General features: G+C 36.3%; 4 protein-coding genes across 5 annotated transcripts; 3 read left to right on the forward strand and 1 right to left on the reverse strand.

Annotated features, from left to right (window-relative positions):
- Window positions 1–19,633: 19,633 nt before the first annotated feature.
- kpna6 (karyopherin alpha 6 (importin alpha 7)) lies at window positions 19,634–36,408 on the forward strand. Its single transcript, XM_016559659.1, has 14 exons — window positions 19,634–19,792; window positions 25,596–25,729; window positions 25,989–26,084; window positions 26,290–26,389; window positions 26,468–26,562; window positions 26,647–26,778; window positions 26,879–26,967; window positions 27,124–27,223; window positions 28,445–28,608; window positions 29,733–29,811; window positions 29,920–30,045; window positions 30,250–30,377; window positions 33,128–33,306; window positions 35,042–36,408. Exons 1-14 carry the CDS (start codon window positions 19,789–19,791, stop codon window positions 35,227–35,229), a joined length of 1,614 nt encoding a protein of 537 aa, XP_016415145.1. The 5' UTR covers window positions 19,634–19,788; the 3' UTR covers window positions 35,230–36,408.
- Window positions 36,409–40,557: 4,149 nt separating this feature from the next.
- Window positions 40,558–47,053, forward strand: LOC107745725 (alpha-taxilin-like). Its single transcript, XM_016559671.1, has 8 exons — window positions 40,558–40,662; window positions 41,168–41,344; window positions 41,421–41,690; window positions 42,702–42,793; window positions 44,370–44,540; window positions 44,812–45,006; window positions 46,162–46,227; window positions 46,317–47,053. The coding sequence occupies exons 2-8, from the start codon at window positions 41,188–41,190 to the stop codon at window positions 46,620–46,622; spliced, it is 1,257 nt and encodes a 418-aa protein (XP_016415157.1). The 5' UTR covers window positions 40,558–40,662; window positions 41,168–41,187; the 3' UTR covers window positions 46,623–47,053.
- Window positions 47,054–49,506: 2,453 nt separating this feature from the next.
- On the forward strand, window positions 49,507–53,625 carry LOC107745717 (eukaryotic translation initiation factor 3 subunit I-like). Its single transcript, XM_016559660.1, has 11 exons — window positions 49,507–49,654; window positions 49,934–50,026; window positions 50,119–50,206; window positions 50,373–50,438; window positions 51,750–51,899; window positions 51,984–52,111; window positions 52,583–52,693; window positions 52,777–52,866; window positions 52,973–53,046; window positions 53,154–53,246; window positions 53,356–53,625. Exons 1-11 carry the CDS (start codon window positions 49,652–49,654, stop codon window positions 53,435–53,437), a joined length of 978 nt encoding a protein of 325 aa, XP_016415146.1. The 5' UTR covers window positions 49,507–49,651; the 3' UTR covers window positions 53,438–53,625.
- A 1,266-nt stretch (window positions 53,626–54,891) lies between these two features.
- LOC107745719 (probable histone deacetylase 1-B) lies at window positions 54,892–60,604 on the reverse strand. Of its 2 annotated transcripts, none has more exons than XM_016559662.1 (14): window positions 60,456–60,604; window positions 59,560–59,672; window positions 59,356–59,473; window positions 59,118–59,192; window positions 58,885–59,023; window positions 58,395–58,536; window positions 58,218–58,310; window positions 57,991–58,099; window positions 57,769–57,909; window positions 57,574–57,682; window positions 57,190–57,317; window positions 56,863–57,009; window positions 56,632–56,680; window positions 54,892–55,595 (listed from the first exon to the last, which is right to left on the reverse strand). In XM_016559662.1, exons 1-14 carry the CDS (start codon window positions 60,505–60,507, stop codon window positions 55,568–55,570), a joined length of 1,443 nt encoding a protein of 480 aa, XP_016415148.1. In that variant the 5' UTR covers window positions 60,508–60,604; the 3' UTR covers window positions 54,892–55,567. The 2 variants fall into 2 exon arrangements, with proteins under 2 accessions (XP_016415148.1, XP_016415147.1); XM_016559661.1 differs by having other exon boundaries at window positions 56,851–57,009.
- Between the last annotated feature and the right edge of the window lie 1,618 nt (window positions 60,605–62,222).

A 62,222-nucleotide genomic window follows, 5' to 3' on the forward strand; every position in this document is an offset into this window, starting at 1 on the left:
AGTCGAGAACTATTTAAGTCAATCTCAGTACCTGTTTGGCCATTACCTTAAAGGGTTAGTTCATCCAAAAATGAAAATTCTGTCATTTATTCACCCTCGTGTCGTTCCAAACCTGTATGAATTTCTTTCTTCAGTGGTACACTAAATAAGATATTTTAAAGCCGAATAGTTCTGGTTATCATTCATTTCCATTGTAGGTTTGGACGACATGAGAGTGAGTGAATTATATTTTCATTTTTGGATGAACTGTCCCTTTAAGACTGAAGGCCTTTAAGACATGTTACATTATATGTTCAAAAGTATTTTATTTTATTGTTTACATCTCAGTAGTTTAATTTTCAAGGATGAATGATGGTCATAAATTAATTAACTTTTTTGACCATTATTCTTTTTTTCTTAAATTATAATTTCTCTTTTATTTTTCTCATCTTTCAAGTTGAAATATGAAATAATCTTATTTGAACAAAACAATTGACATCTCACATTTTAAACAAACTTCAAAAGACATCAAAACACTACAAAGGGTTGAAATCAATTAAATATAACCCACATCAATAGGCTTAAATTTCTTGAGATAAGCAGATGCTTTTCTTTTTCTTTTGTTTTTTCTTCTTTTTATTATGCATTGTGTGCTCAGCTTCCCATATCCTTTGATATTTGATCTTTATTTATTAGTTTATGCAAAAACCTAAGTAATTCTGTAAGATGCTGTTTAAATGATAAATTCATATAGTGAATTTATAAACTCATTTTAGTAAGCCCATATTTCACTTTTAAAAAGCTTCTTCAATTGTCTTTTTTAGTATTGTGTGCTCTTATCAAGACACATTTTCACTGTATATGGTTCTTGATTTGCTTCATGATTTTTTGGAGATTAAAAAGTTTTTATTGTTGGTTCTTCAGGTCATTTTTGGTTTCTGGTTTCTTTGAAGAACTAGTACGTAGAATGGTTTTCTATAGCAAACTAAATAATAAGAAGCTCTATGTGGAAGGTTCTATGATATGAGGCTGTTTTTCTCATCTATGAACCTTTATTTATATGAGTGTATACTGGCAGTAAAAAATTAATCTAAACCATGTACTAAAGATTATTATCTTTGCAGGCCCATGAATCTTGAGAGCACAGCTGAATATATATATTAAAAAAACAGGCCTTTTACTCTGACAGCTAAAATCAGTAAAACATTCTGTACTCAGGGGAGAGGAGCTGCTGAGTCACTTTAATGTTTTGGTCGCTTGCATTTTTGAACACCATGTAAGAGCAAGGGTGTGGTCTGAAAAGAATCATCAGAAGAACTCATGGGTTTTCCCAGGTATCCCAGAGCACCGTCTGCTAGTGCTGTTTAGTCATAGTCAAAAATAAACATGCAGTCATTCAGTTAAATTAATTTAGCATTAGCATTAACTTTTCAAAGGCTTCTTCTAGGAAGATGCATCATCACACACTCCGTGGTGCATTAGAGGCTGCAGAGCTATTATATATAAAATATAATTTTTCATTTGACAACAACCTCTAACTCTCCTTTTCTCCCTTTTCCCCACCCCAGTCTTCAACATTTCCGGGAGAGATCCGTTATTACGGTTACAGAAAAGAACTGAGGCAGCACAATGCTTCAGCACAACGTACACAATGATACTTTGCCACTGAAATTAATAGAAAAATAAATGTAGGCTATTCCAAGAATACCATGTTGTTACCATGATACACTGTGTAATGGTAGGAAAAAGCTATGGTAATTTTCTGCCAGATTTTGTCCATTAATTTAACATACATTTTGATTAATCTTAGAACACAATGCAATGAAGTGCAAAATTCAAAATACAGGTAAAACACCTGTAAAAAAAAAAATCAATACAGAAAATTCCTTCATATTAATACAGTACATTTTGCCCTACTTTTACGTATTTTCTTTACGGTGTACATGTTCAAACAACCATGCTATAACAACCTACATGCCATTCCATTAGGGTCATTCCGTGTCAACTCAACCAGAGGTCCCTGGCTCAAATTTTTGATTTTGCTCATATTTTTTCTGAAGAAAAATAAACATGTATAGTGATGAAAGCCAAAATATTAAATGTAATGGATTAATATTTACTTTTGAGTACATTTTAAGGGCCTCAGGCAAAAGGGAAGTTTGTTAAGACCCAATATCTAAAAGGGCATTAAGATATCTTTGATACTTTTTGAGTTACAGGCCAACAAACTTTGGAGAAAAACAACTTGAAAAGTGCTCTTTCCCCATTTTGAATGGTCACCATTGGCACATAATGCAACAAAGATTGCTAAAGTCAACAGATTTTACTAACAGACCTACTAATCTCTGTGTAAAAATATATTAAAAATAATTATGATGCTGCCATCTTTTAAAGTCATTTTTAACCCCCTGTAATTTGGCTCTGAATCTCAGGTGAAAATTGCCATTTTGACCCCCCTCTATAGTGGATTACACAGTAAATATTAATCCACGACATTTAATATTTTGCCTTTCATCACTATACATGTTTATCTTTCTTCAGAATAAATATTAGCAAAATTAAAATGATTTGAGCTGGGGACCTCTGGTTGAGTTGACACAGAATGACCCTATATTCATGTACCATGGTATATTCATGGTAGCATGGTTTCATGTCTAAAATATCCTGGTAGTTTTTATTAGTTTAAGATGCTACACTCATAAAAGTAAAGGTACCAAAAGCAAGTTTTCACAGCAATTCCATAGGAAAACCATTTTTTGGATCCCAAAAGAACCTTGCGGTCAACAGAAAAAACAAAAACAAAAAAAAAACAACAACAAAAAAAAACATTATTTTCATAACCATTATTTTAATAATCTAAAGAATAACTTTTCCACTATAAAGACTCTTTTGGAAGGCTTTCATGAATGTTGTTCATGGAGCCATAGTCAATAACATTTATTTTTAGGAGCGTAGACTGATGCTTTACTTAGCAAGCAGGCTAAAGGTTAGGTTTTTATAAGCAACTTTGGCAGTGTTGACATTGCTCTGCATGTGTAGTGTAGACCTACAACTTTGTAAGTTTCTCATAACTTTTAAAAAGCATGTCTAAATTTAACTAGGAGCAATAAACTAAATTCACTGGGCTACATCAGATTCTTTGGGGACACAGGCTGCTGTGCATCGGTTCTGAAAGGTGTTGTCATTGTGAGGAATCATCAGGCGGCCCAGGCTATGCTCAGAAATGAAGCCCTCTTGTCTCCCTGACAGTTTTTCAGCACATTCACAGATAATCCAGCTGCACCTGCCATTTATCAGCTCTGTCAGTGATGCATGAGGGAGGGAAGTACTGGAGAACAACTGCAGAATCAAGCCACAGAAGGACACACATCTTGACATGTGAAGCCAAGGAGACACACTCTCATAAGGACACATCACACTACAAAACTGTCACTGGGGTGGTATGCTTTCAAAGGGTACTAATATGTTATTTTAAAGTACTAATATTTACCTTTAAGGTACTAATATGTACCCTTTAGGGGTAAATAAGGTACCTTTTTTTCTAAGAGTGTACCAACTTTTAACTTGCATCACTAAAATGTCACTCTGGTAGTGCATTCAATATTCAGCTTTCATATTTTGGATGATTACATTACTTAAAGCATTTTTGGAGTACAATGAAAAATCAATCATTACTAACCCTCATGTTGTTCCAAAACCAACATCCAAAACATCCACATCCAGTACGAGAGCAGAACTCTTGAAATACCATAAATTCCAAGGTACATACATTTCAGTACCATGATATATATATATCAAAGTACAGTCACACTTTGTTTTAAAGTCCAATTCTCGCCATTAACAAACCATTAACTACGACTTGTGCCTCGATAAACTCCTAATTTGTTGCTTATTAATAAGGTAGTTGTTAAGTTTAGGTATTGATTAGGGATGTAGAATATGGTCAAGCAGAATATGTGCTTTATACGTACTAATAAACAGTCAATATGTTAATAATAGGCATGCTAATGCCACTAGTTAATAGTGAGAATTGGTCCTTACTAAAGTGTAACCCAAAGTACCATGACAGTTCTATCAGATTCCATAAATGTACCATGGTAGCATTACTTTTTTTTTTTTTTTTTAGTAAGCAAGGTTATAAGGAGGTTTAAAAAATCTCTATTTCAAATTTTTGAGTTTTTTTAATAAATTATTTTATTCATCAAGGATGCATTAAATTGGTCAAAAGTGACAGTAAATGGATGTATAATGTTACAAAATATTTAAATAAATGCTGTTCTTATGAACTTTTTTTATTTTGATTCATGGTTTCCACAACATTTAAGCAGCACAACTGTTTTCAACGTTAATAATAATAATAATAATAAAATATGTTTCTTGAGCATCAAATTAGCATATTAAAATGATTTCTGAAGTATAATGTGACACTGACAATTGGAGTAATGCTGCTGAAAATTCAGCTTTAACATCACAGGAATAAACTGCAATTTAAAATATATTCAAACAGAAAATAGTTATTTTAAACTGCAATAATATTTCACAATATTAGTATTTTTCTGTATTTTTCATCAAATAAATGCAACCCTAAGCATGAGTCTTAAAAAAAAAATCATACCAACCACAACATTTTAACAGTGTGTATAATGCCATGCATATATTTTATAATTCATAACATACAATGCAAACATTTATTATATATAATAAATATTCTGAATACTCCGAAATGAGGTGACAATGTCACAAGAGTAACATTATTATGGTGCATTATAAAAGTTTCTCTTATGTGTCCTTTATGACTGCCCTAACACTTGCCTCAGATTTCTATTGGACACTGAGCTTGTATACTTGAGATGGCAAGATATTGCTGTAGCAAAATGCATCCACTGTATCTCACATTTTTTCCCCCAAAGACCCAATTAGCATCCCTCCAAGAAGTATGATATTTTAAGCAGAAGATATTTTAAGAGTTTTTTGCCCTCTACATTTCTTTCCCAGTAAATTTATCCATCAGTCGATGGCAATAGTGTGCTATATAAATATATTACTTATCTCCACATTTGATTCCATACCTGCTATGATTTCAACTTTAGAGGGTTAAAGTCTCTTCTAGAATCAGGTTCCAGATTATTTATGTCAAACGAGAACTCAAAAAAATGCCTTTGAGCCACTGCACTTTAGGGTATAAATAGGTCAAATTATTTTCGACAGATTGCGAATGGCTTCAGGCTAGTTTACAACCACGAATTACACATGTGTGAGAGTGTGTCTATAAAAAACATCTCTGGTCACTAGCTCCGTAGCCGAGAGGATTCTAAAATGTCAGCTTTTTCTTATTGTGAAGGGTCACCCGTTGACTGCCATCCCAGCGTTGTGTCTGAAACCCTTTGATTAAGATTAACTTCTCACATCTCCACTGAGTACTTTTGCCGAAACAGATAGACAAGCGCCATAGTCATGTTTATTCATAACCACGCAAACACGAACATTCCTGATGTTTCAGAATTCTAAATATGCAAATTAATTTTCCCACAAGCACTTTAGACGCACAATCTCAAGGCCAATTCAAGCAAATGTTGCCGGCAGTCTCAAAAAGCCAAGCCTTTAAGTGAGACGCCATTATCGCAAGCACACTATTTCAGTCCGGATGTCAAACCAAGCTCTTTCAGCAGACGACACTTCAGGGCCAATGAACTTCAGTGAATCCCAAATCGCTGGCAATAACGGAACCATTTAATATACTCTCTGAATGCCCTGGCAAGGTTGTACTGGCCTATTCAGTATAGAAGAATTCATATATAGTGAATTAACACCTGCAGTGTGAGGCAGCAAGACAGGGATGACTGTTTTACATATTTCTCACTTTTTTTTTTTACTGGGTCAGCAAATCCAGTCTTAGGCTTTGGTTCTCCCAGCAGGAGCCTTTTTTGAGGACTTCCAGTAGGAGATGAGAAGTGATGACCTGGATGCCCACTGCTTCTAGACAGTGCCACACTTAATTAGTTGCAATGTCGTCCCACTCTGGGCACAGGAAGTGAAGGGAATGTATATGTGTGGATGTGTGTGTCTCGATACACTTTCACTGCAGTAGTGGTTTTCCTTTCCTGAGGGGAAATTGATATAGTAATTCCTGAACACTCAGTATGAACATGTGCAGTTCAGACAGAGTATCACCGAGACACAAATTATTCGACCATAAACCATTGCTGAACCAATATTTACCTTGTTTTTCAGTCTGCGTTTGGTATAGAACTTGATATAGATGTAGACTTCTGGCACTGTTGAGGATGAACTTAAAGTGAAGTATGATACTCTGTCTTCTAACATTCTAACATAACTAAATTTATTGAACAGCAATATTGATGACTCAAGTTGCGCTAATAATAATAATAATTTGTTACATTTATATAGCGCTTTTCTGAGTATTCAAAGCGCTTTACATGAAAGGGGGGAATCTCCTCAACCACCACCAGTAGATTAGTAGATTATTGTTCAGTTGAATGCCCTCTAGAAGGACAATGTCCTTCCTCCTAATACCACCTGAATATGACTAGCAAATCATGGTTTTTGACTGTAATGATGTTATTAAATGATGTTATTGGTTCCTCACCAACATCCTGGAAATGTAGAGAAAAATATAGGAATAAGAACTGCAGTATTCATGAAGTTTTAAATGTTAATATCAACATAGCATTATTCGGAAAAAATGCTAAATATATATATTAAAAAGCTTAAAAACGCTCAAATTGTAATGAATATATTGTGATATCTAAACCTTTTATAATGGCTCTTTATTATTATTATTAGTAGTAGTAGTAGTAGTATTATTAGTATTATTATTATTATTATTCCCTAGTTTAGAAATGCTACATTTAACAGAATTTCTCTGTTTTGACGTTGTGGCTTACTCACTCATTTACTCAAACTTTATCAACACTTACAATAACGACAAATGTTATTTGAGCAACAAATCAACATATTAGTATGTGTTCTGAAGGATCATGTGACACTGAAGACTGGAAAATTCAGCTGTGCATCACAGAAATAAATTAAAATTTAAGATATATTAAAATAGGAGTTATTTTTAAATGATAATAATATTTCACAATATTAATGATTTTGTAATGTTCAATTACAACAGATTTTTTTTTTTTTTTTGATTAAATAAATCTACCCTGGGTGAGCATAAGAGACTTCTTTTTTAACATTAAAAATCTTACTGACCCCAAACTTTAAATGGTAGTGTTTATAACATCTTTCTTTCTTTCTTTCTTTCTTTCTCTTTTTCTTTCTTTCTTTCTTTCTTTCTATCTATCTATCTATCTATCTATCTATCTATCTATCCTGACAGTGAGCGTATTGTGCTAAAACGTCAAAGTCTTATCCAGCCATTTTTCATCATTTCCATAACACTCAGTTTCTGTTTGAATATTCCAGGACATGTGATACAGTAAATGCAAGCAAGCAGTTATTTATTTATTTATTGCAAGATTTATTGTCTATTCTATTCTAATTAACTGTTGAAATCTAAAATTATCTCTTTTGGCAACAAGTGCATTAACTAAATGCAGATATTTCTCCCTCAAAAATTAGAATTGATTCGTTAATGGAATCGTAAAAGACCAGGAAACATTGCATTGAATTGTAATCAGAGACAAAATCATTATGTTCCTCATGATGCCCATCCCTACATGAGTATCCTCTGTGTTTTCTCTGATCTCAGGCTGGATATCTGCTATAAAAAGCTCTCCTCCTGGGGCTGCCTTTTTACTGCAGCAGCAGCAACAGCCGCTGGGTTTCTCTGGTGGCCACTGGTGCAGAGTGGAGTGCACCTGTCCTCACACAGCTCCGCATCTGCTCCCACCCCTCCAGACCCGGGGCTCCGACTGCCAGAGACACACGCACTAGAGGGGAACAGTGTGCCGAAAGCCCTCTAACCTCCCATCTTTCCACCCTTCAGCAGAAGATTGAGACTCAAGGAGAACAGACACATGTCACGAGGTCTGGGTGTGCATGTCCTGACTGTTTCTTTTTGCCAGAAGCTTTGTTCGAGAAAAAGCACAGTGTTCCTCTTAAGGAAAAGAATGGAAATGCCCTGCAGGATGATGTTCTCTGTCTCCCTCCATCTCTCAGTGTCACTCAGTCTTTCTCTTTCGTCTTCGGTTCTCCTTTTTGACCTCCTTTTTTGTACACTTCCGCTGTCTCTCAGAGCGACGGTCCAAATGAATGAATGGTCCAACTGAATGGACTACATTGTGAAAGTCAGACAGGAAACAATTTATCTTTGCATGCTCAAAAAAGAATCATTTGTGCTAGGAGGTCATTACTTCATGACACATCTTTTCTTTTGCTTTAAATATTTTCTCCTATCCTAGTTTAATATATTGGGGAAAAATGCAGATTCCAACTGAAATGGCAGTAAAATATCAACAACTTCGATTCCTTTTCACACAAATATTAGCGAAAGGGCAAATTATTGATTAATTAAGTTTTTTTTTCTTGTTTCTTGTACAATACAATGTTTTGACCTCAAAACGCTTTTACCATAGTTCATAATTTGTAAACTAATACATTTTTACATTTGTATCCCATAACTAGCTCCATATGCATGGCTTTTCTGAGGTAGTAAACTTGCTCGGTAGCTCACCTGGTAGAGCACTGACTTGCTATGCAGTGCTCAGGTACGAATCCTGTGAAACACAAGTCATGATAAAACAGATCAAACACTTGTAGAAGGAAGCTAAAATTACATGGGTGTTTCATCAAATGTGTTTTTATCTCATGTTTGCTTTTGTTAGCACTCTCACTTAGGTTCAGCGTATGGTTTAGTGTAGGTGGTACATTCTTTTCAAACACAATAGAGAATTATCCTTTTAGCGTTACTTACCAGGCCTTTGATTTCTGAACTGCCATGATGTGTACAACAACCAACGTAATAAAATATTGCCAAAAAACTGAACGCACTTTTATTGCCATTCACTTTACATTTAACTACGAAAATGTCACCACAGTGGTCACCTTTTTTATTTCAAGTGAGCCTGGGTTGCTTAAAATGCAAAGATGACTTGTGTTGTTTACATAAGTGAGATATTCAAAACTCTTCTTAGAAATATTATCAAATTTAGTAGTATAAGCAGTTTCTTTTTGAGTAAAGTAGCTTGAAGTGCATGTCCACACCCCTGCCCCATGCTTCAATGCCTTTTCTGTGGTGCTTCAGAGCGAAGCCTGCTAAAGCAAAAAGAAAAACTACTGACAGATGCTGCAGATAATCCGCACTCAGACGCACATAAACAGTTCAAAAATGTAAGCCATCAAAGAGTGAAACATTCTTTCACTTAGGCGGATCTTGCTGCGGGAGGCATTCTATAGAACTCACTCATGTGGCTTCTGAAGAGCATACTATTTAATTTGCTATTGCCTTCAGAGAGCGTGTATGGGCGGGGGGAGAGGGGGATGCTCAGCATGTGCAGTCACATACACATGACCATAATAGAATCTCTGATGTGGCATATCAGACCTCTCAGAAAAGCCTTTAGGGTTTTAACTGGATGGCCTGCATGCACAGTCCATCATTGTAGACACAGACCAAGTTAGCTATTTTTGAAAATGTAATTTGAAGAGATAAAATCTGAGATTATTAGCCCCATTGTTTTTTTTTTGCCTTTTATTTTATTAGTGGTGATCAGTACTTACAGTCATCCACCACCAAATAAAATATATATAGAGAGAGACCAGAATATAATAAACTCTTATATAGGAGGTCTCTTTTAACTTGGGACAGAAAGCAAAGAACTAACCAACTATTTCATCAACTTTATCTTTTATTATTTTTAGTGCTGGCCAACGATTAATCGTGATTAATCGCATCAAAAATAAAAGTTGTTGTGTACATAATATATGTGTGCGTACTGTGAATATTTATTATGTATATATAAATACACACACATGCATGTATATACAGTATATTAAAGAAAAATATGTTATGTTTTTATAATATAAATAAAATTATATGAATATAAATTTATACATGTAAATATTTTTATATTTTGGATGTGAGTAATTATGATTAATACCCAGTTTTTTTTTGTTTTTTTTTGTTTTTTTTTTATGAAATGTTTCCAAAATTAATTATGTCTGTGTCATCTCAGACCTTTGAACCCTACTGCATCTTGGTTCTAAAAAGCATCTTCTTCACAATCTTCATATATAAAGATTGTGAAGAAATGCTTTGTGTGTGTGTGTGTGTACCTGTTTTTCTATTCTGGTGGGGACTTAAACCTGAATACACACAGACTCATGGGGACTCGTGTCATGGTGGGGACCTAAATTGAGGTCCCCACGGGTAAACAAGCTAATAAATCACACAGAATGAAGTTTTTTGAAAATCTAAAAATGCACAAAGTTTCCTGTGAGGGGTAGGTTTAGGGGTAGGGTTGGTGTAGGACAATAGAAAATACGGTCTGTAGAGTAGAAAAACAATTACGCCTATGGAAAGTCCCCACAAGGATAGCAAACCAGACATGTGTGTGTGTGTGTGTGTGTGTGTGTGTGAGTGTGTGTGTTTGTATGTATATATATTTACACACACATATACAGTATGTATATATATATATAGAGAGAGAGAGAGAGAGAGAGAGTTCATTATAAATATATACATTATATATATTTATATAATGTTTATGTGATATCTGTACAATTTGGACAGTTCTTGTATTTCAGATTAATTCATAAAATAACATGATCTCAGTGTTGATTCACAGCACATATGTGTGATTGATTTCTAAATGTACATTCATATGTATCTTTTTGCTTTTGTTTATGTGTGAAGTATACAGTCACAGATAGGAAATATTGAAGGGTGTTATTTTTCAGCTCAGTGTGATATTCTTGCTTTCTCCGTGTGTCCTGCTGAGCCTAACCTGAGGTGTGACTGTTTTTGGAGGTGTCTGGCAGACATTGGGCTGAGACAGTGTCTGGGACTCATGCAGGGCCGGGTGCTGGTAGAGAAACTGCATTCACCCCACAGCGGAGAGAGACAAACAGCCCAGTGCAAGAGGCTCATCATTCACACATCCCATAATCCATCACTGCGCTGTGTTTAAGAGGACGAGAGGACTGTGCTTTAGTCCTCTAATACCTGGGTATGCACACACACACACACACACACGCCCAAAGAAACGCACACATAAACACACACCCACTCACTCACAATGCGGAGTCAGCAGCAATAGAAAGCAGTAAGCTGAAAAGATATTCAAACTCCACAGTAATTACAGTGAATATACCTGACTGTGGGCTTTTCAAGTAATCAGGGGTTTATTTCTTCTTTTTAGCTTTTATAATATTTCCAAAAAGTGATTATCTTTAGCAGTTTTCTTTTCTCGTATGTGCAGACTTGTGCGCAAACTGAATATAAACTTGGGTGGAAAGTATGAAATATTTTTGAGAAATATTTCCCGGCTGTGATGGCGTCCATCGGTTTTGCATATAATAAACATTCCGATACATTGGGACACTTAAAATGCTAATCAAACACTAATCTATTTTGTATTATGTTCTACAATAATTAATGCAAATGAGTTGATGTTCAATGACTTCAGAACTCGAGTTATTTGAACTCATGTAAATATCAACAGTCTGTTTTCTTTGTCAAAACAAACCTGTTGTCTTTGTCACAGCAAAACAGTGTCTCTCAAGAACATTATGACAGGAACATGTAAAAAAAGAGACCTTTTAATGATTAAAAACCTTGGCACAGATTGCACATGGTGAGAGAATCTGCGGGGAGTCGAGAAGATGAAAAACAATTAAAAGTCAGATGAAGATAAATACTGAACAGAACAGTCTGGAAAACCTCACAGGTATTGAAATATTTGTTTAGTGAGATTCATTGTAAGAGGAATTTACACTAGTTTGCAATTTGGTCTAGTTTGTCAATTAAACATAATAAATTGGTTGAGTGAAGCACAACGAAGGTCGCTTGAAGGAAACTGGAGGGAAATGAAGAAAAGTCATCTGACATTGCATTATAACATAAAGGGACCTGAGAGATGATGATACTACAAACTACACCAGCTAGAATTACATTTAAAGAGACAGTACACACAAAAACAAACAGATTATAATAATTTTGTTACTTCTGTCAAACATATATAAACTCTGGTGCCTATTCACTGTAATTAAATGTAACATAGCAGCAGTACATTCTTTAAAATGTCTTCTTGTCCATAGAAGAAGGAAAGTCATACATTTTAGAATGACAGAATGTCTGAATGATCCTTTAACTTCTTTTTTCCCCTGGAACAAAGCAACATTTTAAAGAACGTCCTCATTGCTCTTTTCCATCCAAGTATGGAGACTGAACATGTCAGGCGTCTGAAGGGACACAAAAGCATCATAAAACTGTTCTAAAATGGGTCCATACTGTATGTAACTTGTTCACTATAATATAAATCTTCCACAGCCGTACTTCGTTTAATGTTTATAACTGAATAACGTTTGAGTGAGAAACAGACTGAAATTTAATTAGTTATTCAATGAAATGCTGCAGCCAGATCATCGGATCAGACAGCCAAACTCACTGGATCAGTTATGATATGAATCATTCTTATCACTGTAAACGATTTCTGTTGTTTACACAGTATTATACTGTTTATCTCAACAGTTTCTTGCTGTATAAGCTGTGTACAGTGTGTTACTGTAGATTTTGTTGTTTTCACAGTATTATATTGTATTCTCAACAGTTGAGTACTGTGTACACGGTTGACAGTATGTTACTGTAGATTTTCAATGCATTCTGGGAAATTATCAGTTACTGTAAATCTAAATACAGCAGTGCAAATTGACCCGAAAAAGTGTTTTCCTGCAGTTGGTGTACATAAAAAAAAAAAACTCTGAATATCCATTTATGCCACACAACATGTAAGCAGTATATACCATTGGCTCTTACCCACCAAAATGTACATTGTATGCATGTTTACTTTTGAGTTGAAAATATTAATGAAAAAAAAAAAAGTACAATTTCAGTCGCTGCAGGGCCCTATGCACAAGCTTTTGCCCATCATTTAAAGGTGTTGATAATGTGAGTTTTTTGATGATTAGTTGTATGTTTGGCCTCAATGATTGATTTGTGCTTATCATTTCTTGCAGGATTATCAGAAGTGCGACTTTTTCCACATGACACCAGCCCTCCTCACCTGGCTTCATCCTCACCTTCTTTCTTTGTTCAACTTCTTTCTTTGTTCTACTGTGTTATGTAAGTTTGTATTTTACCTATTAATTTTGCATGAATTGTTCACTGATTTTAATTTTTAATTATAAATTGTTAATTAGTCGTGTTTAAAACAGATTTTTATTGTTGCATTATGTCACTGTTATTTTAATTCTTAATTATAAATTGTTCTTTAGTCTTGTTTTTTAAAACATATTTTATTGTTGTATTATATGCTATTATTATTACTAATGTATTGTTCTGTGATTTTAATGATTAATTATAAAATGTTAGTTAGTCTTGTTTTAAAACTGATTTTTATTGTTATATATCATTAGTTTACTAATGTATTGTTTAAAAATTAAAAATAAACTGTTTTTGTGCAGTTAAAGCTTCAATTGTTATTTTTCCTATTTCCCATCAACAGTTGAAATAGCAATTTTACAGGTTTTCTACAAATTATAAAGGTTATACAGTAGCACTATAAAATAAATTAAAATAACATTTCATAACTGTATAATACTATACAGTATTATTAAAAATCAACAGTGTAATACTGTACTTTGACATGGTAAAAAAATACAGTAAAATGTTGTATTACATTTTACAGTAAGCTAAACAGTACTGTAGTTAGTGTTACAGTAATTTTACTGTTGAATGAAATACAGCAACTACTGGATAATTGTTGCCAGTAAGTTACTGTTAATTTGACAATACATTTTTTACAGTGTGCTTTTATGGACTGAATCAACTATGACTTATGCCATGATAAGTCTGATCACCAGACAAACCAATTCTATGATTTCAGAAGACTTGAACGTGCACGCTGAACTATACTTTTATGTTGCTTTTGGGTCATTTTTGAAGCTTGAAATAGCACCCATTCACCGTAAGTGTGTATAATAAAGCAACCAGCACATTCTTCAAAATGTGTCCTTTTCTTTTCCATGAAAGAAAGAAGCCATACAGTTTAGAATGACATGAGGGAGAGTAAATAATGACGCAATCTTCATTTCTGTCCGAATTATTCCTTTCACTATAAATAACATCCACACTAGGGCTCTCAGGGGATTTGTTTATGGTATCAGAAGACCTTTTACTTTGACAGTATTAGTATTTATAGTCCCATTGATCCTCAGGCTCACAGAGTCTCAGATTTGAAGATTCATAATGTTGAAAAAGCCCTGCAACTTGTGACAAAGGATTCTCGGTATGGATTTATGAGGACTGGCCTGTCTCTAAGGGTCTAGTGATCAGGCAGGACCAGGTTTTGGTCCAGGGCGAGACTGATTTAGTGAGGGAGAAGGAGATGCTGGCCCCAGGCCTCCTGCTCTCTCATGTCCACTGATCCAGGATAACTATGAGGATTTATGTGCACAGCCGCCTGACTAGTGCAGCTCAGTGTAATAATGAGATCACCTTCAGGGGCCGCAGCTAGCACTCTTCTCTTTCCACACATCTCTCTTTATGTGTTTGGCTTGAGAGGTCCTCCAAATAGATTCTCTCTAACCAACTCTTGACAAATTAGCATGTTTATTGCCTAAAGCCAATCCTCTGATACGCACTCGCTTTATTCTTTCAGTCAATTCTCTCCAAGTTTATGCATCTCGGTGTTTATTTCTCTTTTTATCAATAAAGTATGTCATATTGGCTGAGTTTCTTTCAATTGAGTAAATATGCTCAGTATTTATGAGAGGAAATATAAACTGTAATTTGATAAATTGTGATTTATTGAATTTGCCTGGTCCTTGTATAATAATGTTGTAGATGCCTGCAAAGCGGTGACACTTCCTTAAGTATCTTTATCAATTTTCATTTGTGTACAATAATTGGGCTGCATTGATCCGAGACAGTTAACATAGCTAAGTGTTTTCCAATGTAAACCCCTCACTTTGTCGCATCCTGCTGCATAAAGTGCTATTTACAGCTGTGAGCTTTGACAATGTAGCCTGAGGAGAAAGTTTTCTTTCACTGTGCATTTTAATCACGGCAATAAAATCTGTTAAAGTGAAAATCAATTAATGCTTCTATTCTTGGTAAAAGAAACAAAATGCATTTTATATATATATATACATATATAACTGATAATTTGTTTGTAATCCTTCAATTTTTCAATACTGTACCGACATCTTTGCACTTTTCAAGTCCCTGGGCTCTCTGAAAAGAGTCCATTATAAAAATTCATTGTAAAAGGGGCAGAAAAGCTCTTTAAATAAAACTATATTTTTTACTATATTTCAATTCTTATCAATCAATATTTGATTTAAATATATAATTTATAATTTAAGTATATAATTTAAGCTGTTTATCACTGAAAATCTGAAATGATGCTTTGATGCATCATTTTTAGATCAAAACAGGGAAGATTATCATTTAATGATGACTTAAGTTTCAGTCTGTTCCTCTCATAAAGTTCTCATACAACTATTAAAGATGAGATATAACACACAAGTTGTAATATTTGTGTTTTAAATGGTAAAGTCTTTGTAAAAAATAAACACACTTAATTGTATTGAAAGTCTCACTGACAAGCTTTTTTTCATTTCTACACTAAAATCAGTAATATTTATTTCATTTACAACTTTTTTTTTTACAACGTATTGAAACTTGTATGCCATGTATTTAAATGTATTTGTAATTACACATTTTAATCAAGTACTTTACATTGCATTAATATGTTAATCAAATAAGTTCACTTCTTTAGAACACAACAGAAGATTATTTTTAAGTAAATTTTTTAATTTGACATTAATGCAAAGTACATTTTTTAAATGTGTGTTAAAGGGTTAGTTCACCCCAAAATTAATATTCTGTCATTAATTACTCAACCTCATGTCGTTCTAAACCCGTAAGACCTCCGTTCATCTTCGGAACACAAATTAAGATATTTTTGATGGAATCTGAGAGCTCTCTGACCCTCTCATAGACAGCAACGCAACTGAAATGTTCCCAGACAGAAACGTAGTAAGGACATCGATAAAACAGTCCATGTGACATAAGTGGCTCAACTTCAGTTTTGCGAAGCTACGAGAATACTTTTTATGTGCAAAGAAAACAAAAATTACATAATTTATTTAACAATTCTTCTCCCCCGAGTTACGTCTTCTGCCATTTTGGAGAGTACCCAAGAACGTAATCAGCGTTGTTTACGTTAGGAGGGGAAAGCACGCGCATAAACGTAATCGGCGTAATCAGCGTTGTTTACACTTAGGGTAAAGCGTGCGTATTCGTTGTGATACTCTCCAAAATGGCGGAAGACGATCTAGTGTAGAAATGAAAAAAAGCTTGTCAGTATATAGATATTCAGAATATAAATATGAAATTACATATAAAGTCCTACATTAGTCAGTCAAAAAAAGCACTCTAAAGTTCGAATAATTGCATTTAATATAAATTTAACATATAATACATTTTCATTTATTTGCAATTAACATGAAATTAAGTGCGAAAACATTCCATTTAGTTTGCACTGGTATATTGTTTTAAAGTAGCCTATATAATTTCTGTAGTAGGCTAAGTACTCTTTTTAAAAGTATGCTGAAGTGTACTTCTTTTTCACAAGAAAACATCTTCAACAATTCACCTTTTGTGTTCTACAGAAACAAAACAACAGCACACAGGTTTAGAACAGCATGACAAAACCTTCATTTTTTGGGGGTGAACTATCCCTTTAAATCTAAGCCCTGGAAGTTCCTCTAAAAACACCCAGTTATAGTATCAAAGTCTGTCACTCAAAATGACGGCTCACGTTGTCATATCTGGGTGCCTGGTGGTTGCGAGTGACTCTCATAACTAGCAAAACTATAGCACCATGCTTTTGTGATATCAGGCACAGCTGGACCGTCTCTCTCGCTGTCATATTTCTCAACTATACGCTTACAGTGTGCTATCTCTTGTGCCACCTTGCTGGCTCCACATGAAGAGAGACAGATAAAGAGGAAGGTGGGGAGCGAGGAACGTTGTGAATTTAATTTTATGGTTTATTAATAAAGACGTATCACTTTCTCTGTGCCCACACACCTCTGTTGAGTAGCTGCACCTCCCTCTTCTGCTATCTGGATCTCTCTTTATTAGGAAGACACAAAGCCCTGCTAGCATGGGATCCAAAGATAGACGTCTGTGTGACAAGCAGTCAGCTCTCATTCTGGAGTACGTTAGAAGCTGGTCATTAGCATATGCCGTATAATTGAATCAGCAAATTAGAAACCGCATTCACTGACATGCCTTCCAAAGTGCTTTCGATGGTTATCTTGTTATTTTGCAAATGATACATTGAAGGCTTGATTAGCCAAAATTAACAAGCAAACTACGTGGTCTACGAGGTTGCTTTTCATCAACAAACATGCATATACAATAGAAAATGAGAACAGCCGACATGGTATAATTAAATGAAGTCTAAAGGGAACTTAATATGTATTTAATCTTAATTATTAGTTGGCTCTCGAATGCTAGACGCCACAGTGGTACTGTCAAGTGTAAATGTGTGCGTATAACCACAATTATGTAGGACTGGTTATTGATTAGATGTACGAGAGAGCTGGCAGGCTTAAATAAATATGCAGGAGAACAATTCATATTTCTATAAATATTCCTAAAGCCTTCCTTCCTTCCTTTGTCTGACTTCATGGCTGTAAAAATTCACTATTAGGGCAGAAATGCAAATTTGATCAGAATACAAGATTCAAATCTTTCAAAATGTAAATGATTTTCTATTCCTAGAAACGGCAACTACAGGGTCCGATAAATACTGAAAAACTAATTTTTGTGTAAACAATAAGAGCTGTGTGGCCACATTGTTACTGAAACATATTGCTTATGCCAGATATAGGAATTTCTCTGGGTCACGGCTTACCTTTTGAAACTTGGCACTGATAAATGACCCTGTATTATTTTCCCATTCTTTTAAACTGCCTAGCTACACAAGATCAGGTTTGATGGTCCTTAAATTAGGAATTTGGTGGAAAACTGTAAACCACTGGAGGAAAACTGACATCGGTAGCGCTGGAAGGGTTGCAGATGTAAAGACCTTATACATTTCATTATTTCACATCACACTAAACCAAGCTTAAAGTTGCTATTTTTCTATGCATGTAAATGTAAACCCACAGTGTCTCAGGAACACGATGAAAATCTCTCGGTGTGGCGAGTCTCCTTTGGGGCCCTCACTGAGTTAATCCAACGTTGCCCCCAAGTGTTTATTGAAAGCAATGCCACCACGGGCCCAAACACTGGAGCTGTACGATAATTTATCACTACCTGCTCGCAGAGAATTGAGTGCAGGTGCCGCACACTCTGTTATTGCGTCACATTCAATTTGTGCCGAGCCGAGCGCATTAATGGAGTCACAAGGCTACAAAGACAATCCACTGTGAGCTCCATATTGCCACATTCAGAGCAGAGTAAATTTATAGGGTCTGATGCAGAAAATAAAAAAAAAATACAGAAATAAAGACTAAGTTCTAATATAGACTATATAGACTTGTCAAAAAATATTGCATTATCCACTAATTTTCTGATTGGACCTAATTATAAAGCAATTCAATTAGGCCTGTTGAATCAGGCCTATTTTGTATGCAATATCTTGTCAATAGCATGGAGAACAGCTTATGATGAATTTTTCATCATTAATACGTTTTAATACAAGTTAGAGTGTTTCAATAGCCTAATTGTCATTATTACATAGATTTTTTTTTTTTGCATTTGGCTCCCAAACTCTGGAATAGCCTTCCTGATAACGTTCGGGGTTCAGACACACTCTCTCTCTATTAAATTTTGCTACAAGTTTGATTGCAACATATAATCATTGCTGTTAATTGTGTTCAATTGGGAAGAAGTGATAGACCTATAATTATGTTTCAATGGCCATAATAAATATATAAAGTATTTTTTTAATATTAGCCTACTGGGGAAATTCCATATAGCCAACATAAAATGAGATGTTTAATATGACTTTAAACAAATATATTAGGCTATTAAATATCATACTGATAAATAGTAATTTACACTTTTTTCCGTTTTAATATTATTACTATTGGCTACTTCCTAATGCACCTTTTTATGTTTACGTTTTCTTAGTAGCCTACTAAGTAATTGAACATTTCTCTTGTTATTGTTTGTGGTAATATGCACAATATGCTTCAGCCAATATTTGTTGACAGTATTTGTATATTGTGTGTAGCCTACTGACAAGCGTAGGCCTATTTAGCAAAATAGTCAATGGAATATTTCAGGGATAAATATTATTATAGCCTAGTACATTTATCATATATTATTTATTATTTTCCTAATTTGTAATTATGTAGCAAATCACTCAGACGTTAGACAATAAAAATATTATAACGATACAAGAGCGATATAATATTATGTCCGTTTAACTTCTGACACACAGCCTACTGATGACGATAGGCTCGCATTTTGCTCGATTGCTCAGCGTTTCGTAGAACACAAATTGGAAACGCTGTCATTACGTTTGTCTCCTCCGGCTCTCTGTAGATCACCGACATATTGTTTGTGAGGAGCAAATTCTGGAAGACAAGGAGAGTGCTACGATTACAGCGTTGATATAACCAGTCATCAAATCGTATATCAGTAAAGAAAGCACGATGGGTAAGTATCCAACCTATACTGTTTTTTGACGCGTTAGTTCTGTTATTTGCGGTCTTTAGGGACCAAATCTGTAGATGAAAAGCCGAGAGAAGCTACATCATGTCAGTTGAAGCATGAGTGTAAAGGGCCAGTTAGCCTAGCACATTGCTCTACTCGACATATGTGTTTACCAGTGAGCCTCAGAACAGATATTTGAAGCTAAAACGCCTTTATAACAGACGCTTGTGAGATTTATTGGGTGTTGACTGAGGTGGAAGGAGGTTTTGAGTCTTTGCCGATGTAAACGCTTGGTCATGTTCAGCATGTTCAGTCAGAGATTGTGAAATCGTCTCATGTTAGAGTCTACACAGTGGATGAAGAGGAAATGCTCTGACATTACACGAACCTAGTGAACTGCCATTGTCTTCATAAACGATGTTTAGGTAGACACCTGACTGGATTTAGACAGACTAAACTTGGCTCCAATGTCAGTGAGTTCACCAGTCAGCTGTAACATGTGACCAACCCAGAGAGCTGGTAGTTTCTGTTTTAAATCCGTTTGCTCAAAGTTTACTAACGTTACGTTACATCGATTGTAACGTTAGTAGTTGGGCTGTTTCCTTTTGTAACCCATTGGTTATGTTTTCAGGAGCAATAAAACCTCACTCATGGTAAATGTTTGTTAAACATTACTTGGACCCTCAGCTTTGGAGAGTATGGCCTGTTTGAAGGGAGGAAGAGGTTGGGACAGGAACTATACAGACAGGACGGTCAGATAGGGTGTCAGAATCCGACTGCTGCTGACTTGGTTTTTCCTGTCTTATGGGCTACTATTTCAATGAATCATCACAGTGGAAATTAATGTGATATCTGACAGCTTTTCCATGACAGTTTAGAGGTTTTCACACACTGTGGCATTTCAGTTTGCAATTTGAGTATGGGTCAGTTTAGGCAGCAAATTTGGCTTTTCATCGCTTTCCATGGTGCAAATTTACTGAGAAGATCCGTTTCTTTTACACTCTGCTCAACGCTATGGATTTTTAAATTTTATTTAGGATTTTATTTTTGTAATTTTTGTTCCCAGACCAGCCAATGTTGTAGATTTTTATTTGCGGTTCCAAAATAATCACAGGCCCTGCCACACAAAAAAAGTTATTTTTGTTTGTTTTAAGGATGTTACAACACCAAAATTGTAGATAATAGTGAATTTCCTGAATCGAAATTTAAGTACCACAGCAAAAACGACTAGCTTTTCTAATATAAAGTTCAAACATTATATAAGACAAGTAAACAGTCAGCAATAAAATAAGAACAAATAATCAAATTACAAGTACAGATACATACAATGGTACATAATATAGCAATAGTATTCAGGTAAGAAATACTACAGAAATCGAATGTAAAAACACTGCATGGTACTGTGTAAATTATATTGATAGATCCTTATTAAAGCTGCAAAAGTTGTCTAGTTAAAGAGCAGTGAGTGATTTTGCAGGTTGAACTTTGGATAGTCTACACCCTGATCCCGTCTGCTGTTTGTCCCTAGTGCTCCGTCTTTAAGCCATAGCAAACACTCTTCTTTAAAATAGTTCTGCGACAGGAGCCCAGCCCACACTGCTATTTGTGAGGCCCATGTGATGGACAACTATGTAATGGAGCGCTTGAGTCGGGTAGAGCCACAGCTTGCTTGTCATCCCATCTAAATTTGTAGAACAGAGTCATTATGATGTTCTTTCTCTTCTTAAAGGAATAGTTCATCCAAAAATAAACATCCTACTCATCCTTAATTTGTTCCAGATCCTTATGACTGTCTTTCTTCCATGGAGAACTTAACCTAATGTAATGAAAGTGAACTGGGGCTGTCAAACTCTAGAATAACAATAAATAAGTTGTTCACTGAAAATCTTGACATCTGTCATTGCTTTACTTCGCATGTCCGATTTATGAATATATTTTTTTCCAGTTGATTTGGTCTGAATTTAATTTATGAATCTGATTGATCGAGTTCTCAAGTTTAGCTCATGGTCTTGATTTTGTGTCCTCTTGAAAGCTCCAATTCCCACTCCCCATTTATTTTAGTTACATGGAAAACGACAGCCAGCTACTCTACAATTCAGAAGTTGAGGGTTTGCTTTTTAGAATTTTTTTTTTTTGATTAAATTAATGAAATAGTTTTATTCGGTAAGGATTAAATTAAAGTAATCAAAAGTTACAGTAAATACTTTATAATGTGGCAAGATCATTTATTTCAGATAAATGATGTTTCTTAGAGAATCCTGAAAAAGAAAATGTATCACAGTTACCACAAAATGATGTCTTACACAAAAACTGTTTTTAACATTGATAATAATACAGTAAATGTTTCATAAAACAGCATGGTACAATGATTTCTGAAGGATCATATGACACTGAAAACTGGAGTAATTAAGGTAAAAATTCAGCTTTGCATCACATAAATAAAGTTTAAAATATATAAAAATAGAAAGCAGTTATTTTAAATTGTAGTAATTTCACAATAAGACTGGAGTAATTGTGGTGAAAATTCAGTTTTGCATCACAGGAATACATTTTAAAATGTATAAAAATATAAAGCAGTTATTTTAAATTGTAATAATTTAACAATATTAATAATTGTACTTATTTTTGATCAGATGAATGCAGCTTTGGTGAGCATAAGACTTATTTTCAAAAACATTAATAAATCTTAACAACCTCAATCTTTTGAGTGTATATTATTTAAAAGTCCTTCCCATATGGGTTTGAAACAACAGTAAATGGTGACAAATGTCATTTTTGGGTGAACTATTCCTTTAAGCCATGGCCTATATTGCTCATGAGCAGATAAATTGTTGCCTTCCATAAGTTAGGAAGAAGGCCTCACCCAAAACCTCACCCATCAGGAAGCCTGATTTCTAACAGTCAAGCTGAAACTTGTGGTAGTTCTCTGCCCCAGAACTGCAGATCTTTACTGATTGAAGGTTATGGAGGCCTTCACATGGTGCCAATGCTGATTTTGGGTTATTTTCCTCCTTTGAGACACTGTACAATAAGATCATACAGAAAGGATGGGAGCGGATCCAAGATCAGAAACTGTACCCTCAGGCACTTTGTCTGTTAGTGCCCTGATGTGCATTCGGTAGCATTAGCCAGTCATCATTCGTAGCCTCCTCCTCTGCTCTCAGTGCTGAGACAGGCTGCTTTAGCTGCTTGCTCATGCAAACAGCGTTTAGACACCCTCACTAAAAGTGGTTTTGCTCACTGACTCCGGGTGGCTCTGTTCAAGTGTGTTGTGCTCAGCACAAACAGACCAAAGTGAGTAATGAAGGTGGAGAAAGCTGCTGAGATTGCTGAACAATTTCTCCAACGTTCATTGTTATGTTTTGAAGGGAAGGGTTTAATAAGCTATGCACTTCCACATTCACTTTCGTCTCGTTACTGACGACATGTGCGCTCTTGCAGATGGCGTACCAATTGAAATTGTCACAGCTGTTTTGTTTTTCCTGTCAAGATGCCCAAATACATGAGCATATTTGTCCACCGTGGACAGTTTGTGCAGGTCTTGCACTCGTCCTTTGCTCACTAGCAGCAACTCATTGACAGAAATATGAACTATACAATTTTCATTGACGTTTGAAAGCAGGCTCTGCATCCCAATTCACAGACTTCAAATCAAGATATTTATTCTTATTAAGACAAAGATTGTTTATAGAGATGCACTGATCGATCGGCCAGGGATCGGAATCGGACGATTTTCCTCATGATCGGCCCGGATCGGTGATCGGCTGGTCAGTCTCACTTCTTTCCGATTTCGAGCCGATCCGTTTTGTTACCAGCAGCACAGGCAATAACTAGGGGTGCTCCGATCAGGATTTTTGAGACCGATCATAGAAAGCAGTATCTGCCGATACCGATACCGATCTTTTTAAAGCCTTCTTTTTATCATTTATAACTATTTATAGTAATACTCCAATCAGGATTTTTAGACATTTATTCTGGGCCTGAATTTCATTTTTGAAAATGGGGTGAATTCCCCTCTAAGGTGACTCTTGTGAGAGGGTAAGCAGCTTTCACACAGGAGTCCGCTACTGATCCGTGGCTGTTTACCACAAACACAACATTTATCCATTATTTTGATTTCAAATCCAAACATTGTCACTGAAAATGCTTTTTACTTTTGCATTTACTTCTAGATTTATATATTAAGTTGCTCAAGCAAGTGGCAACAAACAATGCGCTGGTACTTTACCCTGTGCAGAAACTATCTCTGCACTGCTGCAGATGCACCGCTCCTGACCGCAACCGTGTGCAGTGAACGCTTTAATCCGTTAACATGAGTATCAACTTTAGTGACGATGTGACACTACCTCGACTGTGCAAGTGACAATTCCTGTGTCATCTGTGCAGCGTGCAGCTCGCTTATAGACAGACGCGATGTGCGGTGATTTGAATCCATTTGCGTATTTTGAGAGAGAAAGAGAGAGCATGCGCTGTGATTCACTCACGCTGTTTGTGAAATTACGTCTCACACAAGGTTTTCATATTCCTGCTGTTGTCTGTCATGTTAATCAAAGAAGAAAAGACAAAGAAAATAATTTTCTGCTCTTGACTGAATACGTTTTATAACTTTAATGGTAAGCATTAATCTGTATTTAATTTTTACAATGAAGACTACAGAAATTAAAGTAATCAAATGTAAAATAACGCTGGATGTGTTATTTTCCATTTGATTACTTTAATTTCTGTAGTATTTCTTACCTGAATAAAAACTTACTTAACCTGAAAAACTTAGTTTCATAGCTCTCTTTATTCTATTGCATTTATTTGTGCTGTTGTTTGCAATTTTTTTTTATTTGTTCTTATTTTATTACTGTCTTTTTACTTGTGTTTTTTATGAAAATAAAACTTTGCATTGAAGAAAAGTAGATTTTTGTTTGTATATGCTGTCAATTATAGTTCTTAGAAATAAAATCGGAATCGTCAAAAATCGGTATCGGCAGATCACACTAACAAAAATTCGGAAATCGGAATCGGCCAAGAAAATTGCAATCGGTGCATTTCTAATTGTTTATATACACTACCATTCAAAAGTAAAACGTAAAATGTTTAAGTCTCTTATGTTCACCAAAGCTGCATTTATTTGATCAAAAATTATTTTTTCTGTTTTAATTAATAAAAAAAAAAAATATGAAGATGTAATATTTCTGTGATGGTAAAGCTGAATTTTCAGCATCATTACTTCAGTCTTCATTGTGACATGATCCTTCAGAAATCATTCTAATAGGCTGATTTGCTGCTCAAGAAACATTTCTTACTATTATCAATGTTGAAAAGAGTTCCACTGCTTCATATTTTTCTGGAAACCTTGATATATTTTTATTTAGGATTCTTTAATGAATAAATAGTAAAGAAAAAATAGGCTTTTGTTCTGTCATGTACTTATTATGCAATAAAAAAGAATACTGCATGGCCAAGACTATGTGGACACCTGCTCCTAATTAAAAGGTTTGGCGATTTCAGCTGCACACTGTCTTTAAGTGCTCTTGGGAAACTCTTATATCTGAGCTGTGATGTCACACAATCTAAAGTAGACAAAACAAATAAACCTTTTTCTGTTTCTGTTTCATTGGATTGTACTGCTCGTGTTTTATCAGTGAGACCGGAGATTTGAAATATACTAATGCTAATCTTGCATATTATTTAGGATCGATAGTATGCAGCAAGAGGGTGGTTGGGAGGTTGATTATCATGGTTTATCTAGGATCAAAGCAGACTATTAATTATCTGTTGTGTCTATAAACTGTTACTGATTCGGTCTGTTCTGCAGAGCCTTCAGGAAGTCCTGCGAAGGATAATTTCAGGATGAACCGCTACAAGAACAAAGCACTCAACCTGGAGGAGATGCGTCGGAGAAGGGAGGAGGAAGGCATTCAGCTGAGGAAACAGAAACGAGAGCAACAGGTGACTGTCCACTTTTCTTTCTTTTCATGTTCCCTACTACATGTACTGTCTTTTAAAGGTAACCTGAAATTATTTGGAATAGAAATATTTTGTAGTATTATCCCATACTACACCTTTTCTTATTGACTATCCTGTTGCAGTTTATATTGCATTCTGTTAAAGAAGTGAAATGGTCTGTGAATGCTGTTTCATGTGAACTTTAACTGTCACATCAATTGATGCACTTTGCACCATTGATTCTCTCTATTTCTCTTGGCAGCTGTTTAAGAGGAGAAATGTGGAGCTGCTTGGTGAAGAAGGGGGGATGTTTGACAGTCCACTTATGGATTCCTACGTCTCGTCCACCACAGCCCCAGTGAGTTCAAATCCAAATGCATAGTTTGCCTTCTCCCATTATGTCACTTACAGGCAGAGGTAACACTGGGACTGTTGTTAGTAGTGCATTATGACCCCTTAATTCAATAAGCACTATTGATTTGGACTTCTCAGAGGTGCAAACCTGGGCCGAAAACAAATTACGGTCATTGATCTAGACCAAATTTGCCCTATGTGTTTTTTAGGATGGAGTAATTACAAGAGACATGGTTGAAATGCTCTTCTCAGAAGATCCTGAACTACAACTGGTCATGACACAGAGGTTCAGAAAACTACTTTCCAAAGGTATCTGACACAAACACATGTCTGGAGTTGCCTAGACGCGTGGATGAGTTTTAATAAATCAATCTTTGTGTTGTTCAGAACCAAACCCTCCTATTGACGAGGTGATAAGCACACCGGGAGTTGTGAGTAGATTTGTTGAGTTCCTTCAGAAAAGTACAAATTGCACATTACAGGTGAGATGTGATGAAAGCTAAACTACTTTCTCCATTTAAAGTTCTAAAGTCAGATCCTTGAAAGTGTGTGCTTTTTTCCCTTAGTTTGAGGCCGCTTGGGCACTGACCAACATCGCGTCTGGAACATCTCAGCAGACAAAGTTTGTGATCGAGGCCGGTGCCGTACCTGTCTTTATCGAGCTTCTTAACTCAGAGTTTGAAGACGTGCAGGAGCAGGTACAAGTTATAAAGCTGCAAGGGAGAAGTCACCTTGTTTTGTTTGTGCTAAACGAGTATAAATCCCATGTGGGTATGTTAATGAATCTTCATGTCACAGGCTGTTTGGGCTTTGGGGAACATTGCGGGAGACAGCGCTGTGTGCAGAGATTTTGTGCTAAATTGTAATATCCTTCCTCCTCTGCTAATGTGAGTGCTTGGTTTTTCTGTTCACCTTACATGAGGCCACAGTACTGGTATTTATCTGACATAGCAGTGAATTGAACATCTTTTGCAGAAGAAACAAACATGTTTGCTGAAGATAAGTATTGATTGTTTCCTTAATGATACTTTTTTCATCCCCAGGCTGCTGACCAAATCCACTCGTCTCACAATGACCAGGAATGCTGTGTGGGCCTTGTCCAACCTCTGCAGAGGCAAAAGTCCACCCCCAGACTTTGAGAAGGTCTGTACTGCTTATCTGTCCCCTTGACAACACTCTCATTTTCCTTATGTTTAAGAAGGCATTTTACAGGATGATAGAGATGTCACAGGTACAAGCAAATTGAGTACCAAGGGGATACTAAAATAAAATAATAATAATAAATGTACAGCAATGCCAATGTATCCACTGTATATCCTAGAGGCTTAGGGTGAGCTTGTTTAACTTGAGCTATGAAGTAACCCAGAAGAGTGCCCTAGCAACCAGCCATTACACCCTGGCAACTACCCAAAACACCCTACTATGAAATGCTTAACTGACTTGAATGCAACATGGCATTGTTTTATTTATATATTTTTTATTTATTGGATATGTTATACATTGGTATCATATTTTTAAAAAACATTTAAATATAGTAATTTATATATTTTATTTATACACTGCTGTTCAAACGTTTAGGTTCAATCATGTTTTATAAAGAAACTGTTTTACTTAGCGAGGGTGCATTTAGTTGATCAAAAGATACAGTAAATACATTTATTATATATTTTTAAAAATATTATTGATAAAAAGACATTGAAGATAGCATGACAATATCCAGAGAAAATAAATTTTTATATATATTTTAACTTCCCTTAATTCGTTTATAATGTTACGGAAGATTTTTATTTCTTTTTTTTTTTTTAATAACTTATAATAACTTTCTATTCACTAAATGCTCCTGGAAAAAAATGCATTAATAAGCAGTACAACATGTATAACAACATAGTATATTAGAATGATTTCTGAAGATCGTTGTGTGTCATAAGTCTCATATGACAGTGAAGACTGGAATAATGGCTGCTGAAAATTTTGCTTTGCCATTGCAGGAATAAGTTGCATATTAAAAAGACTATGATCAAATAGATTATGTTCAAATAGAAAACAGTGGTTTTAAATTGTAATAATATTTCCCAATATTAATGTTTTTACTATATTTTTATTTGTGACCTGCTTTTTATTACAAATAAACCTTTGAAAATCATTAAAATATCTTAACAAACCCAAGCTTTGAAACAGTAGTGTACATTTAAGTAATATCTCAAATATTATGTATCAAATGAAAGAAGTGTTTACACATGACTCAGTCATGTCATTATGCAGTATTTTTTTTATTTTGTATTTTTTTTATACTTCATTCTAGACATAAATTACATTTACATATTCCACAGACTTCTTATTGATAGCTGTCTTTTGCTCTTGTAGGTGTCTCCATGCCTGCCTGTGCTGTCCCGTCTTTTATTCAGCAGTGATTCAGACCTGCTGGCTGATGCCTGTTGGGCTTTGTCCTATCTCTCCGATGGGCCCAATGAGAAGATCCAGGCAGTTATTGATTCAGGGGTCTGCAGGAGGCTGGTGGAGCTGCTCATGTGAGTCAGCTACATTGTCATTTCTAGGTCATATTGAAACTGGTTTTATGGAACATTTAAGTTCCATAGTGACATATTTCAAAGTGAAACTGAATATTCAGCAGGACATAACTAAAAATGTGGACTTGACTAAATCCACCACATTTGACTGTATACTGAAAAGGAAGGTATGACGACTACTTCTGGGAAACTCAAACATAGATGTTTTTAAAATGATTCATGCTATTCATTTTCCATACAGCAAAATCATTTTTGTGGCCAGTAGCAGTCAAGCTCGAAAAAGACCAAAACAATAAATGACTTATGTGCCATATTTCAAATCCAAATAATTACAAACTTTAAATAGGATCGGTTTTGATTTAACTTTGTTTTTAAAACTCAGATTGCAGAATATGTATCGACAGTTTTTTTTTTAATTCTTTATTTGAGCTTTACCTTATCAGTCTTTCTCAGAAAACATCCAAGGGGTCCCCAGGCTATGTTATTATTATTAATATATTAAAATAATCAAACATTACTCTGATTTAAAGTGCTAAACAAAACAACAGATAAAATCAAGATTATACTGAATTTCATTTAGCTTAAAATTAATTATTGTTTTTATTGAAAAAGTATTCTTCAAACTGCTGGAAACACAAAATGAATCATGGTTCGTTAATTTTATGTCAGTCCTCTCAGTTTTTGTTAATAAATCTGAAAATGGCAGCAATACAGAACATATCTATAACCTTTAGTCAGGTTAAATGCCATATTTAATTTAAAATGGATGAAAACGAGCCTGTGAGGGATAGACTTGCAGTCTTTACAATGGCATGCACTGTATAAAATTGTGCATTTTCACAACTTTCAAAACTGAGTTTTTGTCTGCTTAAAGGTTTTTCAGAAATGTGTCAGCTGAACAGTCGCTATGTTGTTAAACAGTGCAATCTATTAAATGCTCTGTACTTCTGTCACTCACAGTCTCATATTCATTCCTGTCAAAAGTTAAATATGGCTCTACCCTGACTGAGGATCTATATCAGGGGGCCTTTCAAATATTGTGTTGGACAACAGGGGGCCTTTTGAATCATAAAGGTTGAGAACTACTGGTCTTAATAGATGACCAGCTTCCTCTTTTCTTGCAGGCACACCGACTACAAGGTGGCCTCTCCTGCTCTGAGGGCTGTTGGAAACATTGTTACAGGAGATGACATTCAGACACAGGTGTGTTTGTGTGTGAGCAGATGTGTTTATTCGTCTTCATGCATGATTATCTCTGGTTTCGAACAGGAGATGGATGGTCTCCTTATACTTCTGTTCTCTCTGCCCTAGGTGGTGTTGAACTGCTCAGCTCTCCCCTGCCTCCTGCACCTGCTCAGTAGCGCCAAGGAATCCATCAGGAAGGAGGCCTGCTGGACCATCTCCAACATCACAGCGGGAAACAGAGCGCAGATTCAGGTACACCATGACCCACACTCCACATCTGCTACCCAGAGGCACACTCGCAGGGCTCAGCTTGTTTATCATGTGCAGCAGGGTTACACGGCTGCGGCCTCAAAGGAGTGAACTTGTTTGTAGTGTCTACTTAGGATTTATTTTTGGATTTAAGGATGTCTTTAATCCTCTGTTCTTTTTCTCACCTGTCATCAACATCTTCTGCAGGCCGTAATAGATGCAAACATCTTCCCAGTCTTGATAGATATCCTACAGAAAGCCGAATTCCGCACCAGGAAGGAGGCGGCGTGGGCGATCACTAATGCCACGTCAGGTGGTACACCTGAGCAGATCAGGTGAGCTCCGAGCGTGCGCTTTCAAGCGGCTTGTTTTAAACATCTTAAGCATTCAGACTTCTGACTAAAGTGTCACAAAGACTGCCGTATCATTTGCCATCACTTTGTGAATCAGGTCATTGACACGGAGCTCATTTTTGGCGAGCAGATCCAATAGCAATATATGAACTGATATCATAGAGAAAGACCCCTGCAGACCCGTATCACTGTGTGTCAAGGTTAATTAAGCACCTAAAATTAGGTAATTTGACCTTATGACGAGGCCAGGTTAGCTCAGTCGGTAAAATGTCATGTGGTGCGACTTCCTAGAGAATTATAAAAAGTACCTTTTTCCTTGGAAAAATATATTTTAAAAAAGTGTGTAAGGAAAATATGTTACTTTTTACTTGATGGTTATACCACATGACATTTTAGAGTAATTCAGTTTAAATATTTGATAAATGGTATAAACATTTTTCAAAACTGAATGAAAAATCTAAGAATGAGAATACTTTTAAAGTAGATGTTTCCTTTTTATTTATTTACCCTCTTATTTGTCATAGACCTAATTGTAAGCCTACATTTGGCTTTGCATTCATATTTACTAAGGATGCACTGGTCATATTTTTTTTTATGGCTAATCCTGATTTCCTATTAATTTTATTTATTTATTTTTAATTAGTGAATGGGCTGATACCAATTGCTAAGCAAGAGACAACAAAGAACAAAAGAGTACATGAACAATATTTATTGCTCTATTACATGCCAAATTGGCCTTAAATAAAAATATCTGAAGCCATTTGAAATTAGAAGCAAACATTGCATTTTAACCATGATCCAAACAAAGATGCTACATGCATGTAGCATAAGCAGTTGTTTTTACGAATGTGTCTGAATAGTCAGATTTTAGTGTTGTGAAATTATGCTACATAAAAGAACTGCACAAAAAAAAAAAACAGCAGATGGGCTAAATGAATCACTCTCTAACAGTAGGTGGCACTTATGGAACAAAAGCAATAGCTTTTCCTTGGTTAAAGCTGAACACAAAGCAGCTGTGCTTATAAATACAACTTTAATAGGCATTACATGCAGGTAAATGCCATCTAAAATTTTCTGGACAGTCATTTACTTTCAAAGATGCATTCATATAAACTTCCACCCCCAATTCAATATTTAGAATTTTCTTGTTCTGCCTGCTACAGTATTTTCTGTGCTGGCGTGTCTGTGCTCTTGTATTTGTGACCATCTTCAGCGTGTCCCGTCTCTCTGTTAACATCCTGTTTACAGACTTTTAGTATTTCTATTACAAACTCTGGGGAATGATTCTAATGCAGTTTATGTGCAAGTCTGGAACAGAGAATGGACAAAATAAAACCAATCAGTTGTGTGTTTGGAGCAAAAAAATGTCTGGTTCTGACTGATGGCCAGTCGACTGGTGCATCTCTAATATTTACCCTCTTTACAGCCTCTTTTTGTCTGTGTTGCTTGTTTTGACCAAGAATCATCCACAATGCGCACATAACATGCTGATTGTCAATATGTCTGTCTTTTCAAGATACATGACACCATTGGTTGCTGGAGAATAATGCTCCACGCTCATCCAGACATAATCGGGTTAGAGCTAACCTCAGAAACAAATTCTCAAGATAGTTTAAGTTTAGCATGACAGCCCATTTAAAGTGCTCCCCCAATCCTTGTCTGGCCAACTTGGGTCTTCTCAGAAGGCTATTAGAATGGCACAACTCAAGCGCTAATATTGGAGTAGTTGTCTTGATCACTAGGGAGCACTTGCGATGTGTTTATCCAGATTGAATTGCAGTGTGGATTTCATGCCGTCTAGTGAGATCACACTGTCTGGAAGTTGCAGTGTGCTTAAAGTGTTTATTACTATGCACACTTACAGCAAATGGCTTCAGTTTTTATCAGACATACACTTATGGCATTTTGCAGCAGCCCAAACAGTGCTTCATTAAATATATAAGCCTATAATGTGTATTTACAGAGTGCTTCCTTTGGCATAAGTGTAGCAACAACTTACCATCTAAGATCTCATCTAATCGTATTTATAATGTGCGAGACATGTTTTTAACTGGAGTGTTACATAAGTGTGGTGTTGTGACTTGATGTTATTATTGATGTTATGAGTATGCTTTACTTTTGGATTGTGCTCAAGGAATTTTACTTGATCCTTTATTTATGATGTTTCTTAGTCTACTTTTAGTCCTATCCTTTCACGTTTCACATTGCTTAAACGTTTTCTAGAATCAGTGAACAAGAAAGGAAACTAGGACCAGTTGCTAGCCTAATGTTGATGCTCACTTGCTGACCTTGGGATGTTTGGCTCGTGCTCATGGTATCATTGTGTGTCTAAATCTGAAATGCAGATTATATTACAAACAGTGATTTGATGGGGTATGGCTTGCCAAATATAAATTCCCTCATCTTCAGTTATTTGTATTGTGGGAAATTAAATTATGATGTTTATTTTCGGAGAAATTAAGTACTGAAGGACAACTATTGTCCCAGTCGTACTGGTGCGTGCCTAGTTTTCCAAATTGATTCATTCCACGAATTACACAAAGCAGCAGAAGGGGAAATACATGATTTTCTGTGCCAAAAATAAAGCAGCCATTGGACTTAATTTTTGAGGGCAGTATTCCAAGCACAATGTTATTTGGATTGTGTTTTTTCCTATTGAATTGAGACAGAACATGGTGGCACACATGTTGCTGCTTATTGATTTCCATCATGTTTTTGTTTTTTTTCTGTAGGTATCTGGTCAATTTGGGCTGCATTAAACCTCTCTGTGATCTGTTGACTGTGATGGACTCCAAGATCGTTCTGGTGGCTCTGAGTGGTCTGGAGAACATTCTCAGACTGGGCGAGCAGGAGGCCAAACAGAACGGCAGTGGCCACAACCCTTACTGCAGTCTGATAGAGGAAGCCTATGGTAACATTATATTCATCAAACCATCAATTTTATGCTACAATTGCATATGTATTTTCAGAGACGTCATATCAAAATATGATGAGAAATGGCAAAAAAAAAATCAGCCTGTTGTAGGGCTGCACGATTAATCGAATGCGATTGTCATGCGCATTTTGTTAGTAAAGCCGGTTCTGTAATCAGCAGTAAATCATCATCACGTGTTTTCAGGTGGAGCAGCATTTACTACACAGAGCCGTAGTTCACTGACAAGTTATGCAAAAAAATCGCATTCGATTATGAAATCGCAGTGATAGTAAGGCATTGCATTATAAATATACTTTATTTTAATGAAAATTATAATAATAATAGCTCAGATAAACCATATATTGTCATAATCGTGTGTTTATTAGTCACGTTGAATCAATAAAAGCAAAATTCTGTTTATCCAGCTACCGCTATGGGCATTTCCTGGGTTTCTTCTGCAGGCGTATTTGGAGTTTCCTCGCAAGAGCGCCCTCTGGCCTTTAGATGGAGATTTACTGCTGATCACAGAACCGTGCTTCACTGAAAGATACGCATGACAATCGCAGCTTCTGTCGAATCGCGATTTCGATTCCATTTCGATTTATCGTGCAGCCCTAGCCTGTTGTAGGGTTAATTTTGCTATATGGGTCAGTTAAGTTTAGGGTTGGATTTTGGGGGGGGGGTGGGGGTTGAAAATTTCTTATGCTCATTTTGACTGCATTTATTTAATCAGTAATAGAGAAAAAAATGTAATATTGTGAAATAATATTAGTTTAAAATAAACATTTTCTATACTAATATATTTTTAAATTGCTGAATTTTCTTCAGACGTCAGTGTCACATGATCCTTCAGAAAAGATTCGAATATGTTGATTTGCTGCTGAATAATCATTTATTACACAGCCCCTGCATCTTGAAAAAAGAAAGGTGCTGATGTGCTTAATATTGCAGAATTTCAAGATGCTGAGTTCAAAATTAATAAAACTTTGCATCACAGTTTTTCTTCACAAAATAAATGAATTCACTGAAATTGTATGTATGTTTAGGTAGTCAAATGTCAGAACTTTATAAACAAAAGTTTGTAAATGTACAAGCTTTTTATTTTATTTTTTTCACAAAATCTGTAATTTTCTGTCACTATTCGTCTTTGTGGCAGCTTTTCAGATGGTTTTATGCCCAAACTCTGTCCTGGAGGGCCGATGTCCTGCAGAGTTTAGCTCCAACTTGCCTCAACACACCTGCCTGGAAGTTTCTAGCATGCCTAGCAAGAGCATGATTAGCTGGTTCAGGTGTGTCTAATTGGGGTTGGAGCTAAACTCTGCAGGACACCGGCCCTCCAGGACCGAGTTTGAGCACCCCTGGTTTAAGGGATAAGGCAAGACTTCTTCACCTTACAAATTATTATTCAAAGCCAAAATGCTAAGAAATGCACGTATTTTGTAGAAATTGTAACATGCTTAAGCCAAACGGGCACTATTTTTTAAATTAGCACCCCAAAATTAAGAAACATTGTATTTTATTCAGCAAATATGATGCTGGGGGGTGTGATAAAAAAACAAAAACAACATTAATGTTTTTTTCCGGATACTTTGATAAATAGTACGTTCGAAAGAACAGCATTTATTTGAAATAGATTTTCACTAGCACTTTTGATCAATTTAGTGTAAATAATTTTTCTTTTTTTGTGTGTGTGTGTGTGTGTAAACTCTCACTCTCTTTCTCTCTCTGTCAGGGTTGGACAAAATCGAGTTCCTACAGAGTCATGAAAATCAGGAGATCTACCAGAAAGCCTTTGACCTCATCGAGCACTACTTTGGAGTAGAGGAAGAGGATGCCAGTCTGGCGCCACAGGTGGATGAGAACCAGCAGCAGTTTCTTTTCCCGCAGCAGGAGGCCCCCATGGAGGGCTTCCAGCTATAACCAGCCGCCCCTTACCTTTACACCCATCCCTGCACCCAATGCGGCTACTAAACCATATGCCGGAAACACTCAACCACTGAAATCTGAGTGAACCAAATTTCGACCCATGACCCAGACTGATTCATTTAGACACTGAGGTGTGTCTCACACAAGAGAGCTGGATTTTAGTTTCTTTCATTTCCCCCCCTCGGTGATGCAGCTATATAATCATCCCCTCAGGTAGAAATCGTGGCGCTGTGTCCTTGCTACAATTCTCCCCTTTCACTGAAAGATGAGAGAATTGTTTTCTCATTTATTTAAAATCAGAAAATCCAAACCCTTCATCTTTTGATCCTGGTTTTTTTCATCGTTTTGCATTTCTAGAATTCCTTTTTTTGTTCATTATTCATATCCTGGTAATTAAACAAGCCTGGTTGTGTTTGATATGGCTGTGCTTTATAAACGAAACTCTACCGTAATATCTGCAGATGCGTTTCATGAGGATTTAAGCACTCTTCAAAGCCTTTGTGAAGCCGTTTCATTTCTCTTAGTATTAGTATTCATCATTTCAGACCATGCTGGGTGTGGAGTTTATGTAGAGTCTATTTGACGTGGTGGTGTTGAAATAATCCAGGTATTTTAGTAAAAGAGTATCCTAACATAAGTCATTACTGTTAAAAGACAATGACTGGAAAAGTGGGGCCCAAAGAGCCCATTTAGTAAAGATAATGCCCAGTTTTCTTTTCTTTTTTTTCTTTTGTTTTAAACCAGTCAGAGGTGAAATATCTAGTTGTAGGATGTTCGTGGTGTGCAGTGTTATGAATTACTCTTCTTTTGATCAAAAGGCTTTAACTTTGAAATGTGATCTGGGGGAAATACACACACATCTGAGGGCCGGATTGATGCATAATAATTAATAATTAAATATTCACAATAAACAATAATTCTGCTCTGTTTTTAGTCATTAATTGGTGCATAGTAATTCTGGGTGGTTCGAGGTGTTTGTTCAGCGCAGCCCTCAGTATGTGCATGTTGGGGTTTTGCATGGTGTTCAACGATCATTTTGTATCCCTTGCCAGATCTTCATTCAACAATTAGCTTGCACTCATTAGATGGAGTAGTTCCGGTTTCTGTAGTTTTGCAGGTGCTTTAGGTATGGCAAGGAATACTTATTTAAATGAAATATATGGGAAAAAATATATATATATATATATATATATATAGATATTATGTTCTATTTGCACACACCTTGCACACATGCATACAAGACCAGCATACACTTCATAAACATGTACACAAACAGATTAGCATAAAACCGAGGGGAAATGACTTCCATAATCTCCAAAAATCTTTTCTTTCTTTTTTCTCCGTATGCAAGTACGTTCACGTTGATTTGTTCCACCGTTTGGCACTTTTTGAGTTGACGCACTAAAAGTTAAACACACCCGGGTTTGATGTTGGGCTGTCTTGGATTGAATGAAAAGTTTGAATATTAACCTCTCGCCCCGTACGAAACTTACTGTGGTTTACTTTAAAAACTGTGAGTAAACTTTTCATTTCATTATGGAAGCATTTTTCCTCTACCTCCATAGTACACTGACCGAAGGGTGCTTCTCTGAGTGAATGCTAGGGGTCATTTGATTTAGGACGGGCCTGTATCTATGAAAACATAGAGAGAGACGTTGACTGACGGATGATTTGTGAAAAGAAGTGACGCTTGTATCAGCATCCTGTGTTCAGTTGCCTAGTATCTAGAAGCCTTGTCCTTCTATAAATGTCAATCTGATGCGATTTCCTGATCAGAAGTGATAACCGAAAGGAGGTTTCCATAGTAATTCTGGTTCAAGAACCTTTTTGAAAGCGAGACTCGAATTGAACTTTTTGAAAATACCTCTCCACGATCTGATGTTCTTTGACAACAGTATCAACTTTAAATCAGTTCAAATCCTAGTTCTGCGTGATATTAGATGACATTTGCTGCATTTACAGGAAGTCCATCTCGGAATGAGGATGCTGCAGTCATCCAGATTTCCATACACATCAGAGAAATGGGAAAATAGACTGAAATGATTGGGGGAAGGGAAGCAAACTATGCTCATTAAAATACATCTAATGGTCTACAAGACCACGGGTGTGTTGATCAAAAAACGCAAAGAAATGATCTCTTAATGGAAATGCACTCCTATTCACAAAAGTGCCAATCAGACCAACAAAGACAAGAGGCTGATGCGTATCAATCTGTCTTTGATTTTTTTTTTTCCTTTTTTATTTACTTGAATGTGCACGTATGTTGTGCAAATATTGCTGCTCTATTTTCTTATCTTACAAATTAGAGGTTACATTGTCTGCCACAGTTTCAGTAGAGATGTGATGGTCTGCTATTTGTACACCAAATTGGTAAACTCAAAGGTATAAAGAAAAAAAAAAGCCTAATTTATTGTGCTGGATTAATACTTTTATCCAAGGCCAATGCAATGTTGGAATACTGCCTCAGTGTGTACTGTTTGCTTAGCTTGTGTTCCTTTTGAACTTTGTTCTGTTGGCATAGAGGAAGTGAGGAAAATTGCTAACAATTGAAGGAGAAACTCTGTAAATTATTTTCTTGCCCTCGTCGAGTATTTTTTTGTGTGTTGTTTATGAGCGCACTAGCTGACCATGTAGACCCAACTTTGTTGTTTCAAGTCTAACTTCCCTGTGTAACTAACCGTAGCACAATTACAGCAAATCCAAATCCGTTCAGGCCTCTTTCACAAATGGTTTGTTCTCATTTAAGGACATTCGCTTTAAGAAGCCAAAAGATTATTTTTTAAATAACAAAACAAAACTGGGTGTCATATGATCCGTGTATCTCTGTGAACTACAATTAAACCAGACATTTAACGGTTATATTGTTATATTGGCACAGTTTAAAGTTGCAGTCCTTGCACTGCTCTTTACTCCTTAAAATAACTTCTGAGAAGTGCAGAAAACAATAAAATATTTACAAAAGGCCACAAATAAGTGAAATTGGGTCTTTATGGTCTTCCGTCCTAGATCTTGTAGATGTTGACATTTGGAGACTTTTTGTCTCTTTCAAACCTGGAGCCGATGCATATGGCTGTGTCTAGTAATTCGGACTCGCCTGTGTTTACAATGCTACATGTTTAAGTACTTTTCATACTCAATATTAAAACTTGCCCAGGTGGATATTGTATCCTGGTTTGGTAATTTCTTTCCTTTTAAATGCATTTATATTTGAATCTTTTTTTCTTTTTTTTCCTCCTCTGCCTACAATTGCCCAAACTGTGACTGAATTGACTTTACCGACGATATGAATGAGTGACGGACACACAAACTGAACATGTCACACAAACATATACATGAACAATTCTGAACAAATGTTTCTGTTCTCTTTTTTTTTTTTTTTTGTCCAGATACAAATAAAAGGATAAAACACCTCCTGGTTTGTAAACGTACTTCTGTCAATATATAGGAGTGATTAATACAGATGTTTAAGTAGAAAAGGAACATGTTTTATGACATTCAAGAGTTTTCTCAAGTTGCTGTATGTAGACCAATATTGCTTTAAATTGTCTTTGCTTTTCACGAATACTTTGGAATTTCTTTGGTAAAGCATATGAAGGTGTAATGGCCTGTATGGAGTGCAGATACAAAATGGTCAAAAGTGATTAAAAAAAAGGAAATATGAAGCAGTGCTTTTACATATATTTGAAAGCCTTTGTCAGTTTAATCATTTTCAAGTTTAAGTTGCAGTTGTTTCAGAGTTTGTGTGCAAGTCCGTATTAATATAGTAAACAAAAGCATTTATGCTGTTCTCAAATAGTGGATGTAACGGGCTATATTAGTTCAGATGCTGAAGATGGAACCAACACCCAATTTTCTGATCTGTACCGAATGAACTTTAAGGTGACAAGATGTCATTGTTTGAATGCTATTTCGAAAAAGTTTATTACCATGTTTTAAGCTACTTTTAACTGACCCCACTGGTTTAATGATATACCATGAATATGCAAAATAAATAAACCATATTGCTAGTTTCTGATAAAACACTATTCAATGGTATGCAATGAAAAAAATATATATAGAAGAGGTTCCATAGTTGTAAATGTTATGAAAAGTTTTTCATGGTTTTATGGCATATAAAGTACTGCAGTTTTTCCAGATTGCAAAAACATATTTCCTGAAACGTATTTCTCAAAATGATAACCCCCATATCTAAACTCAAAAAGCCATCAAATACACTGAAAACCCATGTCACTATTGTGTTTTTTTTTTTCAAAATCTAAGATACCACAACAGTTCCTGAATTTAAGTTTAATGCTAACTGTATTACAATAACGCAGTCAGAAAAACTGATTTTTTGAAAATAAAAAAGTTAAATTTACTGCACACTTTAAATATTTCTCATTAGACAATATTATTGTAATATTTATTACAATATACATTTTTTTTCATATCCATTCCTGTATACACAATATTTAAAAATACACAAAAAAGAATGACTAGGCTATGGCTGACAAATTGTCACAAAAAAAATAACATCCCACAAGACTGGAGACTAAAGTCTTTTCCCACCAAACCACTGCACCGGAACTATAGACAAATCAAAAATACATATCAACATATATAACATCATCATTTTAACACCAGGCTTGGCATCCATGGAACTCATCCGCCATACAGTTCAACTTTTTATTTTCATTTTCCCCGAGTAGAAATTGAGCTTGTGTTTCAACTCGTCATTTATGAAGTTCTTTCCATTCAGGTCTTCTAGAAGAGCTAGCACCATGTTCTTTGCCCTCTGTTCTCGTTTCTTCACGTTCCTCATGTCTCGCTCCAGACTCTCCACTCTAGCCAAGGCTTCTCCGAGTCTAGCCTTTAGATCAGTGGGATCTGCAGGCAATGCATAAGAGTGGTCCTAGAAGAAAGGAAGATGACATTTTTATGTTATAATGTTTATAACACATCACTCAAAATCATAGCTTTTTGGTGCATAATTCATTCAAATACTCACTACATTAGGCAGAGGTTTAGTCTCTTGTAACTGCTGAGAACAGTCCACTGGTTTTTTTTTTTTTACCGCTTTTGACTAGGAGGTTCAACTAGTTTGCGGTGTTTCGAGCACGGATCAATTGGTTCGATTGATTCAAAGCTTCTTTTTGCCACCACTATCGCCCAAATCGGCGTTATCGAGAAATATTTTTGTTAGGAATATTAATTCAAAGCTAATATAAAAACAAAACAACGACAAATAAATAATAAAGCACTGCAATACAATAACAGTAATAAAAAATGTTACACCGGAAGTTTGCAAATGTTCGACCAATCATCTTCGATTGTTTCCCTGGCATTTCCTGTGTCAGTTGGAAGCAGCAGTGGGAAGGGTAAAGAGTGGTGACAAACATCAGAAGTGGTTTCTTGGACCAAACTAAAACACTGGTATTCATTTAAACGGTATTAGCTGACAGCACAGATGCATTTAAGGTGTTTGTTTTGTGAAACTGTAAAACGGTAGAGCGCGTCAAGTCAGTCAGCAGATGTTTAACTGAGCGTTTGGTTAGCCATGACTGCTAAACTAGTCGAGCGAGATGTTGCACAGCAACGGCTCTCAGTTATACTCCTATGTTTATCTACAGTTTTAAACCGTCAGCTAAAAGTAACACGTGTTCTTTGTTTTGGACGTCTGTCAGTTATTGACTGAAACTTACACGAAGCATTTTATGATTGACAATCGATTGAATGTCCTAAGTGTGATCTGAAGTAGGCGTTTAGTGATTAGCGTGTTATGATATTGTGTGTATATATAGTGAGTTAACCAGTCATCTTCGTTTGTTTGCCAGTCTCTCACACAACAGATTCGTTGTAAATTTGCAATTGAACTGAAACCGAAACTGTTCAAGCTAATAGATGCAATATGATGTCTTGTAGTTGTTTATCTGTGTGTTGTTGTGTCTTTTAGTATTTGTTCATAGATCAGCAATGCAGAGGAGTGAGATGGAGGATCCAGTAGCTGATAGCAGTGCAGATGATACAGAGATACAGAGCACCGCTGCATCTGAGATGACCAACAGCCCCAAAGAAGCCGTAACACAGCCGGATGGCACACCAACCAGCAATTCTCAGGCAGAGGAAGGCTGTAAGTGTGTCCTAGTGTGTCCAATTATTCACTGCCGTATTTCTTCTCACTCACCTTCCATGTTTCTTGTGTTCAGTGGCAGAGGCTGGAGCGAGTTCTGCCTCCTGTGACATGGCTGAGGAACTGAGCAGACAGCTGGAGGACATCCTCAGCACCTATTGTCTTGAGGATGGTGGTGTTGGCGGTGAGGATGCGGCGGTGACCAACGGCCAGCCTGATGGTGTGGAAGTGAACGGGCTGTCTGAGAAGGAGGGCGGCAAGCAGGAGGAGGCCAAACTGAACGGCAATGGATGCACTGAGAAGGACCAGAAAAAGCTGCAGGACAAGAAGAAAGTGAAGGGCCTGGGTGAGTCAATGTGTTTGCCTGAACGTGCAGCAACACCTACCTTTGGCTCACTCTTAATGCTCTTTACATTTTCTGGCACAGTTAAACAGTGACAAGACAATGATAATGTTATGAAAGATTTCTATTTCAAATGATTGCTGTTCTTTGAACTTTCTTTTCATCAAAGAATCCTGAAAAATATATATCATTTTTTCCACAAAAACAGTTTTCAACATTGACAATAAGAAATGTTTCATGAGCAACAAATCGTCATATTAGTATGATTTCTGAGGGATCATGAGACACTGATGACTGGAGTAATGATGCTGAAAATTCCGCTTTACATTACAGGAAGAAGTTACATTTTACAATATATTAAAATAGACAACAGTTATTTTCAATCAACAGTTAAATTCTACTGATATTTTAGAATTTTGCCGTTTTTACTGTTACTTTTAGATCAAATAAATTTAGTCACAAAATTGTTTCAAAATTGTGTGTATGAAACCCAGTCATTCCTATAGGAATTCAGGCGATCGGGAGTTTCATGTAAGGGTGAAACACGTCCCCAAGCAAGGTTGCTCATTTTTAAGTTGGCCGCATAAATTCTCTTCATTGAGCAAAAAAAAAAACCTGCTTGGTTTTAACGTGACTTCTGTGTGAGCGGTGCTTCTTGCATCTCTACGCTATTGAGAAGAGATGATTTTTGCTCGAATTTTGTTTAAATTAGCAAATTAAATGTAAACTGTCAGTTTTTTTATTTGAGCGTTGATTATAATATCTAAAAATAATAGCAATTGAATTTGGGCTTTCTTGTCAGTTAAACATTCATATTATAGTCGTGTACTATATAATTTGCGTAATTTAGATTTTTTTTTTTTTTCTGACAATTGCCTGAAATATTCCTGGTCATGATCTAAATCAAATTTAATCGAGGGCTTATGATTTCAGAATCAAATCAAAAAGGTGAAATCTGTGTCAATAACCAACCCTATTCTTAAACTAAAATCTGTTTTTTGTTGTGTGTTTTAGGCAAGGAGATCACCCTTCTTATGCAGACTCTCAACACATTGAGCACTCCAGAGGAGAAGCTGGGTGGCCTCTGTAAGAAGTATGCTGAGCTGGTAAGACATGATGATATCAAAAGATGTCAACATCTCAGGTAGGGATGTCAACGATTAATCGATGATCGATTAATTGTCGATAAGTTGACCAACCGGCAAACCAGAACAAAACCGTGTGAATGTAGGCTATATGGGCTCGAACGGCATCCAAAAGCATTGTGTGTACACCAACTAAAACAAGCATAATTTGTAACATAATTTGTTTGCAGATGAAACTTGCTTTTATATTTTATAGAATGCAGTGACATATTTAAGTATGATTTGTGTTGTTTTGGAGCCACTGTACCTAAGAGAGTTGTTTTCTCTCTCAGCATATTGACAAGGTGTTCAAGCAGAAAGATCTGCAGCAACAGCTGGTAGATGCGAAGCTTCATCAGGCACAGGCACTGCTCAAGAACTCAGGGGATAGGCATCAGAAGGAGAAAGACTTTGTGAGTTTCTATATCCTTAAAACTGTATTGAGACTTGCACTATATATCCACCGGTGTGGTTATACCCTCTGGGCAAAAGCTTCCAGTCAATAATTAAGATTTATATGGTTTGTCATTTCTTTCTTTTTCAGCTCCTGAAAGAGGCAGCTGAGTCGCAGAGGATGTATGAGCTTATGAAACAGCAGGAAGTCCAGCTGAAACAGCAGGTGAGGAAAATAGGATAGATCATGCACCTAAAAGACAGCTCCAGTTATTAGTTTTTTTTTAACAACCTTTGTTAAATAATTAACAACCTTTGTGAGCAAATTAGACATCTTCCAAAAACATTAAAGGGATAGTGCACCCAAAAATGAAATTTGTCATTAATTACTCACCCTCATGTCATTCCAAACCCGTAAGACCTTTTTTTTTTTTAATCAGCTCTGAAAGCGGGGGGTTTTTTTGGCATCCTGTCATGCCGGGCTGCATAGATGCATTTTGCAGCATTAAGGTTAACGATTAATCGATTAATTGATCGTTAATTTAAACGACGATCGATCATGGAAATGATCGAAAATTGACATCCCTAATCTCAGGTCATGTGTTGTATAAAGCGAAAATATCACTCCTAAAGAGAGAAGATGGGAAAAATAAATGCTACCTTTTTGGGTGTAAAAAACCTTCACTAACATTATAAATGGAGCTGAGGGATAAAAATAAAACAATGAAAAGAGTTGCTGTTGTGTCCTTATGAGCTGATTTAGCATTTCAGCTGACTGGGCTTGAGCTTGTTTACATGAATACAGTACTAGGAAATGCGTGGGTTTTCTCAGCGCACATTTCCACATTAATTCAGTGATACATTTCTAAAGATGTTTCACATCTTCATGCTATAAACCACTATAATTCCCTGAGATGCACTGAAATATTGGCCTGTAATCTGAATCGGCTGATAAAAGCAAGTCCATTATTTGCAAAGAGCTTCGTTACTTGTGATAGGAAACAAAGTTTCAGCTCTCAAATTCTCTCTCTCTCTCCATTTTATCACAAAATTCAAACAATACACGCCATTTTGATGCCCTTTAATAGTAATTTTTATGATTAAAATAATATAGTAATATAACAAATGATAATAATGCACCTGTCCTGCTTTGTTTTTCTTTTAGCTAGAGGAGAACCGTAATGCTCAGAAACAGATGCGGGTTCTGCAGAAGAAGCAGACGCAGCTGATCCAGGAGAAGGACCAATTGCGAAACGAGCACAGCAAAGCCATCCTGGCACGCAGCAAGCTGGAGAGTCTCTGTCGAGAACTGCAGAGACACAACCGCACACTTAAGGTACACTAACTTGATATGAATGCAAATAACATGATATCCGTTATTTGCGCTCGGAGCGTTTCGCGTAATTCATCATGTGTGTGGTGCCTGCCTAATGCAACATTTAAATTCAGAGGTAATCGGAACAGAGATCTGCCTTGGCAGTTTTCCCTCCCTGCTGCTCAAAGTATTGTTTCATCTGCTCTAACTCCACTGTTCACATAACCAGAGACTTGTTGCCTTATATATTCCATAATGAGAGAAATGGATTGATGTTTGCTGTGCTTGGCAGGAGGATGGTGTGCAACGTGCCCGATTGGAGGAGGAGAAAAGGAAGGAAGTGACTTCACATTTCCAGGTGACTCTGAACGACATCCAAGTTCAGATGGAGCAGCACAACGAGCGTAATGCAAACCTAAGACAGGAGAACATGGAGCTGGCTGACAAACTGAAGAAGCTTATTGAGCAGTATGAGCTCAGAGAGGAGGTGAGAGATACGAAAATAAAGGATGAAGAGAGAAGGGCACTTCTGGAAGGGAGAATACATTTGTAATGCCTTTTAACGGAAGATGTTTGTAAATCTATAACAGCTGAGCTACTATTTTTTAGGCTTTAGAATTTACAGTGCTGTTCAAAATGAATACAAAATATCTGGACTATTTTCAAATGTTGGTTTCTGTTCATATTAATGTGAATAGTCAGCATTAAAGGGGTCATATGATGCGATTTCAAGTTTTCCTTTCTCTTTGGAGTGTTACAAGCTGATTGTGCATAGATAAGATCCCTGAAGTTGCAAAGACTTTTTTAATCAGATCTGAGCACTTTCTGACCCTCCATAACATAATTAAGATATTTTTGATTAAACGTTTTTTTTTGACTCTACATAGACAGCGACGGCACTACCATGTTCAAGGCCCAGAAAGGTAGTAAGGACATTGTTAAAATAGTCCATGTGACATCAGTGGTTCAACCATAATTTTATGAAGCTACGAGAATATTTTTTGTGCGCAAAGAAAACAAAAATAACGACTTTATACAATTCTTCTCTTCTTGCTCCTGCATCAGCAGCACCAGATGCATGTGCCATGGTACTGTCATGAACGTGCCAAATTCTGACACGGAACATAAGAAATTGTTGAATAAAATTTTTATTTTAATTTTCTTTGCACACAAAAAGTATTCTTGTAGCTTCGTAAAATTAAGGTTGAACCATTGATGTCATATGGACTATTTTAATGATGTCCTTACTACCTTTCTGGGCTTTGAACGTGTTAGTTCCGTTGCTGTCTATGGAGGGTCAAAAAGCTCTCAGAAATTCTTAAACATTATCTTAATTTGTGTTCGGAAGATGAATGAAGGTCTTAGCATTTGGAACGACATGAGGGTGAGTAATTAATGACAAATTTTCATTTTTGGGCCAACCCCAAACTTTGAAAAGTAGTGTATATGCACTTGTATAGCACTTGGCATGGCATTGCATAGATTTTTTGAATCCAGGATCTACCCAAAAACTCCCTTGCATTGTGATGGTGGTTTTTACAGTCAAGCGGCATTTAGAAACATGTGTTACTGTTTCATGTGTTTAACTTAAGTAGATCTGAGGCTAAATTTTTTATTTTATTTTGTCTTTTACAGCTCTCAGGAAACGACCATGTACAGATCACGATGGGAAAGTAGCAACAAAGCCTTGCTGGAAATGGCAGAGGAGGTGATTGTTGTCTTGCAAATTCTCTGTCATATTTGACAGTTAAAGCTTTGTTACACAAGCTAAACATCTTATATCTTTTCTCTCTGTAGAAAACGCTACGAGACAAAGATTCCGAAAGCCTGCAGGTGAAGGTGCAGCGTCTGGAAAAGCTCTGCCGTGCGTTACAGATAGAACGCAACGAGCTGAGTAAGAAGGTTCAGGGTGTCTCCACAGGCGTTGAGAGTAAACCAGAAACAGAGACGGGGTCACCATCAGAAGCCACAGACTCGGAGGAGGGCAGCCCTGTCCATCAGAACAGCGCAGAGACTCCACGAACCGCTTGCAGCCCTGCGTGCCACTGCGCTCCAGATCTAGAGGCCGAGACTCCCAGAGAGGTTTGCTCAGCCCAGGATTGAGTCTTGCTGCTGCTGCTGGGCGGCCAGGACACACACAATCCTTCCCGCCTCCACCAGACCCCCGACCCTCTGTCGGCAGTCAGCGTCTGTTGTTTTCCGCATCTGCGTCCACAACGGAACCAATCAAAAATACATATCAACATATATAACATCATCATTTTAACACCAGGCTTGGCATCCATGGAACTCATCCGCCATACAGTTCAACTTTTTATTTTCATTTTCCCCGAGTAGAAATTGAGCTTGTGTTTCAACTCGTCATTTATTTAGTTCTTTCCATTCAGGTCTTCTAGAAGAGCTAGCACCATGTTCTTTGCCCTCTGTTCTCGTTTCTTCACGTTCCTCATGTCTCGCTCCAGACTCTCCACTCTAGCCAAGGCTTCTCCGAGTCTAGCCTTTAGATCAGTGGGATCTGCAGGCAATGCATAAGAGTGGTCCTAGAAGAAAGGAAGATGACATTTTTATGTTATAATGTTTATAACACATCACTCAAAATCATAGCTTTTTGGTGCATAATTCATTCAAATACTCACTACATTAGGCAGAGGTTTAGTCTCTTGTAACTGCTGAGAACAGTCCACTGGCGGCCTCTCTTCAGCTTTCCTTGATGTTCTTGTTTTCCTGGGTGCCACTGGCTAAGGTTGAAGAAAAATGTATAACTGAGCTTAATGACAAGCTATCCCAATTGTATAATATAGTGGTAAACCTACTCTTTGTAGATGAGCTGGGAAACTGAAGACAGATGGTTTAGCTCCTTCTCGAATCCTGACAATCTGACCTGTCCTGTCCACATCCTGTGGCTTAAAGTGGTCACTGCACAGCACAGAGCAGTCGCTGGCGGAAAAACCTTTCCTTCTTGTAGCTATTTCCCACTGCCTCCTCAATGCTTTCTCCCTAGGAAACCTTCAAAATGTGAGAAAAGTTACATAGCCAGCTAACAATCATCAGATTCACAATATGTCAGTCACTCACCCGAAACAAGCTGCTTGTCATTAAAGTCAGTTTATAGAAAAAAGCCAATATAGATGATAAGTCTTGGGCAATGTGGTTTACAATGTAAACCACGGGGGAACCGGTGACTTGGCTGCTCCTGGGGGGTTTCATTGTGTCAGGGAAGATTGTGCCTTCAACATGATTCCTATGCTGTGTTTATAATCTTTGGTTTTTATGTGGCTTGCTTTATCCCACCCTATTCCCGAGAAAATCCCATATTTGCATTTAGAGGGGCGTGGATGTTGCTGCTGTGTCGGAATGCTCAGTGTTTGTCCACTAAATGCTTGTCTCTTTTCTGTTTGGCTGATAAAACGTAAAACGAATCTTAACGGGCAGATTGCTGAAATCGGTGAAAAATTCTTTACCGTGAAACAGCAGTGCTATTTCTTTGGGTGTTTTTATTTAATTTCTCACCTTAAGTTGTTGTATCAGGTCAAATCTGCTTGTACTTTTTCCAGCCACCCTCTTTCTTTGGTTTAAATCCCACAAATCATAGTTTGCACCAAACAAAGAATGTATGATTTGTTATTCATCTTCACTACTCAGTTTAGAATTGTAGACGTAGAGTTAAGACTAACATTGTAATTTGAGTTTAAGGTTCATGTAATCTGAACCCGGATTTTCTTTTATTCTTTTGCACAACACTTGAATTTGTCACATGTATCTTTTAACTTAAGTTTGCACCATCTTTAAACACCACTAGCTTCTTTAAGTTAATATATCCAGCATTGTAGATGCATTCCTATAACATTCCGTTAACTTCTAAGTAGGAATGTGCACTTAAATGATGTCATGACCAATGAGGGATTCTCATTCAGTGTGTGATTTCAGTTTGGACCGTTTTCATGTTCAGTCGTTTCAGATACTGATCACATGACTTCGTGTTTGTGGCTTACTAAATGTGTTTAACATATTCAAAATGTAAAAAAAAAAAAAAGCCCACTAACATCAGATTAAACGGGAAGATTCAAGGACACACTATGCAATTCTAGCTCTGTTCATGTCATCTCAGTGTTGAGCATGTGAGCAAAGCACTGACAAGCTGAGAAATGAATGTACGTTCCACACAAAGTGACTTAATTTTGTGATGTCAGTCAATTTCAGCACTCTTGAATTTTGTGTTCCCTTCAATACTTTAAGAATTTATCATTTTTGTGCCCCTTCAGTACCCTTGCTGAGTGGAGTACAAAAGTATTGAGCTTAACGTGCATGGAGTCATCTGTTGGCCATGTAAACCCTTCCATATTTCATTCCAGCCAGTCAAGGTTTCTGTGCAGGTTTAGATGTCGTTTCAAAACGTTTTTGAACTGGTATGTGTGTGTGTGAAAAGCATTTTATTGTATTTGCTGGTCATTCAAATTTGACATTCCCATTATATAAGGAGGTACCAAAGATCTTTGTTGATTTGTTTTCCCCTACACCCAGTATACATTCATTTGCGAATTAAAATCCTAAGAAAATTAAAATGTGATTTCTGTATTAATTGTTGATAGACTGATATATCAGACGTGATAACGTAAACTAATAACATTGCCTGCATGGTTGAGAAAGAACATTTTGAACTTAAGTGTCCTGTTTTCAAATATTACGTATTATTATTTAAGCAAAGTTAAGTTTATATTTTGTAAATTAAGTGTTAAATTAGTACGCATATATGAGTGTTCATTTTATTACTAATACAAATTAGTAATCTGTCCTTTCGATTTAACACCGTCCAGTGTTCGAGACACATAATAGAATAAAACAAACGTTTCATTAACTGGCCATTCTAATAAAAGTGACATGTTGGTTATGATCTAAGCAGTTGTAAAACTAGAGATATCAAAATCAAAGATATTTTTTGTTATTATTACAGACCGGGCCGTTAGAATGGTTTAATGTTCAACCGGGACCTGTTTTAGTCTGTACAGGAAGTGAAGTCCGTCTCTTCCGTTTCTAACCGGGCGCAGTTGAGCACGCGTACCGCGTACTGTTTTTTTCTACGGCAAATTTAAATATAATTTCGGTTATATTCTGTCGATACAAAACCGGAGATAATGGTAAGCCTAGATCTATGTATTTTCTGAGCTGTTAAATGAATCGGAAGTCTGCTGACCGGTGGTTTTATTAGCTAACAGATGCCAAGTATTAGATTTGGCCAAATATTAGGTCCTTTATATGATTGTGAAATTGCATTTGTGACTGAATTGTGACAATATGAGGAAGAGCGAGAACATTTATAGAAATGAATGCATACAGTCTTGTGCAACTACAGTGTCTGACATAATCGCTTGTCTTAAATGAACATTAACACACTCATGCTTTATTATTTCGCATAGAGACCCATTCTTCTCCAGGGCCACGAGAGGTCCATCACTCAGATCAAATACAACAGAGAGGGAGATCTCCTGTTCTCAGTAGCCAAGGATCCAGTAAGGGATAAGCTACAATGGGAAACATCACAGTCTTGTTTTTTTGGGGAGGAGTAGGATTATTATGTTTTACATGTATGTTGTCATTGTAGGTTGCGAATGCGTGGTACTCTGTCAATGGAGAAAGGCTCGGCACTTATAATGGACACACAGGTGCCGTCTGGTGTGTGGATGTTGACTGTATCCTTTCTAAATGATCTGCTGTACTGTTGGAGCAATGCTAGATCAGGCTCATTCATTTCTGTTTTTACTAAAAGCATTTGGCTATAGATGAATATTTCACCTGCACTGTTCTTTACTACGAGTCATTTGTTTTTGGAAAAGTTTTTCTGAACACGTTTCGAAGGGGACACTAAGAACGTATTGACGGGATCCGCTGATAACAGCTGCAGGCTCTGGGACTGTGAGACAGGTTGGCAGTTTAGTACATTATCAAATGCCTCTCTGTTTTGTTCTTTTCTTGACACACGACAGAAAGATCCAACAAATTAATTTTAATATTTTAAATAAAATGGCAATTAACTTATTTAAACATCTGTTTAAATTTTTGCCTTGTTTTTCCATAGTATTCTTTTTGCCAAATAAACAATGTTAAATAGTATTATTTTTAAAAAATTATATCTAAAATAACTACATGTAATTTAAATATTAAATATAGTTATTTTAGATATTATAAAAAAAAGTAAGCATACCATTCTTCTTCCCCTTATTATTATTTGCAAACAAAAATTTTTTTTAAAATTCTTAAGTTTTTTTTTTTTTTTTTTTTACAATCTCCAGGTGGAGAATTTTTTTTAAATAAATAGTTTTTTTAATATATATAAAATATAAACAATAATTAAAAAATTATGATAATCATTAAACTATATTCTTCATTTTCTCAATAATATTCTATAATATTATACATAACATTAATAATAGTATAATACAATAATATTATATAATATTTTAGTTTTTAATTTTCTCAATAATTCAAGCCTTTTAAAAAAAAATTTAACAATCTCCAGACATTCAAACCACCTGCATATTGTTTTTCTGGTTTCAAATATTAATATCTTAAATTTAAATCACAGAGGCTTATTATTAATTATTATTATTATTATTATGATTAAATAATAATAAACTGTAGACTCTTCTTCATTTTCTCAATAATTCATACCACCTGCATATTGTTTTTAAAATATTAATATACACTAGTCAACATTTGAAGTGGATCAAAACCTTTCATCGAAGTTATCCTGAAAGCTAAATCCAAAATGCGTTCTTTGATGAACTTTTTTGATCCACTTCAAATGTTGACTACTATAGTTCTGCATTTTCTCAATTTCACCCTTTTTTACAATTGTTTTTAAAATATTAATATTTAAATATATTAATACAATTATATATAAATATAATTTTGTTTTTTTATACAATCTCCCGACAATAAAAACCACATGCACACTAAACTTTAAGCCCTTCAAAATAATTTGTAAAAATATTTTGATTTTAGAAATAGAAATGTTCATCAAAAAAGTGGGTTTTTGTTGTCTTTATTGTATTTGTACAGTGTTGTGAGTTGAGCTTTCTTTCACAAACCACTTAGCCAAAAAATATGAATATAAATGAATAAAAACATGATTTAATATGAGTTTAAGTGCTTTGTCAACAAGCAGCATTTTACCAAATGTCAATCACGCACCTTTAGTCTTGTTGAATGAGGTTTGTGTGTGGACTTCCTCAGGAAAGCAGCTGGCTCTGCTGGAGACGAGCTCGGCGGTGAGGACGTGTGGCTTTGACTTCAGTGGGAACATCATAATGTTTTCCACAGACAAGCAGATGGGCTACCAGTGCTTTCTCAACTATTTCGACCTGCGAGACCCCCAACAAATCGGTTAGGATTTGACCACTGGTGATTAAAGCAATACTGGTGATGCTTCCTATCAAACATATCTAATATTTTGTTTCTCTCCCACAGAGGACAACCAGCCATATCTGTCTGTTCCCTGCAACGAGTCAAAGATCACCAGCGCTGTGTGGGGTCCGCTGGGAGAGTTTGTGATTGCCGGCCATGAAAATGGAGAAATTAACCAGTACAGTGCTAAGGTTTGTGCCTTTAGTTTCTCTTACACTACCGTTCAGAAATTTGGGGTCAGTAAGATTTTTTTATTTTTATTTTTTAAATAAATACTTGTGCATTAAATTGACCAAAAGTGACTGTGCATTGTTCATTTTTACTTCAAATATATGCTGTTCTTTCTATTCGTCAAAGAATCTTTTGTCACGTTTCCACAAAAATATTATGTAGAACAACTGTTTTCAACGTGATGATGATAATAATAAGTAATGTTTCTCTCAGCATATTGGAATGATTTCTGAAGGACACTGAAGACTGGAGTAATGATGCTTGCATCACCGGAATAAATGACTTTTGAAAATATATTTAAAAACTGCTATTTAAAATTGTAGTATCTTGACCAAATAAATGCAGCCTTGGTGGGCAAAAGAGACTTCAAAAACATGACAAATCTTAGCGCGATTTAAGAGATGTCGGTTGTGTAATGTGTGATTCTTCAGTCAGGGGAGATTCTGAAGGCGGCGAAGGAACACACCAAACAGATCAACGACATCCAGACGTCTGTGGATCTTACGATGCTCATCAGTGCCTCCAAAGACTGTACTGCCAAGGTTTGTGTTGAAAACTGAATGGTAGACTGTCAGGAATGATGCTGGGTTAGTCAGACTCACATATGGCTTCCTTCATTGTGCAGATGTTTGACTCCACAAACCTCGAACACATCAAAACCTTCAAGACAGAGCGACCTGTTAACTCCGCTGCTATCTCGTCCAACATGGACCATGCAAGTTTCTGAAATCTTCTGTAGTTTCTCCCATGCTACAGTTCATTTAACTGCAAGCAAATCCTTTTCTACATTGGCAATAGCAGAGATGTTCTGTGTTGCTCAGGTGGTGATGGGAGGTGGTCAGGAGGCCATGGAAGTCACAACCACTTCTACTAGGATCGGCAAATTCGAGGCCAGGTTAGTGCTGTTACGGCTGTGATTTTGCATGGAAAATAATTAGGGATTTTTAAATGTGATCTTAAAATCATGAAAATGCGTTGATTTAAAAAAAAAATCTCTTCTAGGTTTTTCCATGCGGCTTATGAAGAGGAGTTTGGTCGTGTGAAGGGACACTTCGGCCCCATCAACTGTGTGGCCTTCCACCCGGATGGGAAAAGGTTAGTTCCTGCGTTTGTATTCTTATAACGTTTACTTTGATTTATCAGTCATTAGTTTACAATATTTATCCTTCATGATTTTATTAACCATTCATTCTTGCACCCACAGTTACAGCAGTGGAGGAGAGGATGGTTATGTAAGAATTCATTACTTCGATCCCCAGTATTTTGATTTTGAGCTTGAGGCGTAATAACCAGTGACCGTCAGCGTTCCCAACATCCAGGACAGATCACAGCAGTAACACCTGATTGACTGCACAAGGCTGAACATGGAGATTGTGTTTTGTACTGTCACCCGCATACAAATATTGCATTTAAAGCATTTCATGCGATGTGTATTTAATACATTGAACACTCTGAATAAACTGGGTTTGAGATATAAAGTGGCCTGTGTGGTTACAGCTCGTCTTTTTACATGTTGGTTCCATCACTGTAGAAATACTAAAATGGATATGTTTGGTTTAACTAATGCAAATCCCCCCCACCCTCCCCCAGTAAACACATTAAAGGGATAGTTCATCTAAAAATGGAAATGCTGTCATTAACTCACCTGCATGTGTTTCAGAGGAAGTTTAGAAACCAAGCCAAAAGTTCAAAATACTTTTGATCCACAAAAGAAAAAGTCATGTATATGGTTACACGTAGTTTACAACTGCAAGGACAATAAGCTGTTCTTCCTGTCCACCTATAGCACAGTCTTAGGTATCTTACATTGGAGATTTTATTTTTAATTGCAGTTTTTTTGCTCTGGCCACATCTGCTGTCCTCATGTCTCTGCAGCAGGACTATGATGCAAGTGATCAGGGCATCTTCTGTTTTTTTCAGTCAGTAGAAAGATATCGAAGTTATTATAAAAGCCTACCGCCTGTAAATCAGAAGTCTTTAAAGAACTGTTTTTCACAGGTGCATGTGCAAGAATAGTTTATGGTTCATTGAACAAGTATGAAAAACATTGTTTAAACCCTTTCTGATAAAGATCTGTAAAGCAAGATTATTGTTAAAACTGTTTTTTTTTATATATACTAATATATATGATGTATAAATCTCAATTTCGGAAAATTGACCCTTATGAGTGGTTTTGTGGTCCAGGGTCACATATACACACATACACTCAGCAAATATTGTATTTTGTAAGATTTTGTAAAATCTAAAATATTTTAGAAAGGAACATTTGAAAGATGAAAGGAATCGAAAAATTATGAATAATTTATTGCTATTGTGTGAATATGTAATCATGTAATTAGTAAAAATTTAACAGTAGTCTGATTACAAGTACTTTAATCTGGATTAAGTAATCAGATTACAAGTACTTATTTGTAATCTGATTACTTAATCCAGATTACATTCAATCAGTTACTACCCAGCTCTTCAGAAATACAATTACTTACTGTTGACTGTATTTATCACACGTTCATTTAGCATAGTAGAAATTAACATGAAATGCTGTTATACCTACTGCACTAACCAGTGTGAATCAACTGAGCCTTTACTTAGTGTAAAGTGTTACCAGTGTTTGATTGAATGGTTTCATTTGCAAACATACATCCTAATTGGAGCAATGATACTTACTACAAAGCTGCTGCTAGACAAACTGTGAACATGAAGAAAAACCACAAAATATCAGAATTTTTTATTTTATTTACCAAAGTCATTGTTATAATAAAGGACATTTCACAACCACTGAACTCTGGAACTCCAAACGGCTATATCCAGTCAGCCGTGTGACTGACGTGCTAGCGTAACCACAACAGAAAGTAATCTGGAATCTAACAGCAATACAGCAAGCCTTTGCCATGCCCCACCAGACAGGGGAAAGTTCAATACAGAGCCATCAAGACAGACATCTTAATAAAAACAAACATTTAACGCTTAAAAACGAGGTAAAGGATACCATTCGCAAACAGCATCCGCAGAGAAAACTAAATAAGAGCGGCCAATAAGTGTCAATCCATGATTAAAAAAAAAACCTAAAGGGGCGAGATTCCCATGATGGGAAAAGAAAAGATATGTGCTATCCTGGTCCTGTTTGAGGTGCTATCGTTGGTAAACAGTAACATAAGGATTACCGGTGGGAGGCAAACAAACATGGTTTCAAAAGCACAAGAAAATAAAAGAAACATCTGTCATTTCACACTTGTAAATGTAAAAACTTTTATACCGCTTCATTAGATTACAAATAGTAAAACGAGTCTTACAAAATAATTTACAGTCCTTAGCTCAGGACTAGAGCTAACACCTAGGATGTGTATGTGGGTTTGACGTTTGAGAGGATGAGGGTGTATGACAAGTTCATGCATCCATCAGGACCACATGTCCTTTTCTCAGACTGTTTTTAATTCCTCTTTTGGCCTGTAAATAAAAATCAGGAGTTTTAGAAACATTACAGAAAAATCAAGGATCCATATATGCAAATACAGTATAGTTAAAAAGTATGGGGTTTGTGAGATGTGTTTTGAAAAGTATCTTATGCTCACCAAGCTACATTTATTTAATCGAAAAGAGAAAAAAAAATATTACAATATAAAAACTTTTCTATTTAAATATTTAAAAATAATTTATTGTTATGTCAAAGCTGAATTTTTTGCATCATTACTCCAGTCTTCAGTGGCACATGATCCTTCAGAAATCATTCTAATATGCTGATTTGCTGCTCAATATACATTATTATTACCAATGTTAAAGGAACACTCCACTATTTTTGAAAATAGGCTCATTTTTATTACACAGCGACTGAAAATAGTCCCCAACAAGTTTTAAATAGGAAAAATATAGAAACTCTTTGGTCATTTTTGAGCGAGATGCTAACGGTCTAATCAGATTCAATGATCTATGCTAAGCTACAGCTAAAAGTGCTACCGCCGGACCCGGAGATCGGCTGAATGGATTCGAAAACGGTAAAACTCAACTGTTTAACTTTAGGGGAGTTGAAAAATGAGCCTATTTTCAAAAATAGTGGAGTGTTCCTTTAAACGCATGTTGTGCTACTTTATATTTTTGCGGAAACCATGAAACTTTTTTTCATAATTCTTTGAGTAGAAAGTTCAAAAGAACGGCATTTATTTGAAATAGAAATATTTTGTAATATTATAAAGTGTTTTTACTGTCACTTTTGATCAATTTAATTCACGATTGATGAAAAAGTAATATTTAAAAAAGTGAAATGGTACTGTATACACGTTCATATTTTAAAAGTATCAAATTTCAATTAGACGTTTACAAAATAGCTGTCAAGCTGAAAAAAAAAAACCCTTATAAAAATCAATGAAGCCTATTGAGTGGATTTTTCAAAATTAATAAAGCAAGCCCTGCCATTTAGAGTGAGGTTTTACACAACCAGAAAACCTGAGCACATATTTCATAATCCACGATGTGAGAGATAACTTACCCCTTTGTGTCCATTTTTTCTTCTGAAGCTTTCTCTTCTTCTTTGACATCTGGTATCAAACGAGAGGGACTGCGTGTCAATGTCACACCTCTTTACTATAATACAGTGCTGTTATACAATATGTGAACAGCCCAAACTCACTTCAGTGCAACCTCACAAAAGTGTAACTGCTGTTCTTACTAATATGAATGAGCCTGAAATGAAAGAAACCGACTGTACCTGTTGGCTCACCTTTCTTCTCTTCTCCATCCTTCTCTTCTTCAGTCTTCACTCGTTTAGGCTTCTTGTAATTGGCTGTATTTCTCCGGCCGCCCTGTCCTTCGTCCTCAGAGTCTGAGAACTCCTCGTCGCAGGCTATCCGCTTGTCGTGGGCACGGACTAAAGATGAGAAAACAACAAGCACTCAGGCTCTGCAGAACTCAGATCTCAAACTAAACATTTATTTGTCTGCATCAGTACATATTAAAAGGTCCGCAATGACAAGTCAAGGAGTTTCCATGTTTGGGAGTATGCGATAAAAGAAAAAGCTGCCAACAAGTGAATAAAGGTGGCCCTCACTGGAGATGCGTTTGTCAGGGTCATCCTCCTCATCTCCGCTGTCTTCCTGAACAGCATCCTCTGGGATCGCCTGCATCTGAACCCCTGGAGCATGAGGCAACATCCGCAGATTCTCAAACAGACGCTGTCTGCATAGAAAAAAAAGACAGGCGGCAGTTACAAAACACTTGCTCAATGTACACCCTACAGACAAATAAACTTTACACGTTAAAATTAGCATTCCGGAGTAAAGTCAGTTGGGTTTTTTCTAATATGAACAAAACAAATTCCATAAAACCCAATATTAACAAACCAAGTCAAACCAAAAACAGATCTGCCACCATACTCTCATTCAAACTAACTTCAATCATCAATGGAGCATGTGTGGCCCTTCATCCCACTCACTTGATTTTTTCCAGATAGTCATTTGTATTTTGATTGGTCATGTTGGAGGGGCTGATGTGAAGTTTGAAATCAGGTCCAAAATACTCAAAGTAGTCATTGTACGGGAGCTCTGATGGAACAAAAGAACAAGTTAAATAGTGTTCACTATGGAGAGAACAAAACATGTGATAATCAAACAAAATCAGAGTGTCTCACCATTGGGAATGGTGCTGTCTAGCGCTACAGCCGTCTCAAAAGTCCAGCAGCGGGCCACGTTCCTGATGGTGTAGCCTCCACCTCCCAGCATGAGCAGGGGCAGGTTAAAGCTCTTCATGTACTCCACACACTTGGCATGACCTGAGAAACCCACAAGGGTTTGGTTAGACACAAACACCATTCACTTTAGAGATGCATTTGCGGTTTGATTATGTTTGATACCTTTGATGGTGAGGTTAAAGCAGCCCAATCTATCTCCAGACAGGGAGTCAGCGCCACACTGGAGCACCACAGCACTGGGCTGGTACATCTCCAACACTTTGGCCATGATCTGCAGGACATTCAGAAACAGGAGATTTTCAAGACTCAAGTTTCACTGCTAATTAAGACAAGCACGTTTTGACTCTTTTTTTTTTTTTTTTTACACCTGGGAAGTTTTACAGACTTACAGGTTTGAATATGGCTTCGTAGGACTCGTCATCTATACCATCCCTGAGCGGGTAATTCACTGCGTAGTATTTTCCCTTCCCTGCACCGATATCCTGATAAAAAGAGGGAAACAATTTCATATTTAGCTTAGCACTCCTTTTTAACCAGAAAGTATTTATTTAAATTGAAATACTTACTCTGAGGTCTCCAGTACCCGGGAAATACTCTCCATACTTGTGGAAGGACACAGTCATGACACGGTCTGTTGTGTAGAAAGCTTCCTCAACTCCATCCCCGTGATGAATGTCAATGTCGATGTAAAGCACTCTTTGATGGTACCTAGAAAGTTTTATGAGGCCTTTGGTTGAAATGGCAAAGTCTTTCAGTTTTCACAAAAACATTAAGCAGCAAAAATGGTTTTCAACATTGAAAAATATATGTTACACTGAAGACTGGAGCAATGATGCTGGAAATTCAGCTTTGCATCACAGGAATAAAATTACATTTTAACATATTCCTATTTAGAGTTTTGCTCACATAAAGGCAGCAGTGGTGAGCATGAGACATTTTTCAAAAACACTAAAACATTTTAATTATCCCAAACTTTTGACCGGTAGTGTGTGTGTGCATTAATAAAAACGAAGCAATAAAAGTATTATCTGTAGTAGTTTCTTTTAAAGGGCATACTTGAGCAGCTCCAGAATGGCGAGTACGATGTCGTTGACATAGCAGAATCCAGACGCCTCAGATTTCTTGGCATGATGAAGGCCTCCTGCCCAGTTAATGGCAATGTCTGTCTGCTGTTTGTTGAGTTTCACAGCCCCAGCTGAGAATTATTAGGACATACAGTTAGAAAAAAAAAAACATTTAACTGTACCAAACTGTAAGAAGATTCTGTTAACTTTATTAAATACACTTACCAACAGATCCACCTGTTGAGAGCTGACAGAACTCAAATAAGCCGTCAAAGACAGGACAATCCTCCCCTACATTAACTGCAGAGACAATAAAACATGTTTACTGTACATTCAAGACACAGAAACAAGTCCAAAGTGAAGCAACTTGCATCATAGTTAAACTCTCCTGAGGTCTTTTTTGTATTTAAGACTTCTAAATACAAGAACATCTTGAGCAAGAAAAAACAAAACAGCAACTTACATCTCTGCATCTGCTTGCTGTACTCAGACATATTGTCTGGGCGGATGGAACGGAGGAACTTGATGTAATCATCACTGTGATACTTGGTCATTTCTTCAGCATTGGCTTTATGAGGCCGCTGAACATGCAAACAAATCAAGAAATCAGCTTAGCCAAAATAATAATAATAATAAAGCATAAAAAGAAGTGATTAATGTCTCTTACATAAATTTCCATTTTCCTATACAGCCCATAGTTGAGCAGGAGGTTGTGGGTCATGCGGATTCTGTGGGGTTTCATGGGATGACCCTGGCCATAGTAGTAATTCCCAACATCCCCTGGGAAAGAAGAAAAAAATAATATAAATAAATAAAATCATATATAAACAAAAATAAAGATACAGAATATTACTACAGACTCTTAAAGATTAACTATCAAATGTTAATTTGTTTTATGAAAATATGCTTTAAAGAAAATTTGAATTATTGCTTAATTATTGAGTTTATGGACTAATCAATTTTTTCAAACAGGCCTAGAACTAGACACAAAGCCAGCTGCATGGTTCAAAATGATCATTACTAACGTTACATCGCAAACCTAAACATGATGTTCATTCGTGACTATAAGAGCAGATGAGAGCAAAAACGGGGGAGGAAAGACAAAACATCTTGCGCTATAAAGTACAGCATCATTCTGACACGCTCGAAGTGATACTGCTGCTAACAGTGAAGACATGAATAAAAAAAACAGCGAGCTCAATTCATCTAAACTCTTACGGTCCATCACGTATAGCTAATTTTATCGACGCTATATGCGGAAAATAAAGAATACGTGTGATAACGTGTACATAGATATACTGCACTTGCAAAAAAGTGTGTGAAATGTGCTGGTGTTAACTGCTGTGGTCTTGATGCTAACAGTGAATAAGAAGAACAACAGGATGAAGAGCAGCTAGCAGCTAAGCTAACACTAGCATTAGCGCCGTGCGGCTAAACCCGGCTAACAATTAGGCTGCACTCAGGAACTTAAGCGTTATGCAGAATTTATCCAAAGCAGACACTGCGTTTCATTTCTCTGACAATAACAGCTCGATATATCGCCGGTAAAAATGCAGCTCTTACCGTCATAATAATAACAAACTTTCTTCTTTGTTCCTTGAGAACTCAGCGCCATTTTACCCTCCAATTACAGCCTGCGCCTGCCGGGCTTTCTGCGCACTGAGGAACTTCAATAGCAACTTGTCTCGGTGAGTTTTCAGCCAATCACAGTTCAGATTCCATCACGGAGGGCGTTGCTCTTGCGTGTCTCCGCCAATCATTTCTCTTGCTGTTTTAATCTAGTATTTAGGTTTAGTTCTATTTACTTCACAGCTGTTTAAACGTCAGCTAATATATACAGTAGTCAACATTTGATGTGGATCAAAAAAGTTCATCAAAGTTGTCCTAAGACAAGAACGGGGATTGTTTTTGTTTTAGGACAACTTTGATGAAAGATTTTGATCCACTTCAAATGTTGACTGCTATATAGACCGATCTCTAGTGATGTATAATTTGTGTAATAGATCATTTGTCAGTAAAGGGTGAGAGATCTGGCGAGCCACATGATTTTTGTCAAAGAGCCAGGTGTGGCTCGCGAGCCATAGGTTCCCGACCCCTGATAAACAAACATTAATAAACATGAAAATAGCAAAGACATGGTCAAGGTCTTCCAGGTTTTAAATATTTGCAGTTATGCATCAGCAGTGTTTAGAAACTTGCGTAATTATTCATTTCAGACATGGCATAATTGAAGTTCAGAAGCCTGGATCGCAAATTAATGTAAATCACATTTATCTGCATGGCCATTCTCTGTTCTGTTGTGAATATTAATTACTGCCATTGTGTGAATAATATGTAATTAAGTAACTGTAATCTGATTAACCTTTTAAAAAGTAATATAATCTAATTAGAAGTATTTTTTTAAATCTGAATACATAATCCAGATTTCATGCAATCAGTTACCAATACTTAAAAATTGTAGTCCAAACCTAATTTCAAATTAAATTATGTAAATTGTAGTTAGTAACGTAATCTATTACGTAAGCCTATTACATAAGGCATTTACGGTAATGTATTCTAACTATTTTTGATTACTTTTAGATCACTTTTGACCACATTTATCATATAGATTTGAATGGGAATATATTGTACCATACTGATATAAAACACACACACACACACACACACAAACACACAATCAGGGGTGTATTCCAGAAAGCGGGTTTTGTTGGAAACTCAGAGTTTGTTAACCCCAGAAAAGGGAAACTCAGGGTTTTCGGTTCCAATAAAAGACAAAACTAAACCTCTCAGTAAATTACCATAGTATCTTATTCTGTGAACCTAACCTGGTTGGAAGCAGGTTTTCTTCGGTAAACCCAGAGTTTCTTTGGGTCTCCTCCCCCTTTTTAAAGCGTGCGATGTTTAAATACCTCATTCATTCATTCATTCATGCTGCAAAACTTTTATTGCTGAGATTTTTGCCTTATTTCAAGTTCAAATATCTAAAAATTCTTAAATCATGATGCATTTTCTATATAAGAAAAGATGACACGCATTATCCTATCATCGCATCTTCCGAAAATGAAACTTATTAATGAAAGGATGCCAGATGGAAGGGTAGTGCGAGATATCTATGCCGCAACCACCACCACAGCTGTTAAACACAAATTATTCACAATTAATTTGGTCATCTTTATTTCCTACAAATACAAAAGCAACAATTATTAACAATTATTCTTTTCCCTGTTGGATTTTAATATTGGTATTGTGGCCATCTTCTCTTCATCTGTCAGTGGTGCTGGTGCAGGTTCTCCCCCCATTTTACGAGTCTCTGCCTTCTTGCTGTTGGCT

The sequence above is a fragment of the Sinocyclocheilus rhinocerous genome, unplaced genomic scaffold, assembly GCF_001515625.1.
Source record: "Sinocyclocheilus rhinocerous isolate Xijiao unplaced genomic scaffold, SAMN03320098_v1.1 scaffold2423, whole genome shotgun sequence".
In the NCBI taxonomy this organism is placed as follows: domain Eukaryota; kingdom Metazoa; phylum Chordata; class Actinopteri; order Cypriniformes; family Cyprinidae; genus Sinocyclocheilus; species Sinocyclocheilus rhinocerous.

Bases quoted from the DNA above. Each gene is read 5' to 3' on its own strand.
- kpna6 (XM_016559659.1), top strand. The intron at 25,730-25,988 runs GTGACTGTCCAC...TTCTCTTGGCAG, and splicing joins AACAGAAACGAGAGCAACAG to CTGTTTAAGAGGAGAAATGT. The intron at 28,609-29,732 runs GTGAGTCAGCTA...CTTTTCTTGCAG, and splicing joins AGGCTGGTGGAGCTGCTCAT to GCACACCGACTACAAGGTGG.
- LOC107745725 (XM_016559671.1), top strand. From the start codon at position 41,188: ATGCAGAGGAGTGAGATGGAGGATCCAGTAGCTGATAGCAGTGCAGAT. The intron at 42,794-44,369 runs GTAAGACATGAT...TTTTTCTTTTAG, and splicing joins GTAAGAAGTATGCTGAGCTG to CTAGAGGAGAACCGTAATGC. The intron at 46,228-46,316 runs GTGATTGTTGTC...TTCTCTCTGTAG, and splicing joins TGCTGGAAATGGCAGAGGAG to AAAACGCTACGAGACAAAGA.
- LOC107745717 (XM_016559660.1), top strand. The intron at 51,900-51,983 runs GTTAGGATTTGA...TCTCTCCCACAG, and splicing joins GCGAGACCCCCAACAAATCG to AGGACAACCAGCCATATCTG. The intron at 53,047-53,153 runs GTTAGTGCTGTT...AATCTCTTCTAG, and splicing joins ATCGGCAAATTCGAGGCCAG to GTTTTTCCATGCGGCTTATG.
- LOC107745719 (XM_016559661.1), bottom strand. From the start codon at position 60,507: ATGGCGCTGAGTTCTCAAGGAACAAAGAAGAAAGTTTGTTATTATTAT. The intron at 59,673-60,455 runs GTAAGAGCTGCA...CTTCTTTCCCAG, and splicing joins AGTTTGTTATTATTATGACG to GGGATGTTGGGAATTACTAC. The intron at 57,910-57,990 runs GTATCAAACATA...TGGGTTTCTCAG, and splicing joins CTTTAACCTCACCATCAAAG to GTCATGCCAAGTGTGTGGAG.